The 72,089-nt window shown below is 38.4% G+C and overlaps 1 protein-coding gene across 1 annotated transcript; it reads left to right on the top strand.

Moving 5' to 3' along the window:
* Positions 1-48,477: 48,477 nt before the first annotated feature.
* Positions 48,478-50,716, top strand: LOC145075068 (jasmonate-induced oxygenase 2-like). Its single transcript, XM_079021355.1, has 3 exons — positions 48,478-48,952; positions 49,272-49,602; positions 50,250-50,716. The coding sequence occupies exons 1-3, from the start codon at positions 48,486-48,488 to the stop codon at positions 50,496-50,498; spliced, it is 1,047 nt and encodes a 348-aa protein (XP_078877481.1). The 5' UTR covers positions 48,478-48,485; the 3' UTR covers positions 50,499-50,716.
* Positions 50,717-72,089: the final 21,373 nt, after the last annotated feature.

The raw sequence follows: 72,089 nt of genomic DNA, 5'->3' as shown, positions 1-72,089 counted from the left end.
ACACGAGTGCTACAGGGTTGGTGGAAGTTTCATGGATATGTGGATTATGTGAGGCTGGTAGGTCAGTTGTGAGACAATTAGCCTTCCTCTAGGAGTGAGGATGGAGCGACTACCATGTATATGTATGTTGTTAGGGTGTTTTAATGATACTTAAGACAAATATGGGTAGGTGTGGAAGGTAGTATGGGCCCGTACTACTGAAAGCATAGGATCCATACGCGTAGCAAGGAAGTCACAACCCCAAGGGTTCAGTCGGGAGTTGGTTCCCTGTTATTTATGCGGATTATCTGATATCTTCCTGTTATATTTTCAGTATGGTGGTTACGAGGCATTTTGTGACTGGATCCGGATCGGGATCAGGGCAGGGAGATCAGGAGGCCCTGACAGCGCCCGAGGTTATCAGACAGGATGGGCCAACATTGACAGAGGATCGTGTTAGGGAGATCGTCCGCAATGAGGTGGTCGAGATTGTCCGTGGCAGATTCCGGAGTTGTTTGGGTCTATAAAGACTACTATGATGGAGTACTTCGATGATAGATACGCAACCCTTGCCGAGATGGCTGCCGCAACAGCTACAACGGCTGTAACCGCGGCAGGGGGAGGAGTTGGTCGGGCATTCTAGTACCGGGACTTCGATAACACGAAGCCCCCTAATTTTGATGGGATTCAGGATCCCATCAAGGCCATGAGGTGGTTATCTGGTGTGGAGGGGAGTTTCTGTTGGATTAGTGTCTAAGTCCATAAATATTTTGGTATGTACTTGACCCGATGATGCATGGTCATTTTGGGTTGCCTTCACCAAAGCAACTTGATTGGAGAAATAAATAAAGAGAGAGAGGTTATTATGATTTATTAATATGTTATAAGAATAATATATTAAAGGAGAAATCATATTTGTTTAATTAATATTGGTCAATAATTAATTAAGAATTAATTTTGTGATCAAGTGTAATTAATTAAACTAAAGGGGCTGAATTGTAATTATGTGATAGTTACAAAATAAGGTAAGGATTATCTTGTATATATGGTGAACGAATTTAAGGATAAAGAGCCTTAGAATTCGAGTATGATAAGGATTCAAGGATTATCTTATTGGTTGCTTGGTGGATAAGCAACTAGATAAGGATAATGACTGAAACCCTATCTCTACACCTATATAAACACCCCTAGGGTCATGAATTCGTGTATCCCTTCCCAAGAAGTCTTAGAGACGAATTCTAACCTCCCTCCTCTCTCTTTATACCTTCTCCACTTGCTTATGGTGTTTGTAAGCCATTAGAGGAGTGACACTTGTGACTCTCAGCTTTCCAAGGTCAATTCAAGGAGGAGTTAGATTGTTATTGCTATATAACAATCAAGGTATGTTCTTAAACCTACTTACATGTGAATTCTGATTTCCATATGCTAGAATTAGGGTTTATAGTCTTGGATTCAAAGCATGTACAATAGAGAAACCTAGATCCAAGCATTAGGGTTTGTATGAGCACATAGGATGTCTTATGACCAAAACCCATCAGTGGTATCAGAGCCTAGCCTGGTTTGAATTGTATTGATGCATTGTATATCTAAAAAATTCGTTTTTTTTTGGTGTTTTGGAGGCTGGACTCGCCGAGTCTGTAGCTGAACTCGCCGAGTCCAGGCTTGACTCGACGAGTCAACTCGTCAGATAGAGCTTATCTCGGGATTTCTTGTTGTTTTTGCATTGGGATAGTTACCTTATCATGGTAGATCAATATTAATCCGATTATATGATATATTTGACTATATTTTTGATCTAATTGAAGATATTTATCAATTAATTAGATAATTGTTACCTTATTTGATATATGTTAAGTTATGGAAATTATTTGATCATTATCTTGCAAGAATTTGAACTAGATCTAATTAGATAACCACCAATTATAGTTAATTGCCTTATTTGAATTATGTGATCTAGAATATTCTTGACAAAGTTTGGAATAGTTTCACATTAATCCCTTTAGGTTTTATATTTTAAATTTGAACCCAAAAGTTTTGTTGTTTTGAAATTTAAATAGTTAAAACCCTAATGTTTTGAAAAAGGTTTCAAAATTTGCCCTCAAGTTTTGGAATTTAAATTTTGATTAAATAGTTTAATTTTGATGTATATTTAAATTCTAAACCCTAATGCGTTGAAATGTTTCAAAACTTGCCCTCAAGTTTTGGAATTTAAAAGTTGATTAAAAGTTTAATTAGGAATGTTAAATTCTAAAACTCTAGTATAGTTTTGAAAAAGTTCAAATCACACCCTTATGGTTTTATTAATTAATTAAGGTGTATAATTAAAAGAGGTTTAATAAATCCGTAAAAGTTTAGGTTAACCGTTTAATAGAATTAAAAGTGTAATTGTTAAAGTTAACCACATAGTATTTTAAAAGTTATAAAATACACCCTATACTATATATAACATTAAAAGTCTAACATTATATATATGTATAACTAAAAGTCAGTCTTACCGTTAGTAGGCCTCATTCACGAAGCTGGTCTATAAGGGGTGTTTAAGGAAATTGCCTATAAAATGGCGATTGAATGGGTATCCACTCTTACCCACCACACTCTTGACTAGTGGAGGGTCGTTAGCCGAACGCGTAGGATAGGACGAAACCTTCCATTATAAGTATAATGAATTATCAAAGTAACTAAATGTTTTCATAAAATTCCCAATCTTAGTTACTTAGGCAAAAGTGAATTGATGCAATTCCATGAAATTACACTTTGTGCCCTTGCGAAGACGTTAGTGGAGCGTGTGTGGTTAACTGGCACACTAAATGGTTCTAAGCAAAGGTAGCAAAGGGTGACTCAATGTTTGTCATAGTTCGGTGGAGCGTGTGTGGTTTACCGGCACATCGAATAGGTGACTGTAACATGTGAGGGCACCATGTAGTTTGCATGGTTATTCACACCCGCTTTGTGATCCTCGGCATCCCAGTCACAAACAAGAGGGACATATCGAGATATAAACATGCCATTGAAAGTTCAATGTATCTCAAAGGATCTAGGAGTTTTCATAGATTTCTTTTTCGTTTTTCATGGTGGAAATTAGTGAATCGTCATTCACTTACCTTCAAATATTCTGCAACTAGATTACGACATCCCTTTTCTAGGTTGTAGCGTATTGTGTTGGGTCCTAGCCTTGGAATTTCATTTGGGTGATCTACCAAGGACTCAATCTATCAACTAACTTGAATTCATTTTTCTCCCGTTTTGTAGATGTCAAAGTTCGACAACTATGGTCTTCTCAAATCCCATGGAACAAGCATTCCACATGAAGATGATATTCCACGATTCGATCGAGGAACAAGAAATCATGCTTCAATTCCTCTACCTCCTTCAATTATTCTCCCTAACCCACAAGTTCAAAGGCTTGAAAAGTTCAAGATCACTCAAGCCCTTTTGGCAAATAAACATAAAGAAGGAAAGTCCGTGTGTGCACACGTCCTAGGGATGAAGTCACACATTGATAAGTTAAGAAAGTTGGGATCTGTTGTCTGTGAGGAAATGGCTGTTGATTGGGTTCTTCAGTCACTTCCCAACTCATATAGTGAGTTCGTAAGAGAGTACTATATGATGAACTACGACGTAACCCTTATAGATCTCACCTATATGCTTATTGCTGCTGAATCAGCAATGATTTGGCGCAATAGAAAAGCAAAGTTGATTGGTGAATCTGCCTTCGAGACCTCTATGGATATAGACAATGGCAACGAAAGACATGCTATGATCGAAAAGTTTGATCATAAGAGAAAGGCGATGTCTGAAGTAGTTCCATGTCCTGTTCCAAAAGAGTCGATTTGCTTTTATTGCCAAGAGAAGGGGCATTGGAGACGAAGCTACCCCATTTACCTAAGAGATCTAAGAGATAGGAGAGTCAAAACGTATGGCTCTAAGATAGGTAAAATCCATTAACTAACTCTTTTAAGCTTCTATTCTAGATTCTTAATACATAATGTGATAAGATTACAATTCATGTTTTGTAGGATCGAAGAAAAGAAAGGAAGCTTAAGGGAAGAAGTAAGCAGAATCTAACCGTGAAGGAATGGATTTCGATCATGTTTCTCGAAGATTAGATTCTTGAGCTACTACTTAGAGTTAGAATTAGATTACTAAGAAAGATGTATTAGCATAAGTTTTTCAATAAGTTGCATTGTAAGGACAAATTTTTCCGCAATAAAATAAATTTTGATTTTAAATTTATTTATTTATCCTTACAATGGCGTGTATGAAAAATTGATGTTAAAATGTTTCAATTATTAGCAATAATGGATTTGGTTCTTATTATGTTATGGAAAGTCGAGAATTTACCAAATTGGGAGAGTTTCTCATCACCCAAGTATCAATTGGACAGAAACTTGGAATCATGCAACGTGAATGCACGATGAATGAGAAATTTCATATTTGGAAATTAGACAAATTCATTGACAAAGTGTCAAGTGAGGGACTAAGAGATCGAGCACACAATGTTGCGTGTTGATCAAGTCAACCATAAGAGTAACAATGATATTCATCATGATTTACTAAAGGTTTAGTGAATATAATTATACTTACAAGATTAAGTGTAATTTTGAATTGATTAAAGGGTTTAGATCAATAGCAGAATGAATAACAAGAATCAAGTAGGCAGAGAGATAAAAGTTCCTCCATTCTAAGAAGAAGGGAGAGTACCTTTTATGCTTTATGATAGGTCTTAATGATTAAGAACCATATCTCAATTGATCCTCTAAGTGAGTCTTAGTACAATTGTATGTCCAAGAAGAGGAATCAAAGATTGAAGAAATGGTCAAATCAAGAAGTCAATCATACTTCATTCCAAAAACAAGTCTTAAAGTTAAGATTGTGACAATGAGTGAAAAGTATTAAGAAGGTTTAAAACATTCATTAAATGTGGTAAGTTGTGATGTCTTAGATAAGACAAAGACCAACTAGGACCAATTTATGAAGTGTTTTGATAAAAACTACACTAACTCTTGAATATTTGTTTGTCAAGAAATGTCTTTTGACAAGAGAATCTTATATGTCAAGGAGTCAGTGGGAGTCTTAATGGTCTTGAAAGGTTTCAAGAACAAATCAAATAAACCTTATCGATCATCACTAGCACACGAGTTGAGGTTTGCAACATATCGTAATGACATTATTTTGTTTCTGTGCCAATCCAATCGAGTTAATTATGCATGAGAGTTCTATGAGTTCTCATTTTGAACGCATAAAAGGCAAAGCACCTTAATCAATGAAAGGTACATTGATAAGAAAAGGTGAGCTGCTTAACTACTTGGAAGACATGGTGGGCAGCTGTGCTACCATAAGGCAAGAAATCAAGATTAAGAAAGCTCGGTCCATATGAGTTTGAATTTGTCGTAAACTTTAGTTTAACAAATTCACATGGATAAGAACACATACACCGCTCAAATCTAAGTGTCATAAGATTTCCTCCTTCATGAAAATGATTGTGAAGAAATGCTTTCACTAAGAGAGATTTTAAGAAGATAGTGATTGTAAAATTGCATTCTCAAATTCAATCATGGTTACGGCATCCCTTTCCATAATTTGAATTGTGAGGTTTGGCAATTAGTCTTAATTGTTTAGACACACATATGAACTATCAAAGGCAAAGGTGTATAAGTTCAAGAAGCATTGATAAAGGATTATCAAAGCACTAAGTATTAGAAACATGAACTTAAGAAATTCAATAAGTATTGTTTTCTGAAAGTTAAGTTTTATAATAATCATCATGATAGTGGGAGCATAAATGTTATTATTGTATGATTATTAAGGAAAGTATTGCAAGGTTAGCAATATTAATTATAGAAAACAAGAGTCATACTTTGCAAAGTTGTAAGAGTTGAAAGGTTGTTTTGCTATAATTAAGGGAGAGAATATTATGCTTCATTTCAAATCTAAAGGATTAGGTTGAGAAATGTTAATAAATTTAGTCAAAGGTACATAGTGTGTTCTTAAAATTTCGATTATGATTACGGCATCCCTCTTCACAATTCGAATTTTGAGAACATAGCAAATAAAACATTATGCGTCGTGTCCCATACGCTTCGGGTATAGGATCGATTGCAATTGCTTTAATGTTTGATCATTCTAAAATTTTCCAAATGTCAAGCGCATTTAGAGGGAAAAGGGACTAGAATTGGTTTTGACTAAAACAATTAAACAACTATCAAAGGACAACCCAAAGATCGACGAGGATTGGTCGCTTGTGAGTAGTTGGAAGTATAGTATTGGAAAATATGGAAATGTTTCCATATTGGATGGACCGTATCAACATCATTACAAATAGATAAGATTCTATTAAGAATGAGTTGTCATATGGAACATATGGAAGTGTGTCCATATTGGGAATTGAATATTGAGAAATCTATGACTAGATTAGAAACTTTTATTCAAAAGGATGTTCAAAGGAATGTACTTTGAGTGAGAGACATCATATCTATGGAATTGTCTTGTAACAATCTCCGATAGAGGACCTTGTAATATCATTGGCAATAGTCTTTGTGACTTTGGTGCAGTGACATTACGAAAGGATAAGCTGCATAGAATGTTAGAATCTAGCATATTCTATAAGTAGCAAGAATTTGATATTCTTTAACTTATGAAAAAGGATTTGGAGTTGTAAAATGAGAATGATTGGAAATGTGTTCAATTTGTCTATTTCACAAAAGTAAGAACCATAGGTAAACATTGTGTGCATGCTAGGAGCATGGGACAAGTGTTGGAATTCAAGTAAGAAGTTGATTACCCGAACGACAAATAATGAGTAATCGATATGGTGATAAATAAAAGGCGTTTTATTTATACTCAAAGGTTTGAGGCCATATGGGATTAGTATTATTCTTGTTTTTCACATTTGCATGTTTTGACTTCCAGAATAATTGAGTTTATTAAGAATAATCGAATTATTCAAACGGGCCACAGTCGTTCATATGTTGGAAGTAGATATGAATGAAGACTGTCGTGAATTGGTGTGTGGAATGTCTAGAAAAGTATTAGACATAAGCAAATGTTTGTTGCAACGTTCATGAGTGCTTACGAATATGATTTGAGCATTGGATTAAACCCACGCTCACTTGGATCACTCCATGGATTGTGTCATGAGTGATTGGTGAGACGATAACATCTTATATTCTTGAAACCGAGATGTGTGAGTTGTATCTTGCAAATCGGTTGCACATTGATAATATGTAAACGCACTAGTAACTTGGTGTTATAAAACATATTGTTGTGTGTGATTCGGTAAGTGAGTTCAAGCGAACATTGTATCAAAGTTTATCCGTTCCTTTTATCCAAAGTAGGATAAAAGCGATATCTTTGGGCCCCTCGATGGTTTAGTGATGACATACGTAAATGCTCAGCCGGGCTAGGGCTAACTTGATTTGTTCAATTAGTTTGTCGTCATAAATCAGAAATCGAGAAGTAGTACAAAGAGAATGATTAGAAATCATATCTCATATGATATCTAGAATGGAGGAATATATGATCCCTTATCTAAGGACACGCGTATTTGATATGATCAGAGTTGACAGCGGCTTTGGAAAGCTACGATTGCAGATCGGGATCCGAAGTCATACGCAGAATAGTTATTAGACTTATCCAAGTGGGAGACTGTTGGATTAGTGTCTAAGTCCATAACTATTTTGGTATGTACTTGACCCAATGGTGCATGGTCCTTTTGGGTTGCCTTCACCAAAGCAACTTGATTGGAGAAATAAATAAAGAGAGAGAGGTTATTATGATTTATTAATATGTTATAAGAATAATATATTAAAGGAGAAATCATATTTGTTTAATTAATATTGGTCAATAATTAATTAAGAATTAATTTTGTGATCAAGTGTAATTAATTAAACTAAAGGGGCTGAATTGTAATTATGTGATAGTTACAAAATAAGGTAAGGATTATCTTGTATATATGGTGAACGAATTTAAGGATAAAGAGCCTTAGAATTCGAGTATGATAAGGATTCAAGGATTATCTTATTGGTTGCTTGGTTGATAAGCAACTAGATAAGGATAATGACTGAAACCCTATCTCTACACCTATATAAACACCCCTAGGATCATGAATTTGTGTATCCCTTCCCAAGAAGTCTTAGAGACGAATTCTAACCTCCCTCCTCTCTCTTTATACCTTCTCCACTTGCTTATGGTGTTTGTAAGCCATTAGAGGAGTGACACTTGTGACTCTCAGCTTTCTAAGGTCAATTCAAGGAGGAATTAGATTGTTATTGCTATATAACAATCAAGGTATGTTCTTAAACCTACTTACATGTGAATTCTGATTTCCATATGCTAGAATTAGGGTTTATAGTCTTGGATTCAAAGCATGTATAATAGAGAAACCTAAATCCAAGCATTAGGGTTTGTATGAGCACATACGATGTCTTATGACCAAAACCCATCAGTTTCTTCACATGTTCGTGTCCTACTGACCAGAAGGTCAGATGTGCCCTAAACCTATTGAGGTCTGGGGCAAAGGACTGGTAGAGGTTGATGACTGGGTCTTATATTGATGATCAAAGGTTTGCGGTTACTTGGGAGAAGTTCATGGATATTTTCCGCACACACTATATTCCACGAGTTGAGCGAGAACGGTTAGCTCATGAGTTCTTGGATCTGAGACAGGGTATCGAGTCCATGACAGAGATCACCCGAATGTTTACCGAGAGGGTGATGTTTTGCCCGGAGTTTGATTTTGAGCAGGCTCAGATGACGCATTATCTGAGCATCCTGAAGACCGATATCCGTCAGTTTGTTGCCACCCAATGATGTGATACTTTGCTAGAGTTATAGGAGGCCACAGGTGGCGGGAGCTTGAGATTGAGTTGCAGCTTCGAGTGTAGACGCAAGCCCCGACACAGTCCCAGCCGGTGCCGAAGCAGTCCAAGACCGTTGATACTAAGTCTGGAGAGCAGAAGGGCCGCACTTGTGGGAAGTGCGGGAAGGTTCATTCCGGGGTGTGTCGATCGGGTAGCGGGTGCCACAAATGTGGCAAGGAGGGGCATTATGCGAGGGACTGCCGAGAGAACGCCCCTACTCTGGATATGAGGATATGTTATCGCTATCATCAGGTTGGTCATATGAAGACCAACTGTCTGTAGCTCGTTGCTAGGCCGGCGCAGGCTCTAGCGCCGACTACATTGAGGATTCCCGATGAGAGGCAGGGTAGAGCAGAGCCCCCGACGGCTCAGGGGTGCGCATTCCAGCTTATAGCTGAGGAGGCCAGAGCAGCACCGAATGTGGTTGCTAGTATGTTTCTATTCCTTATCTTATTTCTTATATATGTTTTATACTTACCTGTGATTAGGTACGTTTTTAGTGAACTCCTTTCCTGCATTGGTTTTATTTGACCCGGGGGCGAGTCGGTCGTTTGTATCTCATACGTTTATTAGGGAGTTCAGTGTGCCAGTAGGAGAGTTAGAGTGTCCGTTGCGAGTCTCTATCGCCAACGAACATCGGGTTTCTGCTTCTTCAGTCTACCGAGGATATGAGATGGAGATCTTTGGGGTGTCTTTCTCGATTGATTTGATTCCGATCCCCATGGGGGATGTGTGTGTGATTGTGGTTATGGACTTGCTTAGTCGATTCGGTGTTTTGATCGACTGCGAGGGTCAGCGAGTGGTGGTTCGGACCCCAAGTGGGGGAAAACTGATCGTCTAAGGCGAGGGTACCAGGCAAGGATTAGGGTTTTCTTCTGCTGTCAGGCTCAACAGTATATTCAGCACGGGTGTGCGGGTTATCTAGCGTACGTGGTGGATATGCGGGACAAAGATCAAATTTCAGTATCATAGGTTCCAATGTGTAACATACACGTTTTGAAATCGTGTTTTGTAATGAATAAAATTGTGAAATACTATGTGAAATTGAGTTGAGTTCTAACAGATGGTTTTTACTAGAAGTGAAGTAAAATTATGTTTAGAATCACTCATAAAATATTAGAAGTCCTATGAGATTCCAATTAAAAGCCAAATAGTGAAATATAGCGAAAATATAAAATTTGAAATAAGTAAAATTTATTATTAAAAGTGGTATATAATATCGTTAAAAACATTTAGGCGAAAACCTCGTCGAAATCCGAGTTATAACGAAAAAGTTATGACCAGTCAAAGATTCGCGACAAAACCGGCATGGCGCCGAATGGCGTAAAAAGTGAGTTTTTAATAAACTACTTTTTAGCCTTAGTGATCTAAATGAAAGTCTTAGTATTCATTAAACCGAGAAGTTCGATAAAAAGAACGCCAAAATCTGACTTCGTATGAGGAAGTTATGATTTTTCTAAGTTTCAGAGTAGCAGTAGACAGCTAAAAACGCGAATTTTAGATCGAGCGATATTCAGCCGATACAACCTAAACGAGAATTGAAGATCTCGTCATTTGTAGTACAACGGTAAAAAGTCTGACAAAAACGGACATCGGATGAAGAAGTTATGAATTTTTAACGAATTTTCTTGTCACGGTTTGTTAAAAATATAATAATAAAAATAAATTCAAAATTAGCCGAAGGAGTCTAAACGAAAGTTGTAGATTATATTCTCACCTACGCGTGCATATAAAGAACGTCAAAAACGGAGTTCATATGTGAAATATATGAATTTTTGAAGTTATTAAATAAAAATAAATGAAAAACCGAAGTATTATCCGAAGCCGTATGCCCCGCGTACGCGAGAGTTACGCCCAACATACTTCACACATAGAAGGTCCAGAGTTAGCCATGTCTACCTGTCTTCGCATGATCGCCACGTAGAAGGCCGAGTTCCGAGCTGTTGCCACGCCTCGTACGCCCAGTGTACTCTGAGGCTTCGGCCAGCTATAAAAGGGACGCGAGACAGCCCGATTTTGTTTGGAAACTTTCACTCTTTTACACCCTATACCAGTGTTCTAAAAGGCGCGCCATGGTGTGATGCGCGGCGTTGCCGTTACAAAAAGTTTCATAACGTTGCTGTTAGGCGTGGCGCGTGGCAAGGCGTGATATGGCGTGCCATGGCGTGCCACGGCGCGTTATGACGTGTTATGGCGCGTGTTTTTTCATTTTAGACATGTTTTTGTGCTCTTTTTTATACCTTTTCTAATCGGACATACAAGTATTGTGTTTTTTATTAACTTTCTATTATTATTTGTTGATATAACACTTCTAAAAACTAGGTATATTTGATATAAATTTATATTTATGCGGTAATATAATTATAAATTAGTACAAAATCGCCGCCTTACATCACGCCTTGAAAAAATCCATGGCTCGCCATAACTCGTTAAGCTTGAGGCTTGCCTTGCCGCCACGCCACGCCTCTCGCCTTTTAGAACCTTGCCATATACTCCATATTTAGCCCACTTTTAACCCCTCGAAGTCCCGGTATCAATCCCGACCCCTGAAGCAAGTCCCGGCGCCCCGATGATCCCGAGAAAATTATATTTTAAGTCGAAACTTTGCCCGAGTAAAGTCCGGTTTTCAACTAAAAACCCCGGTTTCGCCCCAGAAAGTCATATTTGGAGCCGAAGTACTGTCCAAATTATTATTTTAACCCCGGTTATTTCAAGGTGAGTTCAATATATAGGAACAATTGTATGTTATGTGTTATATGTGCTATGTGCTTTTCAGTGTTATTATTCCGAGTTATTTTCCCGTGTTATTTTATTCGCTATTTTTATAGCAAAAGTAATACCCTTGACCATGTGATCAGTTAAAATTGAACTGTCTCAATTCTCGGGCAATCGCACCAAAAACTCGCGTTCCTTTTGGATTTCCTTCTTGATCAATCACAACTGCGGCATTGTCATCATATCGTATTATCATACCGTTGTCACGTTTAAGTTCTTTACAAGTACGGACAATTACAGCTCCGAATTAGTGGATGCTGCCAAAGGGAGTGGCGATGCCATACGCAAAAGGGAAGAGACTCATAAAATGGCAGAGTCAAATAGAGCTTTTGCACATTTTCGTTAATCCATGAACATGATCTATACATCTCGATCGGAAAAGAATCAAGAGAAAAAGAAAGAATCGGAATTGATCGATATATTTCTCGAAACAAACGAAAAGGAAACGAAAGATGAAACATAAATCATGGATCAACTAAGCCCTCTCGGGGACTTTCTTAAGAATAAGAAAGAAGAACCTCATGTAAATACCGTGGAATAAGGTTTGATCCTATTCATGGAGATTCCATAAATATTCCATTCCAAAAATGGAAACAATTGGGATTTTTTTAGAAATTAGATGCAGTTACTAATTCATGATCTGGCATGTACAGAATGAAAACTTCATTCTCGATTCTACGAGAATTTTTATGAAAGCCTTTCATTTGCTTCTCTTCGATGGAAGTTTGATTTCGTAGCCTCTGGTCATGTAGAGCATGTCTCTGTAAGAGAATGACTTCTATTCTATGGCATTGGCAAATGGTTAGACAGGACTATAAGCCTGAAATCTAACAAGATGTTAATCATAAATCTTATGTCTTCTGTGCCATTTGGGCCGAAGCTTTATTGATGTTTATCAAGTATGAAAATTGTTATGTCTCATTGATTGTATATCTTTGAATCAAGTCATTGATTGATATGAAAAGCTTGTCACATAAATTCACATATGCCTTTGTTGTTCCTTCTTTCTATTTGCTTCTTCCATATTGAAGTATATATATATATATATATATATATATATATATATATATATATATATATAACATAACGTTATATTGTATCTATTATTGAACTCACTAAGCGTCACCGCTTACCCTATCAATGTTTAACAATTTCAGGTGATAAGTAACTAGTATGATCTTATACTGTTGAAAGATTTAGAATAGTTTGTAATAATATTTTCGTACTTCAGTTTATGTTTGTATAAATTACAATATCCTGGGTAGTTATGTAATATATAACACTTTGTAATAGTCGGTTTGTATCCAATAGGTTGTAACCTCTTTATCAATGTAAAATATTGCTTTTATGAATATGCAAGTAGCATGTTTTGGAGTATGAATATTGTGAAGTATGAAAGTTTGGGTCTTTCAAAAATACAAAAGTTGGGGTCTTTCAATCGTGGTATCAGGGCAGTAGTTTGAGTGAACTAAATTCCATGGATTTGTATTTAGACTTAAACTATTGGAAGTTCAATATATGAACTTAATCATTGTAAGTATAGGGATACAAACCATAGGACAAATATAAGTAAAAGTATTAGGTAATAATAAACCCTAATATTCTAAAATACTATCTTACCCCGTATTGCAGATCAATGGTTGAACAAGTAAGTAGCCATACCCCTGAGATTGGTGGAGGTTCTCAACCCGAGGAAGTGAATACTCCAGTATCTCCTCGTGAGGAGCGACTCTTGGGTAAACTTACTGGCGTTATTCAACAGACTCTCGAAGAACACAAAAAGAATGGTGATAAAGGAAAAGAGAAAGCCACTGGAAAATCTTCAAGCGGAAAGGTGATGCGTCCCTCGTTCAAAGATTTCAAGAGTAGTGGTGCTACGGAGTTTTCTCGTGTCCTTAATCCTATAGTTGTTCTAACTTGGATTCAGAACACCGAGAAAGTATTTCATGTCTCTCATGTGGATGATGAAGACAAGGCTATCTATGCTTCTGCAATGCTCATCGGAGAAGCCTTGGTCTGGTGGGAAGCAACATACGAAGCTCTCAACGGATGTGACCAGGAGAACTTTGTTGGATATAGTGTCTAAGTCCATAACTATATTTGGTATATACTTGACCCGACCCGGCATGGTCCATTTGGGTTGCACTTCACCCGAACAATTTATGGATAATCTTTTGAGAATAGTATAAGTTATGATTTATTAATATATTATAAGTTCTAATATATTAATATAAGATCATATTATTTAATTAGTATTGATCTATAATTAATCTAGGATTAATTTAGAGATCAAAAGTATTACTAATTAAATATGGGCTTCTATATTTATATAGTGTGGGATAATGCTTATTTGGAATGGGCTAGGCTTGCATGGAAAGTCCATGGATACTCCATGGAGCTTTAACCCATGGATCTCATGGAAATGAAGAGACATGGGTATTAGGGTTTACATGGATGTAACCCTAATCCACCACACTATATAAAGGAGGCTTTGGCTCTTGAAATCGTACTAGTTGAGGTGAGTAAGGCAAGACGGCCGATTTCAAGATAGTAGTGACTATTCTCTCAAAGTTCCAAGTTTGTGGTGATTTGTGATTTCCATTTGAGGCATCCACACTATTGGTGCTAGGCTCTAAAACTCCAAGGAATCAACTACAACTACAAGGTAAGTATTTCTACTAGCTTTATTTGAATCATGTTCCCCATGCCATGCTAGTTAGGATATGAACCTTGGAAAAATAATTATTTGCATGTATCTTAGACAAACATAGATCCAAGGTTTATTAGGGTTGCATGTACACTTAGGAAGTGTTAGAATGCTCAAAACCCATTAAACTTATCCTGGGAGTTGTTCAAAACTCGTGTGCTAGAGAAGTATTGTCCTCTAGATATGAGGAGAAGATTGGAGAAGGAATTCCTCGAGCTTAAACAAGGAAGAATGACTGTGAATGAGTATGAAACTCAGTTCAATCAAAAAGCAACGTTTGCTGCAAAGTACATTCCAACTGAAGATGAGAAAATTCAGTTATTCTTAGAAGGACTACGACATGAAATCCATGATTTTGTAGCCAATCGGGATGTTCTGTCATTTGATAAAGCTGTTGAGTATGCTTGAAGGCGTGAGCATGACTTAGAGATACGTGGTGCCACTCTTACTATTCCAAAGCATCCACATACTGAAAGAACTACTCCTGTTTCCACTATTCCACTAGCTCAATCTGTTCGAACTGATCCTAGCAAGCAAGCGCAATCTCAAAGTGCTTTTCGTGGCCGTGGCAGGTCACAATCTTTTTCTATTCAATCGCCTTTATGTCGCATTTGTGGAAGGAATCATCCGGGTCAATGCAAAATAGACAAGGAATCCATTGTCTGTTATGGGTGTGGAGAAACTGGTCATATAAAGCTAGCTTGCCCAAGGAAGGATGTGACTTGCTATGCATGTGGTATTACTGGCCACAAGAAGCGTTTTTGCCCTACTCTTACCAGCCAAGTGACGAGAAGTCAAGCTTCTGTTCAACAACCAGCGAGAAGTCAAGTCCCTATCCAATAACCAAAGAATACCCCAGCTAAAAAGGAGGAGGTGCCAAAAGCTAAGGGTCGTGCATTCCAGATTACCTCAGAGGAAGCACGCGAGGACCCGAATGTAGTGACGGGTACATTTCGTGTCAACTCTAGACCTGCTCACATCTTATTTGATTCTGGTGCCTCAGATTCTTTCGTATCTTATGAATTTGCGCTTTCTTTTCAAACTGCTTGCTATGCACTCGCGCAACCATTTCACGTAGATACTGCGGGAAGTATATCATTACCTGCTGATAAAATCTATAGGGATTGTATCATAGAAATTGAAGGCTATAATTTTCTTGCTAACCTAATCCCTATCTCCTTGCCTAACTTCGATATTATTCTCGGCATGGATTGGTTGTCAAAGAACCATGCAGAACTCTTGTGTTACGAAAAGATGGTATGCATTCCTATTGAAGGGGAAGATTCTATTCATGTCTACGGTGAACAAAGGATCTTAAAAATAATCTCTTTCCTCAAAGCTCGTAAATTTATATCGAAAGGTTGCCCTATCTATCTAGCCTATATAGTTGATATCTCAAGAAAGGAGAATAAAACTGTAAATGATGTTCCTATCGTTAATGAATATCCTAATGTTTTCCCCGATGATCTGCCTGGACTTCCTCCGGACAGGCAAGTAGAATTCCGAATTGACCTTGTGCCTGGTGCTGCTCCGATTGCAAATACTCATTATCATCTTGCGCCAGCCGAGATGAAAGAAATAATGATTCAACTGCAGGAATTACTTGACAAAGGCATTATTCGACCAAGTACCTCTCCCTGGGGTGCTCCAGTATTGTTTGTCAAGAAGAAGGACGGATCAATGCGGATGTGCATTGATTATCGTGAGCTAAATAAGGTGACTGTCAAGAACAAGTACCCACTACCTCGCATAGACGATTTATTCGATCAACTTCCCAGTGTTAGCTATTTCTCAAAGATTGATTTGAGATCTGGCTATCATCAGTTGAAAGTACAAGAGCAAGATGTACCAAAGACTGCATTCCGTACTCTTTATGTGCATTTCGAATTCCTTGTCATGTGATATGTGTATTTTTATATATATTTTTATACATTATATCTTAATATTTTAGCCTTTATTATTCTCTTTTAGAACTAAAAAGTATTTATAATGCTTTGAATTATGATTTGTAGCTATTAGTTGTCCATAAAGCACAAAAGAAAAGACTGAAGCGGAAACCGGGCTTAGAGGCTAAAAGAAAGGAAAATGTTGGAGGAGTAAACTACGCCCCGCGTAATGGACATGTACGCCAAGCGTAATAGCCAAATATGAGTTACGCCCAACGTAATATATGGTTATGCCCAGCGTAACTGCTTGCATCCGGATAACCTCATCGCGCATTAATCTTCAGTACGCCCAACGTAATTCGACTTACGCCCAGCGTACGTAAGTCGGTTCCAAGGGCTATAAAAAGCAATTATCAGCTAACTAGAGGAGGGATTCGACTTCTAACTTAATTTAGTCGATAATTAACTTCTGTTAAGCTGTTTTGAGGGTCTAGAAGGTGGCCGGAAGGCCGTTAAGCTAACGGGAGCGGAGATCGGAAGGATTGGAGAGCGGATACATGTCGGTAATCATATGGGTTGTTAACATGACCCTGTTTAGCATTCCACTGTGTTACTATTATGTATTTAGTTTCTGATTTAAAAAAACCTTTTACTTTGTGTTTATGATTGAATGAAATTTTGATTATTAGACTAATTGCTATATTGAATTGTTTGTTTATGTTTAATTTATCTTGCCAAGCTTGTTAAAAGATCCTTATGTGTTAATGATAATTATTTGTTGTTAATTATTAAGTAAATTGAGTTGTATGAACATCTGCTTGATTGCTTGTCTCTTATGATTTTGATGACCATCAAAATTATAAGTCTAGGAATAACGAATGTGAAACTAGGATTAACTTGGGAATAAGTAAGTTAATTTGTGAGCCTTGTTTGATGACCATCAACAAGAGGTTAATTGAACGACCAGTTTGATTAACTATATTTACAAGTCTTGCTTGATACGAACTGAACACTAGGAAGCATGTTAGTTTAATCAACTGATCACTGTTTGAATTGACCTGTTTGCTAAAGGATTAGTTATAGTGAACGCGAATCTAATCATTTTAGGAATCGGTGAACATGAATAAATGAATTTGTGTATGCAATTGTCTATGTTTTTAAGGTGTAATTTATCTAAACCAAAGTACCTGAAGAGATTTGCTTTCCTGTTAGTTTATCAAGAGTTGTTAATTAATTGTTCGTTTGAGATTCAATAACCCTTTCCTTATTCCTTACGTGTGTCCTGTAACCTATAATCAAATATTTTAAATTAATTTACCACCGTTCCCTGTGATCGACACCCGACTTACCTAAGCTATACTGTAATCTGACTAGGTACACTGCCTATAGGTGCATAGTTAGTCTAAGTTTGTTAGGTTATAAATATTAAAATTAGTGGGTACTTTCGTGCAAATCATCATGCCATTCGGTTTGACAAATGCTCCTGCTGTATTCATGGATATGATGAATCAAATATGCCGCCCAATGCTCGATAAGTCTGTCATCGTATTCATTGATGATATTCTAATCTATTCCAAGTCTAAAGCTGATCATGCCGTTCATATTCGTGAAATCTTAGAACTTCTTCGAAAGGAGAAGCTTTATGCTAAATTCTCGAAATGTGAATTTTGGCTTCACCACGTTCAATTTCCCGGCCATGTTATTTCTGATGACGGTGTATCTGTAGATCCTACCAAAGTCGAAGCCATTCAAAATTGGGAAGTGCCCCGTAATGCTTCCGAAATTCGTAGTTTCATGGGTATTGCGTGTTATTACCGAAGATTCATTAAAGACTTTTCTCGTATAGCTGTACCTCTCACTAGTCTTACTCGAAAGGAAGCAAAGTTCGAATGGGGTGAAGCCCAAGAAAAAGCTTTGTCAACTCTAAAACATCTTTTGACTCATGCTCCAATCTTATCACTCCCAGAAGGTGATGATGATTTCTCCGTGTATAGCAATGCTTCAAGATTGGGACTCGGTTGTGTGTTGATGCAGCGTGGTAAAGTAATAGCCTATGCCTCAAGACAACTGAAAGATTATGAAAAGAATTATCTCACCCATGATCTCGAACTCGCTGCAGTGGTATTTGACCTAAAACTTTGGAGACGTTATCTTTTTGGTACGAAATGCCAATTGTTTACCGACCACAAGAGTCTCAAGTATATATTCAGTCAGCACACTCTGAATATGAGACAACAACGAGTAATGGAGCTGATCAAAGACTATGACTGCGAAATCCTGTACCATCCTAGAAAGGCTAATGTGGTTGCAGATGCACTTAGAAGGAAGGTTTATCGCAATAGTATATGTTATACTATTACTCACACTACACTAAGGTTCTAAATAATGTAAGGCGTGACTTAGCGGCAATGTCAAGCCTCAAGCTTTTCCGAGCCTTGGCGAGTCACGACGTTGGTAAGGCGTGACTTAAGGCGGAAATTTTCTATATAATTAATATTTTTATATGTATTTTCAACTATTATTCACTTTTATACACATATATGAGTTAAGGCGACGTTTTGGCAAAGCTTGGCGGCAGGTGCAAGCCTTCGAGCCGTGGCGTGCCATGGCGGAGCAATGGCGAGCTTTTTAGAACCTTGATACAGTGAAGTTCACTATTCTTGATGAACTAGGGAAGTGGCAAGTTGAGGTCTTAAAGCCAAAAAATGTGAAGAAGGAAGGAATGGTACATTATGATGATGTTTTACTTGATGATCCACGAGGATGAGAAGTATTTAAGAATTGGCTATGGATTCCAAAGATTGGTGGATTAAGATAGAAGATTTTAGATGAAGCTCATAAGTCTAAGCTGTCAATACATCCTGGTACAAGTAAAATGTACTATGATGTAAGAGCTGATTATTGGTGGCCTGGATTAAAGAGAGACACTGGAAGATATGTGCAGGAATGCTTAGTATGCTTACAAGTCAAAACAGAGCACCAAAAGCCTTACGGAACTCTAGAAAGCCTTAGTGTTCCTGTATGGAAGTGGGAAGAGCTGTCCATGGATTTTATTACCAAATTGCCAAAGACTGCTAGACAGCATGATAACATTTGGGTAATTGTCGACCGCCTGACTAAGAGTGCACATTTTCTCGCCATGCGTGAAATGGCTCCAATGGAGAAATACGCACAAGTATACTTGGATGAAATTGTTGCAAGACATGGTGTGCCACTAAAGATCATTTCCGATCGCGATAATTGTTTCACTTCTAATTTTTGGGCGAGTATGCAACGTGAATTAGGATCTCGAGTTGCCCTCAGCACAACTTATCATCCCCACACACACGGTCAGACAGAGAGAACAATCCAAACAGTAGAAGATATGCTTCGTGCATGTGTTTTGGAGTTTGGTGGTAACTGGGATAAATACTTATCTCTAGTCGAATTTTCATATAATAACAGTTACCACACTTCAATCAAAATGCCACCATATGAAGCATTATATGGTCGCAAATGTCGTACGCCATTAAGTTGGCGTGATGTAGGACATAAGATCCTTAGAGGTCCTGAAATGATTCAAGACACTATTGACAAGATTCAAATTGTACGAGAAAGAATGAAAGCGGCCCAGGATCGACAGAAGTCCTATACAGAAAAGAGAAGACGACCCATATAATTCCAAGTGGGTGATTTCGTGATGCTGAAGGTATCCCCATGGAAAGGCCTTATGATATTTGGGAAGAAAGGAAAGTTGAGTCCTAGATTTTTTGGTCCTTTCAAAATCATCCAGAGAATTGGAAAGCAAGCCTACCGCTTAGAATTTCCAGAAGATTTGGTAGGTATTCATGACGTGTTTTATGTGAGTTATCTGCACAAATGCTTAAGCATCTACGATGAGACAGTTCCATTATCCGAGGTGAAATTGGATAATAAGTTAAGATATGTTGAAGAGCCTGAAGAGATCGTGAATGAAAGAAAAACTAAGCTACGCAATAAAGAAGTAGAATTGGTGCTTGTCAAGTGGAAACACCATCGAGGCCCAAACTATACTTGGGGGAATAAGAATGAGATAAAAGCAAAATATCCCCATTTATTTTAATTGATGTAATTTCGAGGACGAAATCCTCAAAAGGAGGAGGTATTTGTAACATACACGTTTTGAAATCGTGTTTTGTAATGAATAAAATTGTGAAATACTATATGAAATTGAGTGTTGAGTTCTAACAGATGGTTTTTACTAGAAGTGAAGTAAAACTATGTTTAGAATCACTCATAAAATATTGGAAGTCTTATGAGATTCCAATTAAAAGTCAAATAGTGAAATATAGCGAAAATATAAAATTTGAAATAAGTAAAATTTTATTATTTGAAGTGGTAGATAATCTCGTTAAAACATTTAGGCGAAAACCTCATCGAAATCCGAGTTATAACGAAGAAGTTATGACAAATCGAAGATTTGCGACAAAACCGGCACGGCGCCGAATGACGTAAAAAGTGAGTTTTTGATAAACTACTTTTTAGTCTTAGTGATCTAAATGAAATTCTTAGTATTCGTTAAATCGAGAAGTTCGATAAAAAGAACGCCAAAATCTGACTTCGTATGAGGAAATTATGATTTTTCTAAGTTTCGGAGTAGCAGTAGACAGCTAAAAACGCGAATTTTAGATAGAGCGATATTCAGCCTATACAACCTAAACGAGAATTGAAGATCTCATCATTTTTAGTACAACGGTAAAAAGTCTGATGAAAACGGACGTCGGATGAAGAAGTTATGAATTTTTAACGGATTTTCCTATCCCGGTCTGTTAAAAATATAATAATCAAAATTAGCTGACGGAGTCTAAAAGAAAGGTATAGAGTATATTCTCACCTACGCGTGCATATAAAGAACGTCAAAAACGGAGTTCATATGTGAAAGATATAAAATTTTGAAGTTATTAAATAAAAATAAATGAAAAATCGAAGTATTATCCGAAGTCATACGCCTCGCGTATGCGAGAGTTACGCCCGGCGTACTTCGCACGTAGAAGGTCCGGAGTCAGCCACGTCTACCTGTCTTCGCATGATCGCGATGTAGAAGCCCGAGTTCCGAGCTGCTGCCACGCCTCGTACTCCCAGCGTACTCCGAGGCTTCGGCCAGCTATAAAAGGGACACGAGACAACCCGGTTTTGTTTGGAAACTTTCACTCTTTTACACCCTATACTCTATATTTAGCCCACTTTTAACCCCTCTAAGTCCTGGTATCAATCCCAACACCTGAAGCAAGTCTCGGCGCCCCGAAGATCCTGAGAAAATTATATTTTAAGTCGAAACTCTGCCCGAGTAAAGTCCGGTTTTCAACTAAAAACCCTGGTTTCGCTCCAGAAAGCCATATTTGGAGCCGAAGTACTGTCCAAATTATTATTTTAACCCCGGTTATTTCAAGGTGAGTTCAATATATAGGAACAATTGTATGCTATGTGTTATATGTGCTATATGCTTTTCAGTGTTATTATTCCGAGTTATTTTCCCATGTTATTTTATTCGCTATTTTTATAGCAAAAGTAATACCTTTGACCATGTGATCAGTGAAAGGACTTAGATTCACATTGGTACCGGTACGTAGCCTCTAGTCATGTAGAGCATGTCTCCGTAAGAGAATGACTTCTATTCTATGGCATTGGCAAATGGTTAGACAGGACTATAAGCCTGAAATCTAACAAGATGTTAATCATAAATCTTATGTCTTCTGTGCCATTTGGGCCGAAGCTTTATTGATGTTTATCAAGTATGAAAATTGTTATGTCTCATTGATTGTATATCTTTGAATCAAGTCATTGATTGATATAAAAAGCTTGTTACATTAATTCACATATGCCTTTGTTGTTCCTTGTTTCTATTTGCTTCTGCCATATTGAAGTATATATATAACATAATGTTATACTGTATCTATTATTGAACTCACTAAGCGTCACCGCTTACCGTATCAATGTTTAACAATTTCAGGTGATAAGTAACCAACATGATCTTATACTGTTGAAAGATTTAGAATAGTTTGTAATAATACTTTCGCACTTCAGTTTATGTTTGTATAAATTACAATATCCTGGGTAGTTATGTAATATATAACACTTTGTAATAGTCGGTTTGTATCCAATAAGTTGTAACCTCTTTATCAATGTAAAATATTGCTTTTATGAATATGCAAGTAGCATGTTTTGGAGTAATAATATTGTGAAGTATGAAAGTTTGGGTCTTTTAGAAATACGAAAGTTGGGGTCTTTCACAGTGGTTAGGGAGTTCGATGATGTATTCCCGGAGGAGTTACCCAGAGTGCCTCCGAAGAGGGATATCGAGTTTAGGATCAACCTAATGCCAGGCACGGCTCTTATCGCCAAGTCGTCATACTGGTTGGCACTACCATAGATACAGGAGTTGTCATCATAGCTGCAGGAACTGCTAGGAAAGCAGTTCATTCTTCCGAGTAGTTCCCCGTGGGGAGCACCAATACTCTTTTTCAGGAAGAAGGATGGGTCACACCAGATGTGCATTGACTACTGGGAGTTGAACAAGTTGACGGTGAAGAACTGTTATCCGCTCCCGAGGATAGACAATTTATTTGATCAGTTGCATGGTGCGTCTTGGTTTTCCAAGATAGACTTGAGGTATGGGTATCACCAGGTCAGGGTCATAGAGGAGGACGTGGAGAAGACGACGTTCCGAACTCATTATGGGCATTACGAGTTCGTGGTGATTCCGTACGGGCTCACCAATGCGCCAGTAGTATTTATGGACCTAATAAATCGGGTCTAAGGACCGATGCTTGATCGCTCATTGTGTTTATAGATGATATATTTGTGTATTCCATGACCCGAGAGCAGCACGAGGAGCACCTCAAGGAGTTGTTAGGAGTTTTCAGACGAGAATGGATTTATGCCAAGTTCTCGTAGTGTGAGTTTTGGTTACGAGAGGTCCAATTCCTAGGACACCTCGTTAACCAAGAGGGGATTTTGGTCGAGCCGGCCAAAATTAAGGCAGTCATGCAGTGGTAGGTTCTGAAATCTCATTTTGATATTAGGAGCTTTCTGGGAATGGCAGGGTACTACTGGAGATTCATACAGATTTTTCCAAGATTGAAGTACCCCTCACTCGTCTGACGAGGAAGGGGGGTGGATTTCTGAATGGGCCCTGAGCAGTAGAGTGCGTTCGAGACCCTCCGACAGCGTTTGTGTGAGGCTCCAGTTTTGACTCTCCCGGAGGGAGTTGAGGATATTGTGGTGTTCTGTAATGCATGCATCAGAAGTTTGGGAGTGGCCCTCATGCAGAGAAGACAAGTGATAGCCTACGCATCGTGGCAGCTAAAGCCGCATGGGACGAGATACCCTACACATGATTTAGAGATGATAGCGGTGGTATTCGCTCTCAATATTTGGAGACATTACCTCTATGGGGTCCATTATACTATATACACGGATCACAAGAGCCTGAGACACATCATGGATCAACTAAACCTGAACATGAGGCAGCGCAGGTGGCTGGATGTAGTCAAGGACTACGATTGCGAGATCCTTTACCATCTCGGTAAAGCGAATGTCGTGGCGGATGCTTTGAGCCGTAAGTCAGTTGGGTCTTCCATCCCAACGATATCACTACAAGAAAAAGAACCTTTTACGACGCACAAACCACGACACTCGGTGATTTATGTTACGCAAAAGAGAGTGACATTAAAAACATGTTATCTCTTCAAAAAATTTAAGGATTTAGGTCACGCATTATTGCGTGCCCTTAAATTAGTGTCTAATGTAAAAAAATTAAAAACACGGAGGGCACTTTATCTAAAATGAGCGTCTTCTATGAATGTCGTTTTATATTTTTTTTAGAAACGCGCGTCTCTCTTCTCCTCCTAGAGGAAAAATGAAATCCCCAAAAATTTTAAACACCGCTTTCTTCTTCTACATTCGTTTCGATCTGTTCTCTAATATATGTATCCATCGTCTCCGCCCCTCACCCACCCCCGACTCTTCAGGCCGGCACGATGACGATACCATGTCCACTGCCTTCAACATGTTCTCAAAATAAAATTTCTCCATCAGAACCACCGTATTGCCATCTGATGCCGCCCTGATCAACATACATAATCCGTCTTTCATGAATCTGTTATTGTGTGCGGCGGATGTTATGGAGACTGCAACTCCTCGAAGATTTAGGGTTTTGATCGATGTTGTTCTCGGTGATTCTCAACGAAGCGATTCAGGCATCATTCCTCTCTCATAACGATTTAGGGTTTTTTGGTACAAGGTATCGACTAGTCTTTTTTCAGACACCAACGACTTAGGGTTTTTCATAAAACATGTGTATGTGCACTTCGATTGCTCCAATGGCGAATCCACAATTCTGATATTCTTGAAAGATTCCACCTGAACGAACCCGGTTAGGGGGAATGCAAATTCTGTGAGAAGGTAATCTCAAATCTGGTATTCTTGAAATCTACATGAACTTATAATCTTTTTTGCTCACCAAGTCTTTTTTTTTAAATTATTGCACAGCCTGTTCACTGTGGATATGTTGCTTCAAAGTATCTTCACTTATCTTGCCTCCCGAGCATGTTGATGTTAACGTGCATCCCACAAAGAGAGAGGTAATGATGTTTCTTGCATGATTTCTGTATTATTTCTTCTTGACTTATCCAAAGTGCTTTTTTAATTTTACCACTTTAAAAATGTGTAACAGACCAATGCATGAAAGAGAAAATGAATGAGGTCTGTATACTTAGGGTTTTCCGGATGTGATGAATACATCCTTAGTTACTCTAAACTTGAGCTTATAAATTTATACAGGTGAGCCTTTTGAACCAGGAGGTTATTATTGAGAAGATACAATCGGTTATAGAAATGTATCTATTGTCCTTAACAATACAATTATATTGTTACAGACAATTTCATTGGACATTAATCAAGCTTCAACAACATTTGAGCAAGTGACTAAGATGATATGGGTCCCTTGCACTTCGGAACAGGTTTACTGCAATATGGGTCCCACTTGTAACTGAGATGAATGAGCTCAACTGCATAGCATGAGAAAAGTAAGTGATTTATTAATATTTCGTGTGTACTTGTTACAAGTCCTTAATGCATGTCTCGAATTGCAGGATCTCAAATCTTGGAATCTCTTTCGTGGTGGATGTTATGATAAATTTCTGGGAGGTATGATAATTTTAGGAGTACAATATTGTAACCATTTTTGTAGTTGGTTAACGGGTGTTTGGTTTTTGGTGTTTGTAGTGGTTCAATCAGTTACAAACTGGAAGAACCCTTACAGTGAGAGATCTCTTATCTTGGATAGATTTTATTAATGTGACCGATGGAAGTTTAAGTCTTGAAGTTTCCATGTTGCATGGTTCTCTTCTTGTTTGCTTGATGGATTAAGCTTAGGTATGATTTCCAATGATCTTTTCACCTCTAGTAACTACTGCTTTTATGATGGCTCATAAGTCTCACTTCTCTATTCAACCGAGGGCCATCAAGATGTACCAAGACCTTAGTATGAGTTACCGGTGGCCATGTATGAAGCGAGAAATCGCTTAGTACGTCGAGAGGTGCTTGACCTGTAGGATGCTCAAGGCTGAGCATCAGAGGCCGCATGGTATGTTGCAGCTCCTGGAGATTCCCATGTGGCAATGGGAACATATCACAATTGACTTCATTACCAAGCTGCCGAGGACGATGGAGGGGTTTTATGCCATATGGGTCATCGTGGAACTAACCAAGAGTGCCCATTTCTTGGCCATACGGGAGAGTTCATCTGCCGAAAAGTTGGCCGACGTGTATGTTCGCGAGATTGTCGCTCATTGGGGTTCTGGTCTCCATTGTTTCCGATCGAGATGTTAGATTTACCTCTCGATTTTGGCAGAAGTTCCACGAGGAACTTGGCACGCGGCTGCATTTTAGCACAGCTTATCACTCGCAGACCAATGGTTAGAGCGAGCGGACCATACAGACCCTCGAGGACATGTTGAGGGCATGTGTTATTAATTTTGGTGGGAGCTGGGATTCCCACTTGCCCCTTGCAGAGTTCGCCTACAACAACAACTATCATTCCAGCATTGGCACCTCGCCTTTCGAGCTGTTGTATGGTCGGAGATGTCGCACCCCAATTTATTGGCCAAGGGTTGACTAATTGACTTCTGTGGAATTTTGGGAAATGGGAAATTTATGAATATGGTTCTATGGTAAATATAGGTGGTGGAGTTTGTGGCGGTGATCCAAGAGTTTGAGCTTATGTTTCGAGTTGACAGTTGCGAGGTGGGTTATTCTCACTATATCAACAGGGTCTAAGGCAGCAATGTCAGCCCTTCGGATTGTATCCGGGTTTATTTCATGATATGCTTATTGATTTACATCTTGGTAGTTAGGATGGTGATATGTTATATTAGTGACCGGTTCGGTCTGTATCCTCGTAATAGGATGTTGCTATGATTAATGATTGGTTAGATCGGTTTAACTATTATGTATGCTAGCGTATGATATATATATATATATATATATATATATATATATATATGATATGTATGATATGTGCACATGTTTGTTGATTGGGGGTTGGGTTGAGGCGGTCCTTCTTTGTGCTGAAGGCCAACACACCCAGGGCAATCCGGATATACTGAAGGTCCAGCAAAAGGTTTTAGTTAGGCCGAAGGCTCAGCGAGCGGTTCGGATAGGCTGTAGACCCTGCGAGGCAGTCCAAATAGGCTGAAGGCCTGCAAGGCGGTCCAGTCAGGTTGAATGCTTATTATGCATGTTGTTTGCCTATATATATTTATATGATATAGTTATGACTGTACGACGTTGGTATTTTGGAGGAACTTACTAAGCTCTTAGGCTTACAGTTTCAGTTTATTGTTTCAGGTACATAAGGGGACCGTGGCAAGGAAAATGTGCGATCGTACTGCTCCTCACTTTTTATGACTTTGTTTCTGGGAGACTCTGATATAGACTATTTTGAAAACTAATTTCTAATGACTATTGGTTTTTATATGTTTTAAAAGTTTCAATTTGGCATGATATTTATAGGTGTTACAATTCAATCTGACCATCAAAGGTTTTTCATGGCCTGATCATACACTTAGTGTCTAGCTATTACAATCCTACTAAATCAATTGAAAAGATCTCAAAGGTATTAACTTTAATTGTTAATTTTAATTGATTACTTACACTATATACTAACTTTAATACAAATTAAACAGGTATTGGTAGGTTTTACCAACTGGTTTAAACGATTTTGAAACAAGAAATTTGGCAGAGTCCTATTGATGTGCACAAAAGTACCCACTAATTTTAATATTTATAACCTAACAAACTTAACTATCTATGCACTTATAGGCAGTGTACCTAGTCAGATTATAGTATAGCTTGGGTAAGTCGGGTGTCGATCACAGGGAACGGTGTTCTAATTAATTTACTTACTATTAAATTAACCTAATTTATTTAACAAGTTTAATAAGGGGTTTTATCTGGTTTTACAAGATCAGATGAACTTAAATCAAATTCAATAAATAAAAACACACTCTTGTTTAGTTTGAATCCACTTCTCCCTTATAGCTAGCTAACAATTACGGATTACTAAGTTGGTTTTTAATTATATTAGTAATTTAGTTCTATCTTACCAATACTTAACTAATTCATGTCAAACTATGTATGTTCACACATAATTAAACACAGAACTAATTATAGATGTAAATATGCTATGTAAGATTTGTTGTGTAAACGCAATTATGATCACAATTCACGTTCTCTAGCACAGCTAAACTTTATTTATTCTAATTACTAACTAAGATTGGTCAATCCTAGCTCTAACAATTCAATGTTCACTAAATTATTAGGTAAACAGGTTCATGTAGTTTAATGGTCACTAAGCTACACAGAACATGCAATTAAGCAATTAGAATAACAAATATTAACATGCTAGGTTATACAAATCAAACACAAGCAAATTTTTACCAACTAAGCTCAATCCATAATCATATAACTATTCATAAGTTTAAAGCTTCATCTAACTAAACAAGAGTAGCTAGATTCAGCTACTCATCATAGTAATTAAACTAACACAGCTAAAACTAATAAAAGACATGTTCTAAAAATAAACTTTTACTTCTTTTGGTGTTGAAAACCCTCTTCCAGAACCTTTCTTTCGTTCTTATTTGTCTCCTGGAACTCTTTTTCTTCTGCCAAAAGTCTCTCTTTTCGTAATAATCAGGAGAACTTATATAATCCTTAAAAACTCGCGCCACGTCGTGGCCAGGTTGCGCCACGTCGTGGGCTTCAAGCAATCCGTATCCTTCAAGGAAATCCTCCGCGTCGCGATGTTTATCTTCTGGAACACCCGTGCCACGTCGTGGCCTTCATCGCCACGTCGTGAATTTAGCTCTTATCGTGAATTTATTATTTTCTTGTCTTCCAAGCCTCCTATGTTCCCCATTTTGTCACCTTTGGTCCCTTTCTTCGAAAATCCTTTGTATTGACTGAAAATAACAATTTAAACTCATAAGTATCATTATTCTAAACATATTATCAATTTATTAATAAAAATGTACTTAAATACTGCCTAAAAATAAGTATAAATATGGCAATATCACCTATGTTGTGGATCTAGATAAGAGGACCTGTTCAAGTAGAGTGTGGTAACTAAATGGGTATGGAGGTGTGAATTTAATTGCAACTATCTTATACACAAATAGAGATGTTGGTAGGTATTTGGATCCAATGTAATGTGGAGCAATTTACAGGAACACCTACAAGTATCAAAAACGTGGGATGAATTGTAGCAATATGTATCCATCTACTGAATTCATAACACATTTGCCACCATTGAAGAGGAAAATGCCAGGTAGACCTAAAGTTAATAGAAGAAAGCATGCAAGTGAAAGGGGTGCAAGACACACTTTTTCAAAGGTTGGGAAAAAATTATGTGTAGTGTATGCAAGCAAGTAGGACATAACAAGGTTACATGTTCTCAAGCTGAAAAACCAACAAAACTCAAGGAAAAGAAAAGGAAGAGAATGGATGTTAAAGATTGTGATGGAAAAAGTTGTAAGAAGGGAAAATGTGGTAAAGATGGGGAAGGAACTAGTGGTAAGAAGGGAACCAATGGTAAGGATGGGGAATGAAGCAGTGGTATGAAGGGCATAAATGGTAATGATTGGGAAGGAAGTAGTGGTAACAACGGAAAGGATGATAAGGATGGGAAAGGAGCTAAGGGTAAGAAGGTAATTATAAAGGAAAGAAAGAAGTCTGAAAGAATTATCAAGAAAAAACTCACTACAAGGGTTGAGGGTAAGAATGGGGAAGGCAATACTAGCGACAAGCCATTGGAACTTGAATAAGAATTAAATTTGAATGTATTTCATTATTTATTTGTTATGTAGGATCAAATTGTGATGTTTTGAACTAAGTTTGGATGTATGGTGTTTTGTACAACATATGTTTTGTGTACAACTGTTTGTAATGTAACGGTTTGAATATGGTTATAATTGTGTGTTAGTTATGGACGTGCACGGTATTAGGGGTCCATTTTAGACATTAGTTTAACTGCATATGGTCCCATTTGTCCAAGTTGAAGCTATTTCTAATGTCACTAACAATAAATAAAGTACCAATCTAACATAACCATTGTTCTTTTTATTACAACAAAATAAAGATGCATGGAAAATAGAGTACTTTCCATTACAAGCAAATTAACATTAGCAACCCATTACAACTTGTAAACAATTATGCTAAAGAAGACAATCCAACTAACAACTAAACACATCTCCATCTTCCAAATTGTTGATTCAAGCTTCTTTTTTGACCTAGTCAAACCTGAAAACATAACTGCTTCAACACTCATATTCTTAGTTTTTGCTTCTTCTACCCAACAAATAAAACCATTCTGAAGTCCCTAACAAAAAGAATTTTCCAGTAAGAGATTGATAATGGAAGAAAGTAATAAATTAGGGCTACATTGGACAAATAAAGAAAGTAACACATACCTTAGTGGGGCAAGCATAGAAGGGTCTTCCAGGGTTGGACGGGGTGGAAGACATTCTTATTATAGCGACACATCCACATGAGCATTTCACCATTTTCGCTTCGTTAATTCCAAGGGATCCTTAATTCCAAATACAAAAAAACACAGGGAAAAAGAGAGGGTGTATGTATACTTTACTGTCGAGTAAGGATGCAAAGTACTTTTAAAGAGGAAATGAAGAAAATACCCCTTTATTTGACCTCATGAACAACCGTCATCGTTGGTGCACCAAACACACTTAATTACCATTAACAAAGGCAAACAAAGTACATCCAACTATTCATATTTACCATACAACAACATATTCATAACCTTTTCTAGTGCTTATCGTGTTCATGGATCCACTAAAAGTTACCCTAAAACAACACTAGTGAACGCAAAAAATTATAAGCTATTCATGCCTATGTATTTCAATTTACATTTATACCAATATCATACCAAAATGCCTATAACAGGTAACTAGGACTTCAAATTACATCCAAACATTACCATTACAACTCCCACTGGAATACCACTACCTACACACACACTATATTACCATTAACACAAACTAACCATACATAATCCTAATTACATATATAACCAGGAACACCATTACAACTACCATTAGACTACGACCATAACCAGGAACATGACGACGACAACACCCACAACCAACAGAGCAATCCCTTTAATCTGCTTCTTTACATGGTCGAAACTTTGCTGCATGTTGAGGATATCTACCCTGGAATGAAGGTAATCTCAACCCATATCCTCCTTCATACGCTAGAGCTGACCTTGTTGCTTAGCTATATTTTCACTACAGTTACATAATATTGTGTGCAAATCGTTCAAGTGAAGCACGTCTGTTGAGCTTATGGATTTTTTGGAGTTTATAGTATCTAATGATGGTGGTGGGGTAGGATCCACGGAAGACAGTGAACGAGAAAAGGGAGTATTGTCGAATGGTTGTCGGCAAGTGTTTGGCTGGAAATGGTAGCGATATTTTAGGGTTGTCTCCAGCAGATCCTTCTATTATATACTAGAGGACCACTAAACCCTTAGGGCCCAAGCAAGCTAACTCGTTGGTGAGTCACCGACGTGGCATCCGAGTTGGGTGACTTGATCTCTATCCGAGTTGGGTGGTGACTAGGCAATGAAACCGGTTGAATTGGGTAAAAATCCCTAAGTAGCCGGTAAAATGTGAATTCATGCCCTTATAATGCCAAAAAATAACAATAATAACATTTTAAGCCAAAATATGTAAGTTCGTGGGGACTACAGTGACATTTTCCCTAAAAAGAAAAAAGAAAAAAAAAAGAAAACTAATTTTGAAATCAATATGGCAAGCACACACTGTTGCAGTATTAATCGATGGCGGCATTTAGGCACAGCGACGACGAGGGTGAGGACGGGCGAGGTTGATGTTCTTTGGTGGAAGGTCATTCTTCTCTAATTACCTATATCTCAATCAGTATTGATTTTTCACTTAGTGAATATTTTTTCTTTTCTTTTAATGTCTTTTTTTTTGTGTAACTCTTTTTCTTCTATTTTTACCTCATGTTTTATCTCCTTGATTGCACGATAATGTTGTTTACTTCTTTAAGGGCTCATTTTTATGAGATATATATATATATATATATATATATATATATATATATATATATATATTGTTGGGTAGCAGATTCGTTTTGTATTGCGTCATTGGGCTCGGTTAATAGTCCAATATTTTGTACTCCGGTTTGGGCCTGTCCAACCTTGAGTTGTAGGGTTTAGTATATAATAATATGCTTGCATGCATATTAGTGTAACGATCTAGAATACGATTGATAGAATTACGATAGCTTTGCAGATTTCTTTATCGTTCCTGTAAACCCTTTAATCCTCTACAGTTGATGTTCTTTATCGAGCTCTTCTGAGGGTTGTTTATAAATCATTCGACACGTTTGATTCATTCTTGAGTTGTTTACTGTTTTCGTATTCTTGTTGTTTACTCTTTATTTTACCTGTTTAAGATCTAATCGATCTTCAAGTTTAGATTTAAACTTATCAATTGGTATCAGAGCAGGAGGCTGTGTAATCGATACACTTCTTTTCTATGAAAAAGGTTTCGACTAGGGTTATTCCGCAATTATTGATATTTATTGAGCCGTCATCTCATTATTGACGTATCTTGATATTTATTATTTTGCCCTAATCTGATTTATTACAAGTCTGATCTTTGAACAGGTTATTCGATCATTATGGACGAGTCGCAATCGAATCCCATCAATATTTCGAACAGCATTGGATCAACCACAAAGATTCCCATCCTGTACACCCATGATTATGAAGTCTGGGCGCATCACTTTGAAGATTATGTTATAGGATCTTAGGATAATGGATACCTCATCTGGGAAGCAATTGTTTCTGGACCGTTTTCTCATTCTGCAACATCAAGGATTATTAAAACTCAAAAGGAATATAATGATCTTCTGAAAGATGTTAAAGATATTGCGCAAGATGAAAAAGATAAATTTCAGTGCAATATCAAGGCGTTAAGATTGATCAGATTCGCCCTTCAGTCCGACACTTTCAGGCTGGTGAGTTCATGCACGACGTCAAAGGAAATTTGGGACAGGCTACATGAATTGTACTCTACAGATGAGGATCTTGAACACTCCATCCAAACCTTACTCTTGTCTGAGTTTGGTGAATTCAGGCAAGGAGCTGAAGAAACTGTGACCTAAACGTTCGATCGCTTCAATCATCTTCTTAGCAAGATGATCAAACATGACATCGAAAGGAAGCTTATTGAGCAGAAGGTTACGTTCTTAAATGGTCTCAGATCAGAGTGGAGAGCAGTGGTGTCCACAATTAAAGCCCACGAGCAATTTAAATCATATTCATTGGCGAAACTGGTGGGCATTCTCAAATCTCAGGAGAAGATCGTGTTGCAGGAGAAGAATGTGGTCTCAAGCCTAGGTTCGTTGGCCCTCTTGTCAAAAAGTAAAGCTGTGATGGAGGACGAAGACCTCAACTTGGAGGATTATGACCTCACGTGTGAGGATTATGCTATGATGGTGTCTAACCCCAAGAGGTTCATTAAGAAGAGATTTCCCTCAAACAAAAACCAAAATTGGCAGGGGAGTTACAATTCTGAAAAAGTTAAAGATGAACCGAAGGTTGAAGAGTCTAAGAAGGAACCGAAGGCAGAAGGTGATTCTGGAGTAAGCTGTTACTATTGTGGAGGAAAGAACCACTATGCAAAGGATTGTGTCCTCAAAAAGATGGCTGAAAAGGATGAGGAAAAGGATGAAGAAGCTTTGCTACAGAAAAAGCTTGATGAGATCAGGAAGAAGAAATCTAGCGCTAACCCTTCTATGAATGCTCTAATTGTGCAGGGTTCGGTTGCTGATGACGAGTTCGGTGGCGTGGAGGTTTGGTCAACCGACTCTGAAGATGATGAAGTGAGGAAGCCTTCTCATGGAAAGGCTTGTGTGGCAAAAGAGGAAAGCAGTGGAGGAAGGTGCTTGATGGTGTCTGACGTATCTCAGATGAGGGGATACAACACTGATGGTGGGAGTAAGGAACCGAAGGAGCAACAGGATATGTGCTTTACAGCCAAACCGCTCAGCGTGTAGTTCAACGAGCTCGATGAACTGATTAAGAAGGTACAATCGGTTTTTGTTTCATTTAAAGTCCCACAATGCTCATATGAAAAAGAACTAAAAAGTGTTAATTCAAGAATTTCTCATCTAGATAGTAGCTTAACTCAAACTCGAGTCACCAATTCTAACCTAACTGATCAATTAAGCAGGGTGTCTTCGAAGAGTGAGGAACGGCGCATGTGGATCGAACTGAAGGAGTCGGAATTAGTCAAAATAAAAGAAGAAAACATTTATTTACAAAGAGAAAATTTAAAGCTTTTGAAACAGCGAAATGTTTTTTGTTTGATTGCTAAACGTCTTTACACTAATATTACTCAGCTTCATCTGGATTGTGAAATAGGACTAAAGATTCATCGCATGATTTTGCCCTTCCTTGAGTTTAAGGAGGATGAAATTGATGCCGAAGCGTATAATTGTGAGAGTGTGATATCATCTGAGGACGTTAATCCGACCTATATGTATGGACTGGACAAAATAGAATCTTTCATTAAATCCAAGGACCATAAGGACATGCTTAAAAACCTTTTGGATGAAAATGATAGACTAAAACTGAGAACCGAAACCATACAAAAATTTGACTCTTTAAACGCCAACTTGAGCTCAGAAAACAAAATTGATGTTGAAAATGCATCTGAGCTTAATGAGGATGACAATATGAGTGAAATTTCTTTAGAGGAGACGGTTGACTGTTCAGAATTTGTAAAAAGCGAACCTGAAAACCACAAGAATCTGATCTCAGAAAATTCAGTGGAGTTCGCTCGTATGTCCCAACAAAAGTCCCCGATCCTTGCAGAGAAGGCCGTTGTATATCAAAAAGTTAGGACCACTCCAAATCAAGTGTACAAGGTCACAGGAGTAACCGAACATCAGACTGCTGAACTCACAGCAATTGTAAACGAAGACAATGCTGATGGTTGCGATGAGTTCTTCTGGTCAGCTCCAATCGATAATGCTGATGAAACGGTAGGCTTATCTGAAAGGACCTCATGGAAAAGTAAAGGTAGATACGTGCCAGAACCCTTGAACAAGCCTGATAACTTTGATGTGCCAAGTACTAGTGGTACGAAAGACATTCCTCAAGAAAATGGAAGTCCGGCAAAAGAAGACACTCCCTTTAGTGAAACTGCCTCAGTTCAGAGTGAACCAGCCAAAGAAAAACCGAAACCGAAAGCCAACATCCATCATCAACCGAAGCAGATGAGAAATCAGAACCGTCAAAGGAATCAGAGATACAGGAAGAATCTCTCTGAAAGAAAACAGTTCTGGCAATCCCAGAATGCTTATTTCTCACATCAAGACAAGAACCTAAAGTATGAGAAAAATCCTTTTGAAACGCACAAGAGCCACAACAACCGAAAGCAAAGGTTCGGTTCAGAAAAAAATACCAACCGAAAGCAAAGGTTCGGTTCTGAGAATGGCTCCAACCGAAAGCAAAGGTTCGGTTCTGAGAATGAATCCAACCGAAAGCAGAAGTTCGGTTCAGAGAACGAAACCAACCGAAAGCAAAGGTTCGGTTCTGAAATCAAAAGAGATCAAAACTCTAAGGTCGGTCCCACCAATGATCAAAAGCAAAAGGGTCACCTAGAGTCTCCAGCCAAGAAGTCATCTCAATCTAAGCCCTCTCATTCTCACTCATCTAATTCTTCTAATTCTTCCAATTCCTCTCCACCTCGTTCTAAATTCCATTTTGTTCCTTCTCAAAAATCTCAATCATCAGCTGAACAAAAAGGTAAACAGAAGGTTTCAGCATCCAAACCAGAGTCTAAACCGAAAGCACCTAATCCTAATAAAATCAAAGTTTTTACCATAAAAAAGAAAGATGAAACAACACTAATAAAACGAACATATCTTGTTGACATCTCTCTTACTATTCCGGTACCTGTGAAAGGCTCACGTGGACCCAAGAAACTTTGGGTTCCTAAATTTGCTTAATTTTTGCAGGTTATCAGTGACGAGCAGTTTGACGAAGAATGGTACATCGATAGTGGCTGCTCGCGTCACATGACAGGGAGGAAAGAAGAGCTAAGGGAATACAAGTCTCTTTCAAATGGTGGAAACGTCAAGTTTGGAAACAACTCCTTCGGCACCATAAAAGGCTATGGAATGATTACCAATGGTGATTTCACGATAAGGAAGGTTGCATACGTGGAAGGGCTACAACACAACCTCATCAGTGTATCTCAGCTCGTTGGAGGTACCGGTCTCAAAGTCTCATTCGACGATGAGGGTTCTGAAATTATTGAGAAGAAGACGGAGAGAGTTATTCTCAAATCGGAGCGTAAGGGTGAAATGTTTCCTCTGAACCTCAAATCCATCAAAGGAAACCCAATTATCTGCTTGTTATCAAAAGCGCAATCTGACGAAAGCTGGTTGTGGCACCGAAGGCTCTCTCATCTCAACTTTAAAGACATCAACAAACTTATCACTGGAGGTCATGTTCGAGGTCTTCCACTGCTCAAGTATGATAGAGATCATTTGTGTGTTGCATGCGAAATGGGGAAGCAGAGTCGTCAAAGTCATCCATCTATAATAAACACTAAAGTTGTTGAACCACTTGAATTACTTCATATTGATTTATGTGGTCCATCATCTATCGAAAGCATCGGTGGTAGCAAGTACATTCTTGTTATTGTTGATGACTTTTCGCGTTTTACATGGGTGTTCTTTCTGAAGCTTAAATCCGAAGCGACTCATAAGCTAAAGGTGTTCATCAAGCAGATTGAAGTACAGCTAAAGAAGGTTGTTCGCAACATCCGGAGCGACAATGGTCTGGAATTCAAAAATAGAGAATTCGAAGAATTCCTGGCAGAAAAGGGAATAAGTCACAACTTCTCAGCTCCCTACACACCTCAACAGAACGAAATTGTTGAAAGACGAAACCGATCTTTGTGTGAAGCTGCCCGAACCATGCTAAGTTTCGCTTCCTTACCTCTTTATTTTTGGGCTGATGCTATTTCTGCTGCTTGTTTTACACAGAACAGGTCATATCTCAACAAACGATTCACGCTCACACCTTATGAGATTCTCAACAACAGGAAGCCCAATGTGAAATTTTTCCATGTGTTCGGCTCACAGTGTTTCATCTTTAACTCTAAGGAACACCGCAACAAGTTCGATGTCAAAGCCGACGAGGGAATCTTTCTGGGCTATTCTCTCACTTCTAAAGCGTACAGGGTATTAAACAAGCGTTCGAGGAAAATCGAAGAGACTTACTACGTGACTTTCGATGATAGCTATGTCAAAAAGCTAAAGGCCAATGAAGACACTGCTGGGGAAATCTTTCCTCAAACTGGCCAAGTCACGGTCTCGATCGCTAATCTATACGAGAAGTTTATGGAGCTATTTGACGAACCAGAGAAAGCCACTCTCTCAGAAGCAGGCGCAGCAGACAACAAGGTAGACCATATGAAGCAAATTGTCGAAGAAGCTGCAAGGAGAATGAATGAAGGAGGATCAAATTCTGACGAATCTCCATCAAACAATGCTTCAGTCGAGGGGGAGGATCAACCATCGTCATCTCAGCCAACCTCACATGTTGAGGGGGAGCCAAGGTCTCTAACTGCTCCCGAAAGCACTTCACCAACCGAAAGTGCCTCACCTTCCGAAGGTGCATCAACGCCTGTAAGCTCAACACCACAAGAAACCTCTGAAGCTCAAGATTCGCAAATCATTCCTGAAAGCTCATCTATCGAGGGGGAGCAAGCTGATATGTCTTACGACTATGAAAGCCAGTCCGAACCAGAAGAAATGATAAATGCTGAACGGGATCCAACGTTTGATCCAAACTACCCTCCTCTCACCAAATGGACCAGAGATCATCCTGTCTCTCAAGTTGTTGGTGATGTCTCTGAAAAGGTTCTGACCCGATCACAACTCAAGGCAAAACAGACATCCTTATTTTCAAAAGTTGAATTCTGCATGTTTAACTCATTCGTATCAAAAGTTGAACCGAAGACAGTTAATACTGCTCTTGATCACTCCAATTGGGTTCAAGCCATGCAAGATGAACTGAACGAATTCGAAAGGAACAAAGTCTGGCGCCTCATTCCAACTCCTCCAGATGCCTCGGTTGTTGGTCTCAAATGGGTCTTTAGGAACAAAATGGACAAGGAAGGGAAAGTTATAAGGAACAAAGCTCGTCTGGTCGTTAAAGGATACTGTCAGGAGGAAGGGATTGATTATGAAGAGACTTTTGCTCCTGTAGCTAGGCTTGAATCAGTCAGAATATTTCTAGCCTATGTTGCCCACAAAAACTTTGAAGTTTTTCAAATGGACGTCAAGTGTGCATTTCTTAATGGAGAACTCGAAGAAACAGTGTATGTGGAGCAACCTCCTGGTTTCGTGAACGAAAAGTATTCTAATCATTGCTACATTCTGGATAAAGCCATGTATGGACTCAAACAAGCTCCGAGAGCCTGGTATGAAACGCTAACTAAATTCTTAAAGATGTCCAAATTCAAACAAGGTTCGGTTGACCCAACCTTCTTTCGCAAAAATGAAGGTAACCACCTTATGATCATTCAAATTTACGTCGATGATATCATCTTTGGCTCAACGAATCCTAGCCTAACAGCTGAATTCAGAAAGCTGATGGAGACTAAATTTGAAATGAGCTCAATGGGTACTATTAACTTTTTCCTTGGTTTAAATATTAGACAGGGACCCGAAGGCATCTTTATCAATCACGAAGCTTACACGAAGACTCTCCTAGCAAAATTTGGCATGATGGGAGATTCCAAAGTCAAAGTCCCAATGGCGTTCGGCACCAAGCTCACTCCATCCCTGGACAAACCGGCCGTTGATATCACGCTTTATCATCAAATGATAGGCTCTCTAATGTATCTTACTGCTAGTAGGCCTGACATAATGTTTTCTGTGTGTTACTGTGCTAGATTTCAGGCAAATCCACGCGAACCTCACATGCTTGCAGTGAAGAACATTCTACGATATCTCAAGCGAACTGCCTCTTTAGGTCTATGGTATCCTTCCAACTCAGGCTTCTTCGTTCAAGCCTACTCAGATGCAGACCTTGGAGGATGTGGACTCGACAGAAAAAGCACCACTGGCGGCTGTCAATTCCTTGACGGGAAGTTGGTTAGCTGGCAATCAAAGAAACAAACGTGCGTGTCTTTGTATACAGCTGAAGCTGAATACATAGCAGCTGCATCCTGCACCTCTCAAGTGATTTGGATCCAGAGTCAACTTCGAGACTATGGACTCAATATGAAGAAGATCCCACTATATTGTGACTCTGAAAGTCCAATTAGGATCTGTCATAACCCAGTGCAACACTCCAAAACCAAACACATAGCACTAAGGTATCACTTCATCAAAGATCATGTGGAAGATGGAAACGTCGAAGTACACTTTGTTAGAACCACTGATCAACTGGCTGATGTCTTTACCAAAGCTCTTCCTGAAGCGTCATTCAACAAAATTTTACAAGGGCTAGGTATGATGGAATCAGAGTCAGTACCACAAACTACCTCTCAACCTCAAACGTAAGAAGCGAAATTGACCGAACGCTCAGGTTCGGTTGAATCATCTGCACTCGCTCATCACTTCAAAGGTAGTTTTCTTGGTTGTAAATTTAATGTACAAAGTTGTTTATCTATTTGTCTAAAGAATTTCCTATTTGAAAGCCTAAATTCCTTGGTTTTCTAAAAATTTTCAAAACCGAAACCTACCGAAGGTTTGGGTTCGGTTTTACAAAATTTTTCAAAACCGAAACCTACCGAAGGTTCGGGTTCGGTTTTACAAAATTTTTCAAAACTGAAACCTACCGAAGGTTCGGATTCGGTTTTTCAAAATTTTTCAAAACCGAAACCAACCGAACGCTCGGGTTCGGTTTTTCAAAATTTTTCTCAACCGAAACCAACCGAACGTTCGGGTTCGGTTACAAAATTTTACCAAAGTTTTTTTTCTCTTTCATTTTATTTGTGTGTTCGTTCGTTTATGGGGATATAATTGTTGGATTAGTTAAGTGTCCCTAGAAGCATGCTGCTGTATGTGTCCCAAGCCTCATAAGATTCTGAATAATAGCCTTAATGACTTGGTATAAACAAACCTTGTCTTCCCAATTAGGCTATCACATTTATTCTGATCGTGAGCTACCTCACTCTCTTCTCCCATGAGATAAGAGTTTTCTGCTTGGTCCTTGTTTTCGCAGCAAAGGTACTTTAATTTCTTACACCATCTCCATTATATTTCTCCATCAAATTCGTTTCACCAACGTAACCCTTGAGACTCTCAGAAATTACCACTGAGGTTTATGGTTACCCAAAAACTGTGTTTATGATCTTAGTTTCGTGCCATTACGAGCTGAGTGAAACCCAAAATTCAATACCAAATCTGAATTGACGGTGAACAATTAATTTGCTCAAGTTTTCACCAACGAATTGACGGATGTATCTTGATGAAATCTCAAAATTTTATTTTGTGTGATTCCTATGAAATTGTTAAACACCATAACATTTCTTCCCTTGGGATCCAGTTTTTAATTTTTTGTTGAGATTTTATATTTTCCAAGCCACTTTAAAATTAATTCATACCTACTTGTTCAACAGACTACACCGGTCTCACAAGTACTTTGTTCACTTTCTATCTTATTTCAAGATTAGGACTGTTGAATCAAAGATAAAGCCACCCTAAGGAGCCTAATTAAAAGAAGCCTTTCAACACTTATTAATAAGTGTTTGATCGTTATTCAATGGGAAACCACACTAATACTTTAAGGTCTCTCTTGACTTTGAAGGAAGAGATTCGTGCCCAGGATCATTTGTTTCGTGTCTTTATTGACATCATATTTATTCCTAAAAAGATTTGCTTTATTTCTTTTCTTTTTACACTCTAAGCACGAAAATCTTTGATTTTCCAAAATTCTGGTACTAATAATTACAGGTTGTCTTACTAAATTGGTGGTTACTTAAAAGATGTGGTCAAAAATCATCCACGTGGGAGTATTATTCATAAGATGCCATTAAAGGGATAAGATGAAGGGTTGCTGACTCAGGCGGGAGTCTATTGGATTGAATTTCAAACGGCGGTAAAAAGGGACGCATGCGAATTTGAAACGTCCATTCTTTAACTGACGTCGAGGACGCGTGTGAGATTTTGAAACGGTACCTCTCTGGCACAGAAAGGCGCGTGTGAATTTGAAACGGTTTCTTCAGAAACGGCGCTTGTTGGGCGACGTGTTCCAAGGAATCTGACACTCTCTCTCATGCGTGATCATCGCTTACCTTAACTGTCACGCATCAGTCAAATTCCGGGAAAACCTTTCGTATTTCGATTGAAGATTTGTGCAGATTTTTCTCTCTCCTTACACCCACTATAAAAGGCAGTCTTCTCTTCCATTTACCTCTTTACTGCATCCGAATTCCCAAGAGAGCAAAAATTCCCTGAAACCCTTACTGTTCATCTTCTTCTTCCCAACTTCATCAATGGCAGAATCATCGTCTGTTCACGCTACTTCCCACATCCTTCCCATTCGCCCTCAACAGTGTTTGGTGATCGATTTAACCCCTCAGGCGTACGACTCCTATATGTTTCCCATCATCGAGTGCCTGAAATACTCGCCGATAGCACCTGCACTTTCACGGGTTGAATCAGTGCCCATGGAGCTTTTATCGCAGATCTATGCGACTGCTTATGATAAAGCAGTCGATAGAATTTTCTTCGAGGTTTCTGATCACAAAGCCTCGATTTCCAGGCAACGATTTGCCTCATTGCTAGGGTTTGCTGCTGACCCTTCTAGGTTTCATCCGAAGACGATTCCGATAGGACACCTCTACAATATGGGGTACACGGAGGCGCTCACCTCTGTCGCAAAATTTAAAAAGTCGTGTTTGCCGCCACAGTGGAACGGCATGTTCACTGTCCTTTTCAAGGGTCTTTCAGAACGGAGCTCCGGTTCAGACGGCTCCAGTCGACTCTTCCTCTCCATCATGTACGGGGTTTACAACGGCTTCAACGTCGATTATGGGTTGGTTCTCTGGCAACAACTCATCCAGAGTTTATCATCCTCTTCACGACATTCTGAGGTGTCGTATGCCAGGTTTTGGACCATCGTTGCTAAGTGGGCAATGTATAAGTACGATGTCCCCACTGCTGCCGGTGCATCGATGTCTTCGATTGGTACATTCCATACCACGAAGATTATTGTCTCGGATGCATCAAAGTTCTCTTTCATTGGTTCCATTATGGAGACCATGTATGCTGATGTCCCAGCAGACAGCAGAATCATCCGGACTATCAAGGAGTTCAAGCAGTCTGGACCGAGGGATCTCACGCAGGAGATGCTCAAGTCCATTCACGATGCTGATAAGCCTGTTCATAGAGTCAAAAAGGCAGACAAAGGGAAGCAAGTGACCAAAGGGGCTAAAGGCCCTTCTCCTAAAAAGAGGAAGGCTCCTAAAGCTGCTCAGTCCCCGCAGCCGAAGAGGCGAAAGACTCAACCGAAGCGAAAGCTCATAATCGCTTCCTCTTTGAGTGAATCAGAAGGTGAGAGTTCGGATTCGGACGGCTCTCAAAGAGGCGAAACCCCTCCAAGAGGCAATACCCCACCCAGATCACCTACCCCAGACATGGAAATCCATATCTCACCAATTCCCTCTCCCACTCAAACAATTCCCACTTCCATTCCCACCATAAACCCCTCTACCACCATTCCTAAAACCTCTTTCCCTATACCACCACCCATTTTCACCGATACAACAACAACAACTGCAAAGGTTACAACCAACGTATCTGATACGGGGGTTCATACCGATGCAACCGAACCACCACCTGTAACCGAACCCCTACATACAACCGAAACCCAACCACCACCCGAACCTACCCATACTCAACAACCACCCGAAACTACCCCCACTCACACTCAACCTGAACCTACTCATACCACAACACCCCTAGCTTCACCACCCCCAACATCTCCAGGTCATGCCTCTGATGGAGATAACCCTTTCCTTGGAGGGGAAAATATGACCTTCGATTCGGTCTACTTCAGTCCGTTTCAGGTCCAAAGCGACGACGATGAGGAAGCTCCAGTAACAAAGAAGCATCTTAAGGAGCTACATGAGAAGGTTGACATGCTTATTGCTTCATCCTCTAACTCTCAATCCTCTCTCTCTAAAGCTGCTCTTCAGAAGATTGTTGATGCCTTCTCCAGGGCTCAACATGATTCCGTCGCTTCTGCCACTGCTGCAATTGACGCCTCGACGAAAGCTTGTGAGGCTGCGACCGAAAAAGTCGATAAACTATTTTCCGACGCCTCTGCCCTGTTACAATCTTTACAGGAGAGTGCTGCTGCAACCAAGACAACGCTGGAACCGATTGTTCAACAATTGGCCATGTTCGTCTCAACAGAGTTGAAGTCATTCGCCACCCTTCGTCAAACTTTAACTGACGACAACTCTGCCCTTCGGACCTCTATCGACGAGCGCCTCTCTAAACTCCAAGAGGATCTTGCTTATGATAACTCGTTGATGGAGGCTCTCGCAAGGAAGACCACTGCCCTCAAGGTCAAGAGTTCTCAACTTTCAAGTTCTCAACAACAACTTGACGCTCTTCGATCCAAACGGGAGGTAATACGGACGTGTGTTTCGGATGTCCACTCAGCAATATCCAACATCCTGGAAGCGCATGATCCCATTTTGAACCACACTGTGAAGCGAACCCTTGCAGAAAAACTCGCCCCTGCCCTGGATCTTCTCAGCAAAATTGAAGGGCTACCTAGTTTCGTGTCCGCTCCGAAACAAGGGGGAGAAAAGGAGTCCGGATCGAAACCACCTCCTTCCTCAAAAGTTTCTCACACAACTGAACCTCCTCCTACAGGTCAAACTTCGGGTTCGGGTGTGAAGGATAAAGGAAAGAAGATAGCTGAGGAAGAAGATGAAGATGATTAAGAAACCATTGTTGACTTGCTAAAACGCAAAAATAGTCGCAATGTTGATAATGACAACATTCGTGTGGCGCGAGAAGCTGAAGAAGCCGAACGCAAAAAGAAAGAAGCCCACGATCTCCTCGAGAGCAGGAAGACTCTTTTCCCTGCTTGGACTCGAGAGAGAATGATAAAGGAGGCTATCGATACTCCGAGCATCTTATGGCTCGAACCGGTGATCTCCTTCGACTGCTACAATTCTGTCGACTCGCAGTTCGACATGCCCTTAACCCAAAAGGCGTTTATCTTCCACGCCTCGGCCAACGTTGCTGAAGTTCCTCATCCTCATCCTGAGGTTGATCGTGAACTAATCGAATTCTATCTGAAGGCCGCTCAACCCCAGTACCAAACCTGGAGCGCTCAGAAGATCGTTAACGTTCGGGTGCTAAAGCCATACACTGAAGGGAGATTTATCAACGTTCGGTTCAGGGTGATCAGAGGGTCTGCAAAAACCGAACATCTCATATCCTTAGCAGATCTACCGAACCTCAACCCCCATGACTGGATCGTTCTGTACAACATCCTCTTGACGAATGAAGCTGAATATGGTCCGATCATTGACCATCTCAAAAGGATGTTAGTATGCTATATCATGGAGATCGCCTTGATGGATCAGGAGATTGCCAATGTCTTCAAGAAGAAACCGAAGATCTCTCATGTTGGCTCGGCCAGTGATCTCAACCAGATGAAGATGGGAAAGATTGACCCAAGGCGAAACTCGGTCATGTTCACTAGGGCTGAAGGACAGAAATGTCTCTTTGCCTTAGCGGATAAATATCTTTATACCACTGCTTGTCTTGAGCACATGCTGGGGATCATCCATCGGTGTAAAGAGAATACAGCGGATGATATCAAATACTTCGACGATATGATACAGTGGTACATCCGATTAAGACAGACGATACTCGCCCTTATCTCGCGTCTGTTTCAGACTGTAAAGAAGAAGGTTCCTGCTGCTGCTGGCCCAAGCAAGAAGTAATGATCTCGCTCCAATTGACGCAAAGGGGGAGATTGTTAGGTAGCAGATTCGTTTTGTATTGCGTCATTGGGCTCGGTTAATAGTCCAATATTTTGTACTCCGGTTTGGGCCTGTCCAACCGTGAGTTGTAGGGTTTAGTATATAATAATATGCTTGCATGCATATTAGTGTAACGATCTAGAATACGATTGATGGAATTACGATAGCTTTGCAGATTTCTTTATCGTTCCTGTAAACCCTTTAATCCTCTACAATTGGTGTTCTTTATCGAGCTCTTCTGAGGGTTGTTTATAAATCATTCGACACGTTTGATTCATTCTTGAGTTGTTTACTGTTTTCGTGTTCTTGCTGTTTACTCTTTATTTTACCTGTTTAAGATCTAATCGATCTTCAAGTTTAGATTTAAACTTATCATATATATATATATATATATATATATATATATATATATATATATATATATATATATATATATATATATAATCTTAAAAAGATATTATTTCAAACTGTACGTATTATTTTAATCTGTTAGTTATTATTCTAAAACCAATGGGTTTTTAGTCTAACAGTATCAAATGGTGTCTTCTCTCCTTGAGGTTGGGAGTTCAAGTTCCGTCGTGAACATAGGTGGTATTAAGAAGTAGTTTAGGAATAAATTATATTTTCCGTTCAAAAAAACAAAAGTTGTTATTCTGAAATCATAAACTAATTTATAAACTCCAATATTACTAATCTAAAACTAGGGGAAAAATTATTAATAATTTGTAAATAAGAAGATTCAAATAACGAGTGTATAGGTAGGAATTGAGAACGCGACTATGTTGTTTTATAAATAGGGTTGATGGTATAATGGTACATAATAAAAGTCATGCACATATTGTTCCAATGTTCGTCTGGAATCCATCTAATTTGGGAGGAAAATATGGAAAGATTATATTGATCCAAAATCATTTTTTACACCTCACTTTTATTCCATCAATTAAACTCGGAAACATGATTTTCCTTCCAAATCTCTCACATTCCCTCCATACCCATCAATATCCTTCTTTAAATAGAGCTCGGGAACAAGACGTAAAGGTATTCATTATTGTGGTCAGCCATGTTTTATTACAGTTTCTTGTTTACATATACGATAACGAAATTAGAGAAGATATGAAACATTAGAGCATTGGGTGTGGGCAACAAGGTGCAACACCAAGTTGTGACACCTTACATGCCACCTAAGCTAATGGTGTGGAGAAATGGGCAACAAGATGCAACACCAACTTTTTGAAAATAAATATTTTTATTCTTCTATTTTTTTTACTATTTCGTTTTTTTTTTTACTTTTTTTTGCTTTCGTTTTTTTTCTTTTTGTGTTTTTTTAATAACTAATATATTTTTTCATAAAACATATAATTTTAAAAACAAAAAAAAGACATAATATTTAAAATCTAAAATTTCGATTACAATTAAAAAAACATAATTTTAAACCTAAATTAATAACTAAAATACCATTCAAATTACTACTAAAACCACACCAATCCTAATTAACCCAAATATTTTTTTCCTAATTTGTTCCTTCATCGCTTGTAGCACCGCTAGATCAGCAGGCGCTAAACCCTCCTCGCTTGTCTGAAGAATTGACAACTGATGTGTCATTAGTTCCCTCTCATTTTGTTCCTGCTTCTCCCGTGCCCGCCTTTACAGGAATTCCAAATGACGAAGTTTCAAATCATTTTTTTGTTTTATTAATAAATTGTGCTCGTCGAATTTCGCTCTCATTTCTGCCACATCTTTTGCTCTCGTCTCCACCTCCTCCGCATGTCTTGCAGCGCGCCTCGCTTTGTCGCGCCCGGGCGGTCATCGTGGTGGGGATATCTCTTGGATATCATCCGGGATCTCATCGTCATCGGCGTTTAGGTCGATGTTAGTCCGTGCGTCCGACACGTCGACCGAGCTAGAATTGTGAGACCTTTTCGATTGAACCTCCGACGATGTAGGCGTTTTATTCCACTTTGGATCCACTCGCAACAATTCTCATGATTTTTCAAAGTCGAAAACATGACCAATTTCGACCCGATATTGTTCCTTAGTAGCTTTGAACAAATCAAAGTTGTTGGTTCCGCTTTGTTGTTGCGCCGCAAGCCGGTTGTAAATATCTTTGAATTTGCTGCACCGCTTACTTATCATACCCCATTTGCTGCTCAACATGTCATTGTTGCGATACGGATTTTTCTTTAAAAAAGCGTGAAACTTGTCGAGCACCGCCCCCCAATATGCTCATTTTTTCATTCCATTTCCGCGAAGTTCGTTTTTTGAAGTAGCACACCAAGCCGCCGTCAAAGCGTATTCCTCCTCCGATGTCCACCATTGTGGAACGTCTGCATTTTCTGTTTCTACCGCTATTGATTTCCCTTTCGATTTTCCTTTCTCTTTCCTTTTCTTACTACTTCCCGCTTCCACTTGAACTGATGGTTGTGTTGTAGGTGATGGTTGGTTGGTTGTTTGTTGCATCGAACCAAAAGTAGAGAAAAGATTTTGTTGTAAATTTGAGTTTTGACCAAATTGAGTTTGTTGAACGTAAGGTGAGTTGGGAAATTGCAGTGGCGGTGAAGCGGGATTGAAAGTGGCGCCTTGGTATGGGATTTGCGGTGAACCTTGAGACGATAAACGGTTGAAATAATTTTCATACCCCGCAAATCTGAGAGGCGATGTTGTGTTTGGGTTTGATGATAGAGGGGGGCGGGGGGGGGGGGGGGGGGGGGGGTTGTTTGGGTTTTGCTCCATTTTTTGATTAACAAAGTATAGAAAATATAGAGATGATTTTAAAAAGATATGTAAACTTTAAATTAAAAAGAGTATATGTATATATATATATATATATATAGGTAAAAAGATAAAAAAGTTTTTTTTTTAAATGAATTTCGACCGTTTGCAAACGGTCATAAAAAAAACGGTAAAAATAATGCCGTTTCACTTCGTCATAACGCCCACGAGAATTGTTCGATGAGATACAACGAGTTGGGGGGGGGGTCCGTCACGACGGCGTTGTCGTGTGCCACGTCACCCAGTTGTATTTCGTCTCTTATGGAATCTATAAAAATCTCCAAGAGAATCATTACTTAATTTATTTATTATTATACACTAGAATATAAATATATATATATTATTTAAAAAAGATAAAAATAATGTTCTCATCTCCAAGCACCTCGCCTCCGTCATGTAGAGTTAAAAACTTGCGGCGCCGAAACATATATAACAAACAAAGTGCCGAAAACCTGTTTACTATTAATATCACGTAGGCTTTGTCCTCTTGCGATGATACTCTATCGAAATTAACAAAAAGCCTTCACCATGTTCGCACATACTAGAAAAGACATATATGAATATTAAGAGGGTGTTTGGATTAGATTTTTAGCTTATTGCTTATTTGTGGTGGGAATAAGCGCAATAAGCATGAGAAGGAATGCTTATTAAAATTAGCTTATTTAGCCTAATAAGCTAAATTTTATTCAAACACTCAAATTAACTTACTGTGGAAATAAGCAATAAACACCTCTTTTTTTTCCTATCCAAACACCCCCTAAAATTACATATATTTCCACGTTTTCATTTGACGTCATTTTCATTCAACACCCCTCATTTCTCTTTCCCTTGCCACCTCAACACCCTATATAAACCACCTTCCTTCTTCAACCATATCCAAAAAGACACTTGACAATTTGACATGGGAAGCCTAGGTGATTGGCCCGAACCAGTGGTATGTGTCCAATCTTTATCAGAAAGTGGTGAGCTTGTGATTCCCGGCCAATATATCAAGCCACAATCAGAAAGACCATCTTTTTTTCTAAAAGAAATGAACATACCAGTTATCGATATGACTGGTTTGATCACTTCACGTGAAGAGACTATGAAGCAAATTTCCGAGGCATGTCGTGTATGGGGCTTTTTCCAATTGGTGAATCATGGTGTGGGGATTGAATTAGTCGATAGCGTTCGAGAAATTTGGAGGGAGTTTTTTCATGAACCTATGGAAGTGAAGCAAAAGTATGCAAACACTCCAAAGACTTACGAAGGGTATGGGAGCAGATTAGGGGTTGAGAAAGGGGCAATTCTTGATTGGAGTGATTACTACTATCTCAACTATCTTCCTCTTTGTCGTACAAAGTGGCCTGCCCATCCACCTTCCCTAAGGTAACCCGTTTAGATATTTCCGAGTACTTACATGCTTTTCTTTATATTTCATGATTTTGTTTGTACTTTCTAAGAAAAACTGAGGGTTTAATAATGTAGAGTTTATTTATTGGATCGTTATAGTTGTTTTTTATTGCAAACAAACTCTTAGACATTAGGTTTCATCTAATAGGATTATTTTTGCATGTACGAGAATAATGAAAGCTTGTTAGAATGAATGAAATTTGATTAATTAAACATATATAAATAGTATACTTATAATTTGTTAACAAAAAAAACGTGTTTGATTCTATATTGATACCAATATGGATTTTTGTAGGGAATTGATGGAGGAATACACGAACGAAATACTAAAGTTAGGTGCGGTTTTATTAAAAGTATTTTCGATAAACCTCGGATTAAAAGAAGATGCCCTTCAAAATGCATTTGGTGGCAAAGAAGTCGGAGCTTGCTTGAGAGCAAACTTCTATCCGAAGTGTCCACAACCGGATCTAACCCTTGGATTATCTTCTCACTCGGATCCTGGTGGCATGACCTTTCTACTCCCAGATGAGCAGGTCTTCGGTCTCCAAATTCGAAAAGACAATCAGTGGGTCGCTATTAGACCTGCTCGTCATGCCATTATTGTAAACATTGGAGACCAACTTCAAGTAATATTCTTTCATCTGATTTTTTCTTCTTTAGGGTTACATCAATGTCTCCTAAATGATAATTTTATCTGACTCAAGTACATGTGACAAGATCTCCAATCAAGTGGGCTTGGTCGGCCAAATGATCAATATCATACTTACCCATGAAAATAGTAGAAAGTTACATTCAAGATAAATAAAAATAAAATAAAAGAATTTGTTGTCCTTTTCAAGGGAATGAATAAAAGATTCAAACCCTTAAGAAGATAAGTCCAGCTGAATGAAGAAATAGAATAATGAATTTAATCTTTGTACGTTTTTGTTTATTAATTTATTATATACTCATCTAGAATAATTGTAACTGAAAGTCAACTTAAGTCCACGATATCTAATATTATATTTAGTTAATACGGGAGTTTATTTTAAAGTGATTCTTTTACTAAAACAAAATACAAAAAACTTCAGAAATTTAGAACCAACGACTTTTAACAAAAAAAAATTGGTTATTCGACATGAAAGTAGTTTTAGTAATAAAACTTGTTCGCAAAAATATCTGTCGATGAGCATATTTAAATAATCGTGTGTTCTATGGTCGTAATGAGGTTAGGCTTTAATTTGTAAGCCAAAACGGCATAAAAATATTAAAGTTCTTGTGTTTGATATTGTAGGTTCTAAGCAATTCAATATATAAAAGCGTGGAGCACCGAGTAGTAGCGAACCCAGATAAACAACGACTCTCTTTGGCTTATTTCTATAATCCAAAAAATGATATTCTTATTCAACCAATATCTGAGCTTATCACATTGAAAACACCTGCCCTTTATCCACCGATGACGTTTGAAGAATACAGACGTTTCATACGAACCAAGGGTCCACGAGGCAAATTTCAAGTCGAGTCATTAAAATCCCAAAGATAGCGTGTATGTATCATGTATGTCATCTTGAGCTTATTATAACAAGGTTACTTACAGCTTATAATATTGTTATATATTAGTTGATAGTGGCTATATCCGCTACTATGTGCAAAATAAGACGTAGATGTATAATAAAGTTGTATACCATCAACTGTAGTTGTGTAAATTTAATTGAAAGTTATTAAATTATGTTATATAATATGTATTTTTTTTTTCCAAAATATGTTATAGATTCTTATTATACTGTAGATATTTGTTTTTTTTTTTTAATTAAAGTGATAATGGAGATGTTACATTTTAGTCCCAAATTTTTTTTAATTAAAGTGACAAGCGAAATCTTCAGAAAAGTCTTAATATTTTTGTTTACAGAAAAATTCTAATATTTTTTGTTTACAGAAAAGCCTCAATATTTTAGATTAGTTTACGAAATAGTACCAAATTAATTTGGTACCGGTTTCAACCAGTTAAAAATGGTCAAATTGCAATTTTTTGCTGGTTTCCGGGACTTTTTCGTTCAAAAAAATTTCTTAGGACTAAAGTGTAACTTTTCCGTAAATATTTGGACTTTTTTGAAGATTTCCCTATCCAAGAACTAGTCATAAAGATCACTTCTAGTCCTTCCTAGCACGAGAGATTGATAATGAATCCATAAACAAGAATGTCTTTCAATGTGTTAACCATAGGCAAAGTAAGATCCATCCATTTTGAAATATCATTTCACGTTCTAGCTGTTATTCACACCTCAATAACGAATGTTCCAAATCTTCAACCTCGTTAGAACATAACGGACAAAGAATTGAATGAACATCAAAACCTTTTTTTTATCAAGAGTCACCAAAGTAGGAAAACGAGTCAACAAGGCTCTCCAAATTAAGAAAAATGTTTACTTTCGTAGGAACAAACTGAATCCATCTAATAGCTTCAAATCCCCTCGAAAAGCTAGAACGGAATCATTAATACACCTCCTAGCAAAATTATTTGAAAACATTGTTGTACCATCCAAATCCCATTACCACCAGTCAATCGTGGTTCATTACTCTAATTCCAAAGGTTGATTATCCTTTGAATGTTAAAGAGTATAGAATGAATAGTCTAATTGGTGTGCAATACAAAATTATTGCAAAGCTTCTAGCAAACAGATTGGCATTGGTGATTGATAGTCTTGTAAACCGTATGCAACCTGCTTTTGTCAAAGGTAGACAAATCTTGGATCGTCGTATGATGGTGAATGAGATTATTCATGTAACATCCAGATTTTTAGGTACATTATATTTAATTTTTGGCATAATTATGGTTGCCACGATGTGGTGAATGACCACCACGACATGGCGAGTTTGGATTATAACGTGTGTTTCATTTTATCCGCCACAACGTGATAGCATGTGGCCACAGCATGGCAGCCACCTGATGGCAAACCGTAATTTTCTGGGTTTGCCCCCCTATTTAAAGGAATGAGGAGGTTAGGGTTATCTCATCCTTAGTGTTCTTGGTAGCTCTTAAAGGAAGAAGGAGGAAGTATTGAGCTAAGATCCAGCAAGCAAGTCTCCATTCTTCACATTGGCACTCTCCTGGACCTTTGTAAGTGTCCTATACTGGATTTTTATTATGATAGGTTGTAGATCTTGAGTTTTGTCCCATAATCTTCTAGTTCAAGTTAGATTGAATGGTGAGATCTCATAAAGTTTGCAACTTTATGAATCTTTGGGACATTTGGTGTAGTTTGTGGCTTGGATCTGAAGTTTGGTTGTATTTTGAAGTCATGCATGGGATTTAGGTCATAAACTCTCTTTTTGATCTAATATGGGTTCAAGACATGCATTGAACATGCATGTCTATAAAGCACCAACTTTTATGTTGGTTTTAGTGTTATAAACACTTCTAGAAAAGATGGAATTTGGACTTAAAGGAATAAGTGCTTAATTGTTAAGCTCATGCCTTATGGAACCTAAGTTTTGAGTTTTGGACCTTTTGGATGGTCCTAATGGGTAAAGTTCGAAATTTTATCCTTCTAGATCGTATTTTGGACTAGATATGGGCTTAGAAGCTCGTAGGGCTAAAGAAAACATCTTAATCCGTTAAGTTGTTTGGAACCCAGTTACCACGACATGGCATCAGGTCGCCATGTCGAGGCGAATGTGGTTAGATCGGATGTTTTGTCATCTTGTGCCCACGGCATGGACAAGGAAGGCCACGACATGGAGGATTGTAGCGTGTTTACTTATTTGAGTTGGATCCAAATTGGATTTAGATTCGTGGGCCACGACGTGTTCAAGGATGGCCATGACATGGTGAGTTAACTTTGACCATTGACTTTGGCTTTTGACTTGTATCGACTTTTGGTCATAGCCCTAGTCTTGGAAGAAAAGTTAAGCGTGTGCTTTGTATGGGTGTATAGGTGGTTGGTAGCATCTATGTTCGCAGTAGTAGTAGCATCTATAGTTGTTCATCATTCAATAGGTGAGTTCCTTTACTATACTCATGGGTCGAAGGCACCAATGCTGGCCCACTGGATTATGTTTGTAGGATGATAGTTGTCTTTGTGACACTTACTGTTATGCATGTATGTGCTTGTTGTCTTTGTGAATCTTGTTGATATGATTGTATTCTTAGTTGTAAGGGTGAAATAGACCTGATACTAGTTGAAAGAGACAGAAAAGGATGAAATAGACCCAGTACCAGTTGAAAGAGACTGACGGGGGTGAAATAGACCCTATACCGGTTGAAAGAGACCGAAGGGGGTTAAATACACCCATTAATGTTTTGAATGTTATGTATATATGGTATGGGGTACTTTAGGAAAGGGAAAATTTTCTGTATGCCCTTATTAAGCTGTAAAATATCATATTTACCCGACATTAAATCTAAATATCATATATATCCTTCTTAACCTTTAAAATATCATATTTGCCCAAAATTATTATTTAAACTTTTTTTAAAATCTTTTAATCAACTTTTATATTTTATAATTATTTTAACTTAAAAATATAATGTTAATTGACCAATTTTCCCTTCAATACTTAAAACCCTTTTGCCTTGACATGGATTGACCATAATGTCCTCAACTATCCTCACCCTTTTGCTGATCACGTACCTGGAGGATATGAAATTCATTAATTTGCGCTAACTAATTACATACACACACGGTACAAGCTTCAAAGAAGTATCCCTTCATTCAACGTCATCTTCAGCAACACCTGTACAATGAAGAATCTGTTCCGAGAAGATGACAACTAAAGTCACATCAAGTAATACACTGTGGAGTATAGATTATGATTGACAATTCTTCTTTTTTATTGCACAATTCTGATTCGTATCCTTTTTATTGTAATTTCTTATTATCCAAATTTGATTCCTTATTTTGCCTTTTGATTACTCACGCAGCAATTAAGTCGATCAACGTTTTTCATCTTTAATTACAACTATATTTACTCTTCCATGTAATTGACAATTTCGTGAATAACAACAAATTAACTGATGATTTGAATAGCAAAAAATCAACAGATGAAATCTTGAATGGCAACAAATCAACGGACAAAAACATGGACAATTTCATTGAACATGTAAAGTTATTTACTCTCAAGCTATCTTTCATGTACTTTAACGGGTTAAAAGCTTAATTGTTATATAAACATGTAACAGTCACACGTAGACACGGATGATGACATGTCAAAACTGATATGGGAGAACACGGTTGAGTCTCCAATGATTGATTATGTTTCTACGAGTATACCAACTTCCAAGTACAAGATAAAATTGAAATATGGGGGTATTTTTCGATGAGCAAAGAATAATAGTAAGAAAATATACTGTTTTGGCTCTCAAAAATGCATTTACATAAAGACATGGTCATACAACTTTGCTCAACTAAATAATGAAGTCATAAAACGTTATTCATCAAAGAGCAATCCAAATTTTTCAATTTGGTATGTTGACAAGTTTACATCAGACCGATTATATATCCAGCTAGATTCTGAGGAGAAGTTCATAGTTATGCTTACCATGTATGAAAATGAGAAAGAAGTAACCATTTATGTGACAACAGAAAATAAACTTGACTCAGATAACCTTAATTTTTGTAATCAGTTATGCGTTAACAGAAATGAAATACAGTATGAAGATGATTTAGACTATTGTCCCAGTGGAGCAAGTTATTATAGTCGTCTTAGTTCTGATAATGAATATGAGCTGATGATGATGATGAGGCTTACAAAAACATTGGCTATTGTAATTAATAGCATCGTACTTACACATTATCCATTATAATATCATAGATGTACTTCATACATTACATTACATGCTCCTAACAAGTTGCATCAAACTATTAAAAAGACTATATCAACATAAAGGGTGTTGTAAAAATGACAATGTAGTTGTAAAAAGATGGTTGTTTATGGTTCAGGTAGCAGATTCTGGATGTTGCATCTTACTTTCTTCATTTTGATTCTTTAGTATCTCAATGGAATGTGATGAGGGGATCACTACTGATGTTAAAAATGACAGTGTAGTAGTAGTAGTAGTAGTAGTAGTACATGTGTTTGCCTTGTTCTTTGAACTTCCATTCGAACTCACTACATTTGCAGCAAGAGGTTGGATATTTAAAAGCACTTGTTCCCCTATGTAAGCATATTATCAATCATAATATATCCAAGAAAAGTATTATAATTTGTCTATTAGAAAATACATACCACAAGGTTGTTGCATGAATAGCTATATATATCTCCCAAAACTACTATTTGGTGGGAAACTTTCATGATGTTGGTTGTATCATGTATTCTTGTTTATAAGAAATGAACAACAAAAGCTTCCATCATTCAAATTTCAAAATGCTTATCTAAATTTCTCTTAAAACTCAAACCAATAGAATAGAATCAATGATGAAAAATCTGAATTCCAGAATACCATATGAATTGTATGAAAGCCATATGGACACATCTCATTCTCAAACATACCAAAATATCAAAGAAAAAGCTCTGTAATACACACACGATACCACCAACTAAATCTCCAAATCTGATCCTTATTGTTACCAATCATCATTTCATTACAATAACGAATTTATAAGTATTAAACTCGAAATTATCTGAAATTGTTGGTTTTCTGACCTTTACTAAGCTCAAAAGCATCAAGATTTAATTCCACAACAAGGAAATTAGTAAAATTAAACGACGACCACCATAAAAAACATCAACATTCACGTCGTCCATCTATCCCTCCATTACGCCAACCACCATGTTATCCTTTTTCGAAACCCCTACCACCATCGCCACTAATCTGGAACCTACAGAAGCCGATCAATGTCTGGAGGTGGGCGTAATGGAGGGAGAGATGGACGAAGTAAAGAAGACAGATGAAAACCTAGCTAAATAGAATCAAATGAAGCTACAAAATTAATATGTTAACGGATCCTGCAGATGCCGATCGATGTCTGGAGGCGTACAGAAGACAGAGAATGTGATTGTTAAAGAATATTTCATTAGGAGTCGATCCGTTTTGGCTGTCATTCGATTTCATTAGGAGGCGATCTTCTGATTGTTGAAGGAGGGGAGGCTATAGAGGTAATTCACTCAATCTAGTTTTATGGATGAAAGGCTTTAATATTAAAGGGCAATATGGTCAATTAGTATTTTTTTTATACATTTAAAGTATAAAAACGATTAAAAACATTTAAAAATAGTTAAAAAATAAATTTGGGAAAATACGATATTTATAAAGTTAAAAAGGGTAAATATGAAAGTTTGATTTTAAGTTGGATAAAAATGATATTTTGAAGCTAAACAAAGGCATACACGAAATTTTCCCTTTGGAAAAACTCACCAGGCTTTGTTCCTACAGTTTTATGTTTATGATTTCAGGTACTTCCAGTTCGAAAGGGAAGAGCGCGACTTGATCACATCGCATCCACCAACATTCGCATTATATGATTTAATTTGTACTCTGATAACTATTTTATACATTAGCACGTTTGATAGGTTTTGAAATGAATGAATGATGTTTTGTTGGTTCTTAAAATGAAATTTTTTTGCTTAGCAATTTTTGGGGACGTTACAATTCAGTGTTATAAAAGAAAAAAAAGAATAACTTAATGATTCTACAAGTTGATTTCAACAAGGCTTATGATTTTGTGAGTTTGGAGTATTTATTTCAGGTCATGTCATTTATGGATATTAGGAAGTAATACGGATATAACACAAAACCAAAACCATAAAAGACACAATATCTAAGTGGTTCGGTCAAGGTGAGCTTATTACATAGGCAAGAAGGGAGTATTTTTTATTTATTAGCTATGAAACAAAAATTACAAGTATAGTTCAACAGAGATTCCCTTATCATTCTAGAATTTAAGACAGAAACAAATGACTAGCACGCAACCCTATTTATAGATTAGGATCAGACCTAAAACCCTAATGAGACAAGCCCATTAGCCAATGAAATGTGTCATTTAATCACAATATGCAATGCAATAGCTTCTGAAACCTTCATCCTTGAAATGCATCGCATGAGCATCATCAGCACACCTGATGGAGCATCATGATGCATAGGTGGCGCATCATGAACACTATGTTGGGTTTTGAGCACTGTAACACTCCTATGGTGCACATGCAACCCTAAATGCTTTGGATCTATGTTTCTTTAATTATACATGCATATTTTTTTCCAAAGCATTCTCCCTATCTAGCGTACAATTGAAGCTATATAATATAAAACTTTAGTTTGGATGCTTACCTCTTAAATAGGGTAGAGTTCTTGACCTTTGAAAGCTTGAGAACCTCAAATGTGATACCTCTATTGGCTCACAAACACCAAGATGCAAAAGGAGGCTTAAGAGAATAAGTTTTTTTATCTCCAAGATATGGTGTAGCCGATTTTGGCTCTAGAAGGGTTCTATTTATAGTGTTGCGCATGCTAGGGTTACATTTTGTAAACCCTAATAATCCATGACTTTCCACATTCTCATGCTCCATGGGTTTAGCCTCCATGGACTATCCATGGATTACTTTATCCCACCTACATAATCACGGATCATTGGCCCACACTATAAGAATGATTGACTTACTTAATCAATCTCCCTACATTTAATTAGTCTCTTTTGATCACAAAATTAATTCCAAATTAATTCTTGATCAATACTAATTAAATAATATGATTTCATATTAATATATTATACTTGTAATATATTAATAAACCATAACCAACCTTATTTTCAAAATCCATCCTATCAAGTTGCATTGGTGAAGGCAACCCAAAAAGGATCATGTTATAATCGGGTCAAGTACATCCCAGTTATAGTTATGGGCTTACACACCAAATCCAACAGTATCCTACTTGGATAAGTCTAGTAACTATAACTACCAATGTGACTTCAGGATCCGACTTAGCAATCGTTAGCTTCCAAAAGCCACTGTCAACTCTGGCCTAGTCACTAACACATCCTTTAGATATGGGATCATATAATCCTCTGTTCTCAAGATATCAACTGGACAAATATATGGAACAATGTCATACTTGTTGTCCAACAGTTTGTTTCCCGATTTCAGATTCGTCTAACATAGAACATAACTAAACACATCAATTTAGTTCTGACCTGGCCCGACACATAGTCAAAACAGAATCATCGAGGGGAACAAGATATCGCTTTTAATCCTCTTAGGATAAAAGGAAACAGATAAACTTCGACATTATATGCTTGTACCAACTACTCATTAAATCATGTACAACGATACATTTTATAACATCAAGTTACTGATGCATTTTCGTATCATCAATGCACAACCAACTTGTAGTCAAAAACTCATATATCTTGGTTTGAGGACTTATATGGTACTATCGTCTCATGGTCACTCGAGATAAATTCCATGAAGTGATTCAAGTGAGCGCGGGTTGATCCAATACTGAAATCTTATTTCAGAAGTACTCATGAATGGTGCAGCAAACTTGATGCTATGCCTAACTCCTTAGACAAATCTGCAAGCCAACTCATGACAGTCTTCATTCCTACCTACTTCCAAAGTATGATCGACTATCGATGGTTTAAATAAATCTTATTATTCTGGAAGTCAAAACATGCAAAGTGAAACAATAGTAAATGATTGACATAAGACCGTCACTTTACTTATAAATAAAACTCCTTTTATTCATCATCAAATGTCAATTACAATTTAGCTATTACAAGTTTTGGTTTATCAAATCACTAAACTAATATCGTCCTCCAGCCCAATGCCCCTTGCATGCTGCAAGTGCTTAACCCAAATTAGTCCCTTTGTAATAGGATCTGATGGGTTGTCCTCTGACGATATCTTCTTTACCACGAGGTGTCCTTCTTCTACTTGATGTCTTATGAAGTGGTACTTTATGTAGATATGTCTGGATCATCCATGATCTCTTGGTTCCTTGGTTAAGGCAACCGCCCTTTCATTATCGCAGAAAATCTCCACTGGCTCCTTTATGGAAGGAATAACTCCAAGGTCTCTGATGAAGTTTTTCAATCATATCGCCTCCTTCGCTGCTTCGCTTGCTGATATGTATTCTGATTCACACGTTGAATCAGCTACAGTCTCCTGCTTGGAACTTTTCCATGACATTGCTCCTCCATTCAGGGTAAACACCCAGCCCGACTGAGAGCGGAAATTATCTCTGTAGGTTTGAAATCTGACGTCACTATACCCTTTCACTCTCAAGTCATCACTCCCACCAAGGGTAAGGACCCAATCCTTAGTCCTCCGCAGGTACTTAAGAATGCTCTTAACCGCGGTCTAATGAGCTTTACCAGGTTTCCCTTGATATTTGTTGACCATGCTCAAAGCAACAGCCTCATCAGGGCGAGTGCAAGTCATAGCATACATGATCGAACCAACTGTGGAAGCCTATGGTATATGAAACATTTTTGCTATCTCAACCTCTATACTCGGACTCCGATTCTTACTCAGTTTGGTATTGCTTAGGATAGGTAGGTTACCTTTCTTAGAGTTCTCCATGCCAATACATTTCAACACCTTGTCCAAGTAGGTACTTTGACTAAGTCCTATTAGTCTTCTACTTCTATTTCTCAAAATCCTTATCCCTAGGATATAGGTAGCTTCTCCGAGGTCCTTCATAGCAAAACATTTCCCAAGCCAAGACTTAACCTCATATAAGGTTGGGATGTCATTTCCTATGAGTAGTATGTCGTCTACCTACAATACCAGAAAGCTCACTATACTCCCACTAACTTTGACATATACACAGGACTCATCCTCGCTTCTTGAAAATCCAAACTCTTTGACTTTCTCATCAAAACAAAGATTCCATCTGCGAGATGCTTGTTTCAATCCATAATGGATTTCTCAGGCTTACACTCCTCTATTAAGGTACCTTGCATTGACAAAACCCTCTGGCTGACTCATGTAAACATCTTCAGCCAACTTTCCATTAAGGAAAGCGGTTTTGACATCTATTTGCCATATTTCATAGTCATGAAATGCAACAATGGCCAACATAACTCATATAGATTTAATCTTTGCTACTGGTGAGAAGGTCTCATCATAGTCAACTCCTAGAGTTTGAGTAAAGCCCTTCACAACCAGTTGCGCCTTATATATGTGGACATTCCGATCCATGTCATTCTTCTTCTTGAAGATCCATTTGCACCCGACTTTCTTTCAACCCGGTACATTGTCAACCAAGTCCAAACTTGATTGTCATACATGGACTGAATCTCGCTGTTCGTAGCCTCTTTCCATTTAGCAGACTTGGGGCCTGCCATAGCTTCCTTGTAGTTGTTAGATTCATCCAGATTTACTAGTATGCTATCACTGATAAATGTATCACCCTCTACAGTAATATGGAAACCATAAAACTCAGGTGGAAATCTAACTCTACTGGAACACCTTAGAGGTACGGACTCGTCGGTTGGCTCAACCGGAGTTTCCTCCTCGGGTTGAGTGCTAGTGTTTGAGGTTCCTTCACCGCTTGACTCTTGAAGCTCTCCAAGGTCAATTTTCCTCCCACTGTCCCCTTGGCATATGAGTTTTCTCTCACTGAAGACTCCTATCCTCGCGACGAAGACAACATTGTCACTCGGTCTATAAAAGAGATACCTAAAGGACTTTTGCGGGTAGCTGATGAAAATACATCGCTCACTCCGAGGTTCGAGCTTGCAATGAGCCTCGCGTCTCACGAAAGCCTCGCAACGCCAAACTTTGATTTGGTCTAATGTTTGAACCTTCCCAATCCAAATCTCATGTGGTGTTTTGGAAACCTTTTTGGTAGAGACTAGATTATGGATATGGGCGGCAGTCTCTAAGGCATACCCCCATAATGAGATAGGTAATGAAGCTCGACTCATCACGAAACGAACCATGTCTAGTAAGGTTCTATTGCGCCTATCAGCCACACCATTAAGCTGTGGTGTCCTAGATGACGTCAACTGTGAAACAATTCCACATTCCTTAAGATAGTCAAGGAACTTGATACTAAGATACTCTCCTCCTCGATCGGATCGCAGCATCTAGGGATGAGCAATTTTTCCCAAATCCCGATCTCATATTGGTATCGTACCTAAACCGGTACCAAATCGTACCGAATTTAAAAATATGGGACGATACTTGGTACTCCAAATACATGAAATTCGGGAATCGATATTGATGGTACCGGTACTAGTACCAAAAACTGGTACCATTCCCGGTACCGGTACCGGTGATTTTAATTCGTTACGGTACTCGGGATTGACTTTCGATCAAATTCGATATTCGGGAAATCGGGAACGAGACGGTTTGGTACTGGTTCCATCCCACGCTCATCCCTAGCAGCATCTTTATCTTCCTGCTCAATTGATTCTACACTTCTTGCTTAAACTCTTTAAACTTTTCAAAGGTTTCTAACTTATGCTTGATTAGGTAGACATAGCCATATCTGCTGTAATCATTAGTAAAAGTCACATAGAAGCGATTAGCATCCCTTGTAGCAGTTTTGAATGGTCCACACACATCAGTGTGTATGAGATCTAACAGACCTTTACCCATTTCACAAGTACGAGTGAAGGGTGACTTGGTCATCTTTCCAAGTAAAGAAGATTTGCAAGTGTCATCCGACTTTAAGTCGAATAAGTCCAATACTCCATCCTTTTGGATTTGGGCTATGTGCCTCTTGTTGACATGTCCAAGATGAAAATGCCACAAGAATGCCTTATCCAAATCATTAGAAGAATCAATGTGTAACACATTGTTTCCTAGGTTATCTACAATATTCATAGTTTCATACACACCATTGCAAGGTAATGCTTCAAAATAAAATACACCATTGTAATAAGCATTAATACCACCAATTTCATTATTAAAAGAAAATGTAAAACCTTGTTTGTACAAACTGTGAAAGGAAATAATATTTCTCGCCATATCAACCGAGTAACAACAATTATTCAAATCTAAACTTAAACCATTACTAAGCAATAAAGAATAAACTCCAATCTTGGTTACATGCGACATTTTCCTATTTCCCATGATTAAGTTTATCTTCCCATGCTCCACATCCCTACTTCCTTTTAGTCCTTGCAAATCAGAACAAATGTGAAATCCACAACCTGTATCAAGGACCCAAGAATTATCATGTGATGAGTTTTTAGATTAAATAGTGTAAATACCTGCAAATGAGGGTTTGATCTTCCCATCTTTTATGTCCTGCAAGTACTTGGGGCAGCTTCGTTTCCAGTGCCCTTTTTCATGGCAGTAAAAGCACTCTGCATCCTTCGGATTATAGGAACTAGCAGAACCAGCTTTGGTCCCACTAGAATAGGATCCATCAAAAGACTTTCCCTTTCGGATCTTGGAGGGAGCCTTCCTCTTCTTTCCCTTTCCATGTCTGATTGCTAGAATAGGGGCAAAAGTAGTAGTAGTAGGAGTAGACACAACCGATTTGCCTTTCAGATTGCTTTCAGTAGTCCTTAAAAGGCCTTGAAGCTTGCTAAGAGTGACCTCCTCCTTGTTCATATGATAAGTCATGCAAAACTAATCATAAAAAGGAGGTAAAGAGTGTAGAATAATATTTTTGGCTAACTCTTCATCAAAATTGACATTCAATTTTAGCAAGCGGTCCACGAATCTCTACATCTTTTGCAAGTGGGCCATGATTGGTTCACCATCCTTCATTTTGGTTGTGATCATGGAGGCAATGATCTCATACCTCTCTTTTCGATCACATTGATGGTATCTTTCCATCAAATCATGATACATTTCATAGGGTTAGTAGTCCTCATAGAACTTATGTAGCTCTGCAGTCATGGTTGCAATCATAAGACATGACACCTTTGTCTCATCCCTCTCATGAGTAGTGTGTTCAACGATTTGTTCAGGAGTTGCAGTGGTTACATCAATCTCCTTTAGCTCTTTATCAAGGACATATTATTTGTCCTCATAGTGAATAGCCATTCTGATGTTACGAATCTAGTCATTGAAGTTCGATCCATCGAAAATGACCCTCCCACATAGGTTCATGAGGGAGAAAGAGCCTGAAGGAATTGGTGTTGAAGCTTAATTTGGGATAGACGTCTGAAAAGAAGAAGAACAAAGGTTAGATTAGATGATAATCCTTAATATTATACCTAATATGAAATATTAAGTCTAGGACCCAACACAATATTCTACAATTGCGAAGAGGGGTGTCGTAATCCGATTGTAAAATATTTGAAGGTAGGTAAATGACGATTTACCAATATCCACCATGAAAAACGAAATAGATTATTAAGTTTTAATTGGTTTTAAATTCCTAGATCTTTGAGATTCATTGAACTTTTCAATAGCATGTTTAAATCTCGGTGTGCCCTTCAAGTTTGTGACTGGGATGTCGAGGATCACAAACAAGGTGTGAATAACCATGCAAATTAACTTGGTACACTCAATGTTACAAATCACCTAATCAATGTGTTGTTTAACCACATGCACTCCATTGATCTATGATTAACACCAAGTTACCCTTTGCCACACATTGTCTGTTCCGGATTATTGTGTCGGTTAACCACACACGCTCCACTAACGACTTAACAAAGGTGCAAAGTGTAATTTCATGGGTAAGCATCATTTTCACATTTTCCTAAAGTAACTAAGATTGAGAATTTAATAAAAGTTTAATTACTTTATATTTATCATTATACTTTTAACGATGGAGAATTAATGTCCTATCCTACCCGTTCGGCTAACGGCCCTCTACCAGTCAAGGAAGCGGTGGGCGAGATTGGAAACCCATTAAACCACCATTTTATAGGCAGTAACCTTATACCCCCTTATAGACCGGCATTGTGAATGAGGTCTACTAACGGTAAGACTGACTTGTTCTTATATATATATATATATATATATATATATATATATATATATATATATATATATATATATATATTATAGTAAGAAACATATAATTCAGTCATGCATGCTTTTAAGCTTTTTCTAATGTCATTTCTTAGGTAAACCTTGTGCTTACTTTCCGTTTCATGTGTAGTAATGTAATCTTTTTTGGGGGTGTCAACTGTTAAGCCTTCTATCTACTTTCTTTAAGTTTATGTCAGAATGGAAGTGAAACTACATTGACTCATAAATTTATAGCTATAGTTGTCTGGAAAAAGTGAGAATATCTAAACCAATACTTGAGAGTTTGTGTGATATTGATTGTGATCTCAATTCATGAAATGCCCTTTGCATGAATTCATTTATTTACTCTCTGCTGATAATATTTCTTTTTAATCTTATTGGCTTATAAATTGTTTTACTTATATAATTTCTTTAAACAAACCTACATTACATTCACATCTCTTGGGTCAATTTTTCTTGATCGAGGATTCCAAAATCTTTACTCCAATTTAGATTGCACAAGCCATCTTCCATCTTATATTTGTATTTGATAAGTTTTCATGATAATATTTGTTGGGCTGAAGTTTTATTAGATGTTGCGTCTTTTGGGCTCGTTAGATTAGCCTTTTATTCTCCGGTTTGGGCCTGTCCAACCGAGAGCCTTTTATGTATAGTATTTAAGTTAATGTTTGCATGCATATTAGGTTAAGATTCTAGAGATTATCGATATAGTGATTGATCAAGAGTACAATATTTTCCAGTAATCGTTCTTGTAATCTTCCAATCCTTTACAATTGATGTTCTTAATCGAGCTCTTCTAAGGATTTTATTTAATCATTTGACACGATTGATTCAAGCTGTTTTGTTCTTAATATTGCGTTCTGCTTTGTTATTAATATTGCGTTCTTGATGTTTCATATTCATATACTTGTTCAAGATCTGATCGATCTTCATAGATTAAAAGTTGTTTTAATCCCATCAATTGGTATCAGAGCAGGAGGCTGTGTAATCGATACACATCTTTTCTGTGAAAAAGATTTCCATTAGGGTTTTCCGCAATCATCAATATTTATTGAGCCGTCATCTTAATTGACGTATCTTAGTATTTATTGTTTTGCCCTAATCTACTTTATTACAAGTCTGATCTTTGAACAGGTTATTACGATCATAATGGACGCGACGCAATCAAACCCTATTAATATTTCCAACAGCATCGGTTCGACAACAAAGATTCCAATCTTATACACCCATGACTATGAAGTATGGGCGCATCATTTTGAAGATTACGTGATTGGATCGGAGGACAATGGTTTTCTCATATGGGAAGCCATCATCAATGGACCGTTTTCTCATTCTGCTACATCCAGAATCATTAAGACGCAAAAAGAGTATAACGATCTGCTTAAGGACGTGACGAATATTGCGCAAGATGAAAAAGATAAATTTCAGTGCAATATTAAGGCACTAAGGTTGATCAGATTCGCCCTTCAGTCCGATACATTCAGACTGGTCAGCTCATGCACTACGGCGAAGGAAGTGTGGGATAGACTTCGCGAACTGTATTCCACAGACGAAGATCTTGAACATTCTATCCAAACCTTGCTTCTATCTGAGTTTGGAGAATTCAGGCAAGGGGCCGAAGAAACAGTGACCCAGACGTTTGATCGCTTCAATCATCTTCTCAGCAAGATGATCAAACACGATATTGAAAGGAAGCTCATCGAACAAAAGGTTACTTTCTTGAACGGACTGAGATCTGAATGGAGAGCAGTTGTTTCCACAGTCAAAGCCCATGAACAGTTTAAATCATACTCCTTGGCGAAACTGGTGGGTATTCTAAAGTCACAAGAGAAGATTGTGGTTCAAGAGAAGAACGTTGTGTCTAATCTTGGTTCGTTGGCCCTCTTATCTAAAAGTAAAGCCGTGATGGAGGATGAAGAGCTCAACTTGGAAGAATATGACCTCACAACTGAGGATTATGCCATGATGGTATCCAATCCTAAGAGGTTCATAAAGAAGAGATTCCCCAACAACAAAAACCGAAACTGGCAGGGGAGTTACAGCTCTGAAAAGGCGAACAATGAACCGAAGGCTGAGGAGCCCAAGAAGGAACCGAAGGCAGATGGCGATTCCGGAGTAAGCTGCTTCTACTGTGGTGGCAAGAACCACTATGCTAAGGACTGTGTTCTTAAGAAGATGGCTGAAAAGGACGATGGAAAGGATGAGGAAGCCGTGCTGCAGAAGAGATTGGATGAGTTGAGAAAGAAAAAGTCTACCGCTAACCCTTCTATTAATGCTCTTATTGTGCAGGGTTCGGTTAATGACGATGAGTTCGGTAGCACCGAAGTTTGGTCTACTGACTCAGAAGACGAAGAAGTGAGGAAGCCTACTCATGGAAAGGCTTATATGGCTAAGGAGGAAAGCAGTGGTGGAAAATGCTTCATGGTGTCTGGCGTATCTCAGATGAGGGGATACAATACCGATGGAGGAAGCAATGGACCGAAGGTGCAGGAAGATATGTGCTTTACGGCCAAACCACTCAGCCAACAGTTCAATGAGCTCGATGAACTAATAAAGAAGGTACAATCTGCTTTTATTTCATCTAAAGTACCATCATCCTCATATGAGAAAGAACTAAAAAACGTTAACACAAGAATTTCTCATTTAGATAGTAGCTTAACTCAAACTCGAGTCACCAATTCTAACCTGACTGATCAATTAAGCAGGGTGGCGTCGAAGAGTGAGGAGCGGCGTATGTGGATTGAGTTAAAAGAGTCGGAATTAGTTAAAGTTAAAGACGAAAACATTTATTTACAGAGAGACAATTTGAAATTGTTGAAACAACGAAATGTTTTTTGTTTAATAGCTAAACGTTTATATTCCAATATTACTCAACTTCACATGGACTGTGAGATAGGCCAAAAGATCCATCGTATGATTTTGCCCTTCCTAGAATTTAAGGAGGATGAAATCGATGCCGAAGCTTACAATTGTGAGAGTGTGATATCGTCTGATGATGTCAACCCATCTTATAAAATTGGACTGGACAAAATTGAGTCCTTCATTAAATCCAAAGACCACAAGGTCATGCTCAAAAATCTTTTGGATGAAAATGACAGACTTAAACTGAGAACCGAAACCATACAAAAGTTTGACTCTCTAAACGCCAAAGTAAGCTCAGAAAATAAAATCGATGTTGAAAATGCATCTGAGCTTAACGAGGACGAAAACATGAGTGAAATTTCTGTAGAGGATACGGTTGACTGCTCAGAATTTGTTAAAAGCGAAACTGAAAACCACAAAAATCTTATTTCTGAAAATTCTGTGGAATTCGCTAGATTGTCTCAACAAAAGTCCCCGAAATTAGTAGAAAAAGCTGTTGTGTATCAAAAAGTCAGGACCACTCCAAATCAGGTATACAAGGTAACTGGAGTAACCGAACATCAAACAGCAGAACTCACGGCTATTGTTAACGAAGACAATGCTGATGGCTGTGATGAGTTCTTCTGGGAATCTCCTATTGATAATGGAAACGAAACCGTTGGTCTTTCTGAAAGAACCTCCTGGATGAAGAAAGGGAGGTACATACCTGAACCCTTGAACAAGCCTGATAATTTCAGTGAACCAAGTACAAGTGGTACAAAAGATATTCCTCAAGAGGTTGATAGTTCAGCAAAAGAAGACATTCCTTCATCAGATACTCCTTCCACTTCCTCAGGGCAAACTGAATCTTCTTCAGATATTCCCTCTGCTCCCTCGGCTCAAAGAAAAACTCCTGAAGTTCAAAAGGAACCAGCCAAGGTGACATCAAAAACGAAAGCGAACGTTCATCATCAACCTAAGCAGATGAGGGATAAAAAGATAGAAAGGAACCTAAGATACAGAAAAAACCTTTCTGAAAGGAAACAATTCTGGCACTCACAGAATGCATACTATTCACACAAAGACAAGAATCTGAAGTATGAAAACAATCCCGTAAGAAAGCCAAGGTTCGGTTCGCAAGAAGATACCAACCGAAAGTCAAGGTTCGGTTCACAAGAAGATACCAACCGAAAGTCAAGGTTCGGTTCACAAGAATATACCAACCGAAAGTCAAGGTTCGGTTCTGAAAAGGATTTCAACCGAAACCAAAGGTTCGGTTCCGAGAACAACTCCAACCGAACGCAGAGGTTCGGCTCTGAAGTCAAAAGAGAACAAGACTCGAAGGTCCGCCCCTCTAATGATCAAAAGCAAAAGGGTCACCTAGAGTCATCAGCCAGGAAGTCCTCCCCATCCAACTTCTCTCGTTCTAATTCTTCTCGTTCTTCTACTTCCACTCATTCATCTCCATCTAGTTCCAAAACTAATCCCGCTTGCCCTCAAAAACCTCATTCTTCAGCTGAACAGAAGGGAAAGCAAAAGGTCAATGAATCCAAACTTGAGTCCAAAGCGAACAGACCCAATCTTAACAAAATAAAAGTCTACACCATTAAAAAGAAAGATGAAACAACTCTAATTAAAAGAACATATCTAGTTGACATCTCTCTTACTATTCCCGTTCCCATGAAAACCTCACATGGACCCAAGAAACTTTGGGTTCCTAAATCTGCTTAATTTTTACAGGTTATAAGTGACGAGCAGTTTGACGAAGAATGGTACATCGACAGTGGCTGCTCGCGTCACATGACAGGGAGGAAAGAGGAGCTCAGGGAATACAGATCTCTTGCAAATGGTGGCAACGTTAAGTTTGGAAATAAATCTTTCGGCACCATAAAGGGATATGGGATGATAACGAATGGTGATTTTACCATAAGGAAGGTGGCCTATGTGGAAGGACTTCAACACAACCTCATCAGTGTATCTCAGCTTGTCGGAGGTACAAGTCTCAAAGTTTCATTCGATGATGAAGGTTCTGAAATCATAGAGAAAAAGACAAAGAAAGTGATTCTGAAGTCAGAGCGAAAGGGTGAAATGTTTCCTCTGAACATGAAACCCATCAAAGGAAACCCAGCCATATGTCTGCTATCAAAAGCTCAATCCGACGAAAGCTGGTTGTGACACAGAAGACTCTCTCATCTCAATTTCAAAGATATCAACCGACTTGTCACTGGAGGTCACGTTAGGGGTCTTCCATTGCTCAAGTTTGACAAAGAGCATTTATGTGCTGCATGCGAAATGGGAAAGCAGAGTCGTCAAAGTCACCCATCCGTAATTAACACTAAAGTTGTTGAACCACTCGAATTGCTTCATATCGATTTGTGTGGTCCTTCATCTATTGAAAGCATCGGTGGTAGCAAGTACATTCTTGTTATCGTTGATGACTTCTCTCGATTTACATGGGTGTTCTTTCTAAAGCTCAAATCTGAAGCGACTCAAAAGCTGAAAGTGTTTATCAAGCAAATTGAAGTCCAGCTCAAGAAGGTCGTTCGAAACATCAGGAGCGACAATGGTCTCGAATTCAAGAACAGGGAGTTTGAAGAGTTTCTTGCAGAAAAGGGAATTAGTCATAATTTCTCAGCTCCCTACACACCACAGCAGAACGGGATAGTCGAAAGACGAAACCGATCTCTATGTGAAGCTGCCCGAACTATGTTAAGTTTCGCTTCCTTACCTCTTTATTTTTGGGCTGACGCTATTTCTGCTGCTTGTTATACACAAAACAGGTCCTATCTCAACAAGCGATTCACGCTCACACCATATGAGATATTAAACAACAGGAAGCCCAATGTGAAATTTTTCCACGTTTTTGGCTCAAGGTGTTTCATCTTTAACTCTAAAGAACACCGCAACAAGTTTGATGTCAAAGCCGACGAGGGAATTTTTCTGGGGTACTCACTCACATCCAAGGCGTACAGGGTCCTAAACAAACGTTCAAGAAGGATTGAAGAGACATACTATGTGACCTTCGACGATAACTATGTCAAGAAACTACAGGCCATAGATGACACTGCCAGGGAAATATTTCCTCAAACTGGCCAAGTCACAGTCTCAATCGCCAATTTGTACGAAAATTTTCTGGAACTTTTTGACAAACTGGAAAAAGCTTCTCTCTCCGAAGCAGGTGCAGCTGACAACAAAATAGATCATATGAAGCAGATTGTCGAAGATGCTGCAAGAAGAATGCATGAAGGAGAATCGCCCACTGATGAATCTCCAACCAACAATGCTTCAGTCGAGGGGGAGCCAAGTTCTCATGTCGAGGGGGAGCAAAGCTCTACCACTTCACCCGAAGGTCCTTCACCAACCGAAGGTACCTCTCCAACCAAAGATGCCCCTCCAAACGAAGGTGCTTCAATGCCTGAAAGTCCAGCACCGCAAGAAACCCCTGAACCTCATGTTTCTCAAGACTCATCAATTGAGGGGGAGCATGATGATATGATGCTTGATTTTGATAGTCAATCTGAGCCAGAAGAGATGATCAACGCTGAACTAGATCCAACCTTCGATCCGAATTACCCTCCTCTTACAAAATGGACCAGAGATCATCCTATCTCTCAAGTAGTTGGTGATGTATCTGAAAAGGTTCTGACCCGATCTCAACTGAAGGCAAAACATACATCCTTATTCTCAAAGGTTGAGTTTTGTATGTTTAACTCATTTGTATCAAAAGTTGAACCGAAGACAGTGAACACTGCCCTCGATCACTCTGATTGGGTTCAAGCAATGCAAGACGAACTGAACGAGTTCGAAAGGAACAAAGTCTGGCGCCTCATTCCAACTCCTACGGATGCTTCAGTTGTTGGTCTTAAATGGGTCTTTAGAAACAAAATGGACAAGGAAGGTAATGTCATAAGGAACAAGGCTCGTCTGGTTGTCAAGGGATACTGTCAGGAGGAAGGGATAGATTACGAAGAGACGTTCGCTCCAGTAGCTAGGCTAGAATCGGTTAGAATATTTCTGGCCTATGCTGCTCACAAAAACTTTGAGGTCTTCCAAATGGACGTCAAGTGTGCATTTCTCAATGGAGAACTTGAAGAAACTGTGTATGTGGAGCAACCTCCTGGGTTCGTGAACGAAAAGTATCCAAATCATTGCTATATTCTGGATAAAGCTGTGTACGGCCTCAAACAAGCTCCGAGAGCCTGGTATGAAACGCTTACAAAAATTTTAAAGATGTCCAAATTCAAACAAGGTTCGGTTGACCCAACCTTCTTTCGCAAAAAGGAAGGTAACCACCTTATGATAGCTCAAATTTATGTCGATGACATCATCTTTGGCTCCACGAATCCCAGCTTAACAGCTGAATTCAGAAAGTTGATGGAGACTAAGTTTGAAATGAGCTCAATGGGTCCTATTAATTTTTTCCTTGGTTTAAATATAAGACAGGGACCCGAAGGCATCTTTATCAATCAGGAAGCTTACACGAAGACTCTCCTAGCAAAGTTTGGCATGATGGGAGACTCAAAAGTCAAAGTCCCAATGGCATTCGGCACCAAACTTACCCCTTCACTAGATAAATCGGTTGTCGACATCACGCTCTATCGTCAAATGATAGGCTCACTGATGTATCTAACTGCTAGCAGGCCTGATATCATGTTTTCTGTGTGTTATTGTGCTCGATTTCAGGCTAACCCACGCGAACCTCACATGCTGGCAGTGAAGAACATCCTACGCTATCTCAAGCGAACCGCCTCCTTAGGTCTATGGTATCCATCCAATTCAGGCTTCTTCGTTCAAGCCTATTCTGATGCTGACCTTGGAGGATGTGGACTCGACCGCAAAAGCACAACTGGTGGCTGTCAATTTCTTGATGGGAAGTTGGTCAGCTGGCAATCCAAGAAACAAACATGTGTGTCGCTGTCTACTGCTGAAGCGGAATACATTGCCGCTGCATCCTGCACATCACAAGTGATTTGGATCCAGAGTCAACTTCGAGACTATGGACTCAATATGAAGAAGATCCCTCTATATTGTGACTCTGAAAGTGCAATTAGGATCTGTCATAACCCGGTGCAACACTCTAAAACCAAACACATAGCACTGAGGTATCACTTCATCAAAGATCATGTGGAAGATGGAAATGTCGAAGTTCACTTCGTAAGAACCACTGATCAACTGGCTGACGTCTTTACCAAAGCTCTTCCAGAAGCATCGTTCAATAAAATATTGCAAGGGCTAGGAATGATGGAATCAGAGTCAGTACCTCACACTACCTCTCAACCTCAAACGTAAAAAGCAAAACCAACCGAACGTTCGGGTTCGGTTCAACCATCTCACTCGCTCATTACTTCAAAGGTAGTTTTTCTGAGTTGTATATTTCGTGTGCAAAATTTGTTTTTCTTTGTGTAAAAAGTTTTTCCAA

This window comes from Lactuca serriola, chromosome 9 (assembly GCF_051521515.1).
Source record: "Lactuca serriola cultivar US96UC23 chromosome 9, Lser_US96UC23_V15, whole genome shotgun sequence".
Lineage (NCBI taxonomy): Eukaryota > Viridiplantae > Streptophyta > Magnoliopsida > Asterales > Asteraceae > Lactuca > Lactuca serriola.
This window is presented reverse-complemented; position numbering and strand designations above follow the sequence as displayed.

Bases quoted from the DNA above. Each gene is read 5' to 3' on its own strand.
- LOC145075068 (XM_079021355.1), top strand. From the start codon at position 48,486: ATGGGAAGCCTAGGTGATTGGCCCGAACCAGTGGTATGTGTCCAATCT. The intron at 48,953-49,271 runs GTAACCCGTTTA...GGATTTTTGTAG, and splicing joins GCCCATCCACCTTCCCTAAG to GGAATTGATGGAGGAATACA. The intron at 49,603-50,249 runs GTAATATTCTTT...TTGATATTGTAG, and splicing joins ACATTGGAGACCAACTTCAA to GTTCTAAGCAATTCAATATA.